The sequence below is a fragment of the Helianthus annuus genome, chromosome 1 (genome assembly GCF_002127325.2).
Source record: "Helianthus annuus cultivar XRQ/B chromosome 1, HanXRQr2.0-SUNRISE, whole genome shotgun sequence".
In the NCBI taxonomy this organism is placed as follows: Eukaryota; Viridiplantae; Streptophyta; class Magnoliopsida; order Asterales; family Asteraceae; genus Helianthus; species Helianthus annuus.
This window is the reverse complement of record NC_035433.2, coordinates 132,031,868-132,103,956: the sequence shown is the minus strand read 5'-3', so window position 1 is coordinate 132,103,956 and position 72,089 is coordinate 132,031,868. Positions and strand designations below refer to the sequence as shown.

The 72,089-nt window shown below is 38.4% G+C and overlaps 2 protein-coding genes and 1 long non-coding RNA gene across 3 annotated transcripts; all 3 read right to left on the bottom strand.

Annotated features, from left to right (window-relative positions):
- Positions 1-18,731: 18,731 nt before the first annotated feature.
- LOC118480182 lies at positions 18,732-20,366 on the bottom strand. The gene is made up of 2 exons (XR_004861810.1): positions 20,152-20,366; positions 18,732-19,411 (listed from the first exon to the last, which is right to left on the bottom strand). It is a non-coding gene; the product is annotated as an uncharacterized LOC118480182 (long non-coding RNA).
- Positions 20,367-43,108: 22,742 nt separating this feature from the next.
- LOC110931576 lies at positions 43,109-61,048 on the bottom strand. Its single transcript, XM_022174962.1, has 5 exons — positions 60,928-61,048; positions 44,863-45,612; positions 44,479-44,772; positions 44,224-44,435; positions 43,109-44,101 (listed from the first exon to the last, which is right to left on the bottom strand). The coding sequence occupies exons 1-5, from the start codon at positions 61,046-61,048 to the stop codon at positions 43,109-43,111; spliced, it is 2,370 nt and encodes a 789-aa protein (XP_022030654.1).
- LOC110931583 lies at positions 60,955-68,852 on the bottom strand. The gene is made up of 19 exons (XM_035989266.1): positions 68,697-68,852; positions 68,335-68,602; positions 68,116-68,215; positions 67,887-68,014; positions 67,696-67,780; positions 67,459-67,591; positions 67,168-67,370; positions 66,898-67,018; positions 66,599-66,805; positions 66,436-66,504; positions 66,227-66,365; positions 65,324-65,404; positions 65,160-65,168; positions 63,885-64,088; positions 63,630-63,770; positions 62,934-63,182; positions 62,416-62,854; positions 61,362-62,304; positions 60,955-61,263 (listed from the first exon to the last, which is right to left on the bottom strand). Exons 1-19 carry the CDS (start codon positions 68,850-68,852, stop codon positions 61,201-61,203), a joined length of 3,738 nt encoding a protein of 1,245 aa, XP_035845159.1. The 3' UTR covers positions 60,955-61,200.
- Between the last annotated feature and the right edge of the window lie 3,237 nt (positions 68,853-72,089).

Below are 72,089 nucleotides of genomic sequence, written 5' to 3'. Positions count from 1 at the left end.
CTTTTGTATTTTAAGTTTATGTTTAGTAAATATAGTAGTTTGTGAAAAAAAAAACATCCATTTATACATGTTTACGTGGCCATTTACAAGTTTTCCGATGTGTTGCGAAGGAAATACTTGTTGGTAATATGTCAGATTACAAGCATCCAATTATCCAAACTTTCGAAAAGAATTTTTTTTTTTTTGGACACTTAAATACTACTAATTTGTACTCATACCAATATACCATTTCATAACCCCTCTCAAGTCTAAATCCAAAATCAACTGGTCTCCACCATCTCAATTACTCTCACTATCGCTCAATCTTTCTCTAGCACTTTATTGCTTTGATTCTTGTGACATTTTATATTATGTATAGAAAAAAATCCGCAGATTTTCTCCTAACAACAAAAAGAAGCGGACATTATAATCATTTATATATTAAAATATCAAAATATTAGATTATACCTTATTATATATTAGTTGGTCATTATTGATGAACCATATTACCATTATTAACTAATAAGAGTCTTCTCTTAGGTGTATTTAAAGAGATCAATTAAAGAAAATAAGGGTACGTTGTTTTGTTGGAGGGATTGGTATAAATTTCAACGAAATACAACATAAGTTCATTAGTATCCATATCAACCCCCTAAGGGGGGACGGGGCACCCATGCGGGTATCTTTCCCGGGTTCGTTGTGGTGCCACAACATCGACGCCACCCACAAGGGTAGGGCTGGCGGGTTGTTAATGCCTTAAGGAGTACTTGTTTGACCGTTGGGATTGGCGGCGGGCTTTAACTGGTTAAGGAGTTTGACATTATTAAAATTTAAAAAAAAAGTTTATGGCAAGATTAAGGCGCCGTCAGTGTTTTGTACTTAAGGGTAGTTTTTAAGATTTTAATATGTATATAAAAAATATATTAAAGGTAAATAATCTGAGCCAAACCGATCCGAGCTAACGAGCGACCCAAACCGAGCGAATTCAGCTCGTTACGAACTGAGCCGAGCTAGGCTCACTTTCTAACCGAGTTGAGCCGGCTTGGCTCAGTTTCAAACAGAGTCATATCTAGCGAGCTTTTTCCAAGGTAAATTCAAGCGAGCTCTGAGCCACAATCTTTTTGAACAACCCTAACAAGTACGTACTTTTACATGTTTTTCATTACATACATACAAAACTGATCAACAAGTCTAAGTCTCATACTTGGTTCATTGTCATTTCTTACTTTAACCGAACCAACTTATTAATAATAATGTTCAAAACAACAATGATTTCAGTGGTGTAGGTGTAGACGAGGAGAGTCAGATTACCATTGAGGGCCAGGTCGTTCCTCAAACAACTAAGTTCAAGTATTGAGGATCATTTGTCTAAAGGGTTGGGGAGATAGATATCAACGTATCCCACCGTATACAGGTAGGATGGTGTAGGTGGAGAGCAGCCACAAGGGTATTGTGCGACAAAAGGTTTCCACCTAGAATTAAAGAGGAAGTTTTATAGGGTGGCAGTTAGACCTGTTATGTTATATGAAACAGATTGTTGGGCTATAAAAAAGACACATGCGCGTAAGCTGGATGTAGTTGAGATGAGGATGTTGAGGTGGGTGTGTGGGTAGGGCTGGCATATCGGGTCAACCCGATCTGTTAAGACACGAACCCGATAAGACACGAACACGAAACCTGTAAACACGAACACGACACGAAATCTTATCGTGTCTGATTTTTCAAACACGAACACAAACCTGTTAATAAACAGGTTACACGAAATGACCTGTTAAGACACGAAAATGTTACCAACATATCATATGACCTGTTTAAGACACGAACACGACCTGTTAAGACACGAACATGACCTGTTAAGACACGAACACGACCTGTTAAGACACGAACATGACATGTTAACCCCACATTTGATATATTTTTTTAATTTAAAATTATAAAAAGGTCACTAACGGGTCTTAACAGGTTAACGGGTCTTAACCTGTTTAGACACGAAATTTAAACAGGTCTTATCGTGTCGACCTGTTTAGACACGAAACCTGTTAAGGTCAAACACGAAACCTGTTAAGGTCAAACACGAAACCTGTTAAGGTCAAACACGAAACCTGTTAACTTCGTGTAGGTTCGTGTCGTGTTATCGTGTTCGTGTCAGAATTGCCAGCCCTATGTGTGGGCACACTAGGTTGGACAAGATAAGAAATGAGTTTTTTCGGGAAAATTAAGGGTGGCTTGTATATCAGATAATGAAGGGATATGGTCCCAGATCTCGCGTCAGCACGACCGCGAGTGACCATTACCCTTATCAAAACCCCCACTAGCTAACAACTTATCTGTGTCTGTGCGGGTACGCGCGAACACAGCGGTCGAATCCAATCTGCCCAATGATGGAAGAGGACTTACCTGGAATATGAGAACGGTATAGCAATGCGGCGCGACGCCGCATCTGGTGTATGAGAACGGAAGTATTCATAGCGATGCGGCCTAGCACCGCATCCAGTGAACACTTCTATCAATACAAGGGGGCTGGATAACAACAATAGTCACCACAAGTGGCGATGCGGCCTGGCACTGCATCCCACAGTCTTCGCCATAAAGAGAAGGCGGGAACGACAACAGTTACCGCAGGCAGCGAGGCCGCGCGGCACCGCATCCTGCCCACGAGGCAAGTGGGACTGATATTGCAGAGCAAGTGGCACCAATGACAGTTGCCTGTCAGACCACACGTAAGCAACAGACTGACACTGCAGTAAGACGTGGCTTCACCTCCACAACAGACAAGTCTGACACACCTGCATAAGGGCTGCACGTCATCATTCTGTCCTTTCAGCTCCTCCTTCCCTCCTCGGCTATAAATACCAACCCCAAACCAGGTTTGAGGTATCTCTTCACAACTCTCTCACTACTACTACTATCACAATTTGCTTCCCAAGCAAATTACTGATTCTCACGTCGGAGAGTGGTAACAAGGAGCACCCCCCACCCCATCCTCCTTGTTACGAGTCACGGCTTGTTTCCTTGTGCAGGAGATCAACCGGCGGACGATCCAGCCAGCGATCCTCGGGAGGAAGGGATTAACCCTTATTGACGAGACAAGTGTGTTAACCCTGCCCGGTTAACCATTGTTTCATCATTGGCGCCCACCGCTACTCTTAGCACTTTTTTCAACCATCCCTCTCCCTCTCAAAAGATCATGTCTGATCGTCTAAACAACAATATCGGGGATAACCTAAACCCCACAAACACAGGGCCCGCGGGGACTATTCCCCCAGCCCCAAATCCTGGCCACATTGGCACGTCAACGTAAGGGGACCATCCCTTACGTTTGGACATGACCTATCGCAGTATGTACCTGCGATTCCTCCAGGCATGAGTCTTCATGCCTGGTATGACCAGCAAACAGCTTTGCTGGCCGCAGCATACAACAGAGCTTGCGCAGAAGCTCAAGTATCGGTCGGGCCCACCCCGGCGCCACATACCCCTGCGGGTCGTACTTTACAATACGACGGCAGGGACCCCACACGCCCAACCTCCAGAAGCAGGCGTGATGACCGCGGCTCCTCTTACTGCGAGGTCCGCATGATTGATGAGGATGACTCCTCATATGGGTACCGCAGCAGGGGCCCAGTGCGTAGCCGCCTAGGCCCTTATGGCGAAAACAGGAGACAATCCACTGCCCACCGCGGCTCCGGCATCCAGAGCCGACTGGGACCACAACCCCACCAGGAGGGATATGGCTGCACCGATCCGGACGACCATACGTATGTCGGGGAGTCATACGCTACTAGCAGCAGACCGGGAGGACGCAACTACGTTCCTCCCACTCAACCCCGCACCACATACCTCCGCGCTGCAAAGCGACACCAGAGCCAACCCTACAGACTAAAGGCTGCAACCGAAAACTCCAAGTTTGTCCCAGAAATTGCACACGCAGATGTCACTACCACAAAATTCCCATTAAACATTGGGAAATACAATGGTTCGTTCGACCCATACGATCACATGAACATCCTCATGGGCGCTGGGTGCAACGGCAAGTGGGATGAGCCGACCTGGTGTCATTTTTTCCCTCAGACCCTTACGGGTCTGGCAAGGGCTTGGTTCGATTCTTTGCCAGTGGGATCACTGGCCTCATTCGAGGACTTACATGCGAAGTTCCTCGCACATTTTAGCCAACAGCGACGCCATGAACGTGATTCCATAGACGTCATGAACATCTGGCGCAGGGACGACAAATCACTTGAAGCGTTCGTCGTCCGATACAACAAAGAATGCCTAGAGATAGGTGACGTTTGCGACCAAATGGCACGTAACCACTTCATCGTAGCTGTCAAAGATGAACATATTGTTAAGACTATCTCCGGCAAGGACGGCTTGCCAAAGAAATGGGAGGATGTGATGACTGCAGTCAAGATATATGCCCAGACTCAGCGGTCCCTTAAACCGCACCTCGCAAAGGCACAGCCCCGAGCGGAAGGCCAGTCCTCCCGCCATGAACCTAAGCGCAACAACAAGCGCAACCGGGACACATGCAATCGCAACAACGATCCCAAACCATATGTCCCGCGTAACAGCCAGCCCGATGCAAGGGCAACAATCAACGCCCAACGTGAAAACCGGCGTCAAAGAAAGAATCTCGGGACCGCAACTGGACCGAGATCACCCAGTCGCTGAGCGATGTCCTTCTTACGGACGCGCAATACCTGCGACCGGCCCAACCTATGAAGTCCAAGAAGAATCAGGACCTCACACTCTATTGTGAGTACCACAAGGACTCGGGCCACACAAAAAATAACTGCATCAGTCTCCGGCTGGAGATTGAGCGGGCCCTAAAGGAGGGAAAACTGCAACATCTGTTGCCGGGCGCACAAAAAGCAACCAAGCGCATTACCCCCCACAACGAGGGCACCTCCACGGGTAAGAGGACCATGTACGTGGCCTCAACCCACATGATTAATGGAGGAAAAGGAAGGCCGCGCAAAGCGGGAAGAAGACCGGGCAATGACTGGAAAGACGAGCAAGTTGTCTTTTCAAAAGTTCGAGGCGGACCGCGCGACAGGCGCGCCGTCGTTATTACAGGCCACCTAGCTCACTACTGCACCGAGCGATTATTCATCGACTCGGGCAGTACTTCTGACATCATATATGAGCAATGCTTCAACCAGTTCAATCAGGAATACAAGGATCGATTGCAACCGGTGGACTACCCTTTGGCCGGGTTCGCAGGGGAAACTGTTTTCCCCTTGGCCAAATTACTTTTCCTGTGCGCCTCACCAGCAAAAGGCACACAAGAACGGAGGAGGTGAACTTCATGGTTTTACCTCACACCTCCAAATATGACGTGCTTCTCGGGAGGGAATCCCAAGGCGACTTCAACCTGATTACATCAGTACCCCACTCTGCGGTCGGTTTCCCAACCGAAACAGGGGTCGCGATAATCTATGCACGCAGAGAAGTCATGTCGTCGGACGAGCTGCGTCCGACCAAGATAGCAAGGCCTACCCCTAGCAACCAACTAGAAAAATGGGTTCTCAACGCGAGATACCCAGAGCAAAAGATCACGTTGGGCCACGCCTTGTCCCCCAACATCAAAGCGCACCTCAAGCAGCTTCTCTTCAGGAAAAACAAGATATTTTTGCGTGGACACCCGCAGACATGACTGGGGTCCCACGCGAAGTTGCGCAACACTTCTTGAATACCTTACTAGGTATCAAGCCCGTGATCCAAGGCCAACGCCACCTTGGATCCGCAAAAAACCAGGCGATGCAGGAGGAAGTCGAAGAGCTGCTCTCCGCAAGCATCCTGCGAGAAGTCAAGTACCAGACTTGGTTGTCCAACCCAGTCATGGTAGAGAAACCATCCGGGGGCTGGCGCACGTGCGTCGATTATAAAGACCTCAACAAAGCCTGTCCCAAGGATTGTTATGCACTTCCAGAGATCGACGAAAAAGTCGATAACCTCTCCCCATTTCGATGGAAGTGCTTCCTCGATTGTTACAAAGGCTACCACCAGGTACAGATGGCAATCGAGGATGAAGAAAAAACGGCATTCCGCACACCTACCGGGAATTACTGCTATACAAAAATGCCTTTCGAACTGCGCAACGCGGGCGTAACCTATCAAAAACTAATGAACGACACTTTTCGTGGGCAAATCAGCAAAAGTGTCGAAATCTATATGGACGACCTGGTCGTCATGAGCATGGAGGAAGATACCATGCTCACCGATATCGAAAGAACATTCCAAACTCTGCGAAGCGTCAATATGAAGCTCAACCCAGGGAAATGCTCGTTTGGAATGGAAGAAGGCAAATTCCTTGGATTCATCGTAACCAAAAATGGATTCAAGGTAAACCCGGAAAAAGTTCAGGCGATCGAGCGCATGCCATCGCCTTCAACGATGAAAGAAATGCAACGACTAGCCGGCAGGCTAGCCGCACTAAACAGATTCTTGGCCACGGCTAAGTCTTATCCCTTCATCAAGACCCTGCGGAACTGCCTAAAGAAAGAACAATTCCAATGGACCGCAGAGGCTGAAAACTCTTTCCGGGAAATGAAAGAGTGTTTGATACAACTCCCAACTCTAACTGCACCACGCAAAGGTGAACCACTTATCTTATACCTATCCGCCGCAGACAACGCGGTAGGTGCAGTACTAATAGTGGAGCGAGAGGGAGTTCAAACCCCTATCTACTACATCAGCAAGATGCTCAACGACCCAGAGACAAGATATTCAATCATGGAAAAGTTGGTACTCGCACTAGTACACACGTCAAGACGGTTGCGACGTTACTTCGCAAACCATGTCATTACGGTACTGACCAACTATAGGATCGGCCCGATCCTATCCAAACCTGACATCTCTGGAAGATTAGCAAAATGGGCAATTGAACTTGGCGCGCATACGCTTAACTATAAGCCGCGCCCCGCAATCAAAGGGCAAGTTCTGGCAGATTTCGTTGCCGAGGTACCGACAAATCGCATCCAAGAATGCGAAGAAGAACAAAACCCTGCACCACCACCATCTTCTTCAGAAACCTGGGCACTTTTTACCGATGGTGCATCCAACGAGGAAGGTGCAGGCGCAAGTCTGCGACTCGTCAACCCCGATGGCCAAGAGCTTACCTATGCAATCCGCCTCGATTTCAAAAGCACAAATAACGAGGCAGAGTATGAGGCCCTATTGGCAGGGCTACATCTGGCAGTCAAGCTCGGCGTACAACATCTGGAAGCGCACGTCGACTCCTTGTTAGTTGCAGGGCAAGTGCGCGGTGACTATGCCGCAAAAGGGAATATCATGATCCTCTACCTCGAGCAAGCCTTGCAACTAAAATCAAAATTTACTTCCTTCAATATCCGTCATATCAACAGAAGTGAAAACAAATCTGCAGATGCACTGTCAAAACTCGCATCCACCAGCTTCCAGCACCTGGCAAAGGAGATACGCATTGAGATTCTGCAGAATCCCTCAGTACCCCTGCGCCAAGTCAATGTCATCCATTACGGTACAACATCATGGATGACACCAATCATTGCATACTTGCAATCAGGTGTTACTCCCGAAAACAAGTCAGAGGTATGTAAGTTGCAATACAAAGCAAGCCATTATCAAATGGGAGACGATATCTTATACCGAAAATCATACCTGGGCCCACTCCTACGCTGCATCGATCCCCAAGATGCTACATACCTTATCAGAGAGATACACGAGGGAATATGTGGCATACACGCAGGTCCACGCATGGTAGTGGCTAAAATTATGAATGCCGGGTATTACTGGCCCGTCATGCACCTGGATGCAGTCAAAGAATTGCACAAGTGTGTTAACTGTCAGCCACATGCTCCTAAGACTTTGCGCCCCAAGAACAACTTGATCCCGGTCACCACCGCATGGCCCTTTCAGAAATGGGCAGTTGATGTGGTCGGACCTTTCCCAGACGCACCAGGTGCGGTCAAATTTATCATAGTAGCTGCCGATTACTTCACAAAATGGGTAGAGGCAAAACCACTCGCCTCAATCACTGCTATGATAACAAGGAAATTCATTTGGGAACACATCATCTGCCGTTTCGGTCTACCAATGTGCATCGTTACCGATAACGGCACCAACTTTACTGCCGACGAATTTCAAAAATGGCTAGAAGAACTACATATTGAACACATATTCTCCTCAGTGGCGCATCCGCAAAGGAATGGCCAAGTTGAGAGTATCAATAAAAGTCTAGTCGAAGGCATCAAAGCAAGGTTGGGAACAGCCAGACGTGGCTGGGTCGATGAACTCCCAAGAATCTTATGGGCTCATAGAACAAGCCCAAAAACGAGCAACGGGGAGACACCCTTTAGCCTGGTCTATGGCTCAGAAGCGGTAATCCCCGGGGAAGTAGGTCTTCCTTCACCGCGGATGTTGGCTATCAACAAAATAGCCAACAATGAAGCACACAGGCTTGACTTAGACCTCCTAGAAGAAAGGCGTGAAAACGCTGCCATCAACGAGGCCAAGTACAAAACCAAGCTTGAAAAATACTACAATTCACGCGTGCGGGTCTGTACCTTTAACCCGGGAGACTACGTCCTTCGCGATAATGAAGCATCTAACGCGGAACGCCCAGGAAAACTTGCCCCCAAGTGGGAAGGACCCTACCTCATCCAAGAGGTCTTTGGTAAAGGCGCGTATAAACTACAAACGTTAGAAGGCGAAACTATCGCACGCACATGGAATGCACAACAGCTTAGACGATGTTACATGTAAGCCATGTGTTTTTACATTTTTCATGTAACAGTTCGGGCCGCAGGCCATTTGCAAGCAAATAAATAAGCAATTCAAATGTAATATTGTTTGTTACTACTATTACAAATGCGTGTTCCACTTTGCGGTATCCACAAAAACAGATTGGCAAAATCTTCATTCGCGATACCTACACAAAGTGGTGACCACACACAAATATTGTAATAGGCCAGCAAAGGCAAAACATCAAATGTCTACCCGACTGGGTACGCACATACGGGTTTAACAAAGCCTACACAATTCCTAAATCCTAACAGGATAAACACAAGAATTGACTAATACTCATACGACAAAGGTATAGAGTATACTCTAGGGATGGCAATGGGTTGGGTTTGGGACGGGTTTAGGTAATCCCAAACCCAAACCCGGTTAGATAAGCTTGTCCCAAACCCGTCCCAAAACCCGTCGGGTTTCTAGCGGGTAAATACCCATCGGGTATCGGGTATACCCGCGGGTTTCGGGTAAACCCGTTAATTTAAAAAGATTACTTGTTGGGTATACTCATCTCAAAACCCATTGGGTATTTATCGGGTAACTACTAACCGGTTACATTTTGTATTCTCATTATAAAAATATATATCAAATAACTACAATGTAAACGGAATAGAATACCTATATGTGTAAACAATGGATGTATCATATATATACATAATTAATAATATAAGAGAAATTATATCGGGTATACAATCGGGTAAACGGGTACACTTTATCGGGTAATTGGGTCGGGTAAACGGGTATACCACTAAATCCCAAACCCGTCCCAAACCCGCGAAAAAAATAAAAACTATTCCCAAACCCGTCCCAAACCCGATTATCCGACCCCAAACCCGTCCCAAATGTGTCGGGTTTCGGGTTTACCCAGCGGGTTCGGGTTTGATTGCCATCCCTAGTATACTCAACTGCGCTTCATAAAGCCAACAGAGTCATCCATCTATGCACTCACACAAAGAGTAATAGTTTTTTACATACTTTGAGCCACGCATACTTGCATATCACCTAGATATGCAAAAGGCAAATTCAGACTTAGTGTTACTCACGATAACATTAACTCATACAAGTTCAAACATGCAGGTAATACAAACACTTGTACAAATTGAACAAAAAACAATTGAACTTTATATTCAAAAAAGGTCTTACACCCATGCGGTGTACAAAGGATTTACATAAAGTTCTAACATTTACATAAGAGGAAAACAAAAAAGGGCACGCAGGCCAACCTAGTCCTACTTTGTACCGCTGGTACCCGCGCCACCTTTGCCGTCACCAGCAGCTTTTTCCCTTTCCGATTCTTCAGCATCAGCATACAACATCCGTAAACGGTCTACATAGTCGTCCGCATCCAAACATTCGTCAAGCTTCTCAATGGCAGAAATAGACATATCATAGAATGATGCAAGAGTCGCGTTAAGAAGCCCTTCGGTATCCATACCATGGAACCCAGACCGTTTATCGGTGTATTCGCCTTGAGCCAGAATGTTCATATGACCGATGCATCGGTTGTAACCAGCTTTAAAGCCAGCATCCCGGGCACGCTGCTTAATCAGGTCTATACCAGTTGCAGTCTCAGGCGCATCCAGGGTAGCCTTAACAATCTGCAACACACAGGCAAAAAGGTTATCACATGAAAATTCAACCAAAAGCAAACGTACCAGATACTTACATGCCCAATACCGTGACATCGCATCCACTCACGGTCGTTTTCAAGCTGATTGAATGAAGAAGTAAGGCTATCCCTAGCCTTAGCAGCCTCCTAGCCCGCCTTTCAGCCTCAGTCGCGTGGGCAGTAACGTCCACAAGCATGGCTTCGCGAGTCTGCACTTCAGCCTTTCGAAAACAAGAAACACAGTATGTACAAAAATTATCAAACATACTCATGAAAGCAAAAGAAAAGTTCAACAGAAAAGGCAACTCGTACCTGGAGGCTCCCAACGGTCTGGTTCAATCGGGTGCGATCAGCATTCGCTTCTTCAAGAGCCTTAAAAGCGCGGCCCTCCCTCTCCTTGGCCTCTTCAAGAGCCTTTACAGCATGAGCCCCTACCTCTTTGGCTTCTTCAAGAGCCTTTGCAGCCCGGGCCTCTGCCTCCCGGGCCTTACCAGCAACCGCTTCAGCCGCAGCTTTCTCCTTGCCCAAAGCAGCATTCGCTGCCTTGACATTAATCAGCTCCTGACGAACACGAAACAACGTTTCATTCTGTTTGGCCCAAGATACTTTCCAGCTCTTGCGCTCATCAGAAAGTTTTTCATTCCAACTCTTGCGTTCATCAGAAAGTAACTTGGCAAAGGTACGAACCTGTTTAAGCTCAGCGGTTGCAGCCCACTCCTCGGTCTGCTTATGCTTCTCAAAGGCAGCCTTATCCTTTTCAAGCTGCTCCGCACCCTCGCGAGCAGCTTTCACCAACTTTTCCGCCTCGGCCCGCAGGCGCGCAGTTTCCTCATCCTTGCGACCCAATGCCTGGTAGTCCTCCATAATGGCATTCACCAATATGGAACTCCCCACAAGCATGGAAGAGAGTTGGTTGACCTGGAGCTCACGCGGCAAGGCGCGAGCTCGGTTAACTTCGAAAGGGGTGCCTACACCACCCAAAATCTCCTTACAGAAAGAAGGATTATTTGAAATATCATCCCCCTGCAAAACACTCCAAGGGGGGCGATGATAGGTCACAGCCCGGTCCTCCGTATAGGTGCGATAATAGTACTCCAATTCAGACTCTCCAGGCTGAATAGGAGGCCCTTCATAACCCGCACCCCCAGAAGCGGAACCAGAAACCTTCTTAGTGGCAGGAGACTTGTGTTTTTCAGCATCAGTTTTCCTCTTATCACTATCCGAAAACCTTAGGTCCAAATCATCAGCATCATTTGGGGTAATCAGATTATTAGAGGAATCGACAGTATCAAAAATCTGAGACGCAGTCTTCTCCACAGTATCCTCTGCCTGCACAGAGGGGTCAGGCACCACCTTGACAAAAGGAACTGAAAGTTCCTTACTAACCCCCGCATCCGCAGCCGTGGCACGCGGGGGAGACGGAGGAGCATCAAAGATAGAAAAATCTTTGTCTTGCGGTTCTGCAAACAGAGCAACAATACCAATCAATTACAAGTCCAATGGCAAACACTTGTAAAAGTTATGAACCACTTACCAGCAACAACCGTAGGTTTCTTTTGCGTCGCACCAGTTGACCTTTTGGTCTGTATCCTCCGACGTTTTTTCTCACCAGAAGCAGCATCCTTCTCTTCTGGTTTCCTCTTTTTCTCATCAGCAGGTTTAGAACCTGCAGAGGTCCCCCTGCAGCCGCACCACCACCTGGAACACCCAAACCCTCAAGGGTGTCAGATACTACCAAGTAATCGGTATATCTGCGGTAACAAGAACGAGAGATACCTGCCACCTGCGACACCAAAGGAGGGGCAACAGAACCCTCAGGTTTTTCCTTACCGCGACCCCGCACGGGTTTCTTCACATGCTTCTTCTCCGCATGTTTCTTGGGGCTCAGTTTTCACTTCAAACTTCCCTAGGGCCCCAAGATTACCTGCATTTAAACAATCAAGCAAGCAAATCACAAGGGTGAACTTTAAACAACAAGGAAGTCTTAGAATATACCTTTGCCTTGCGGCATGGGTGCATTCAACACATCACGTGTGGGAACGCGGAAATTGCCAACAATCTCCAAGTTAAAACCTTCACGTTCCCCACACGAAAGCAACTCAACCTTGCCCTGGAAATCCGGATCAAACATCCTCCATAGGGCAGCATCCTCTGATAATACATTTACAATTCAGTAGCATGCGACAAAAAAAAAGAGAGAAAAATCGCGCAAGATAGAACTTACTGACCGCCACTCTTTTCCCGCACAACGGGCCTTGCCGTCCTGTTAGGCCTAGTCAACATCATCCGCAGCACCCACAGCTGCGAGTTATCCAGCCTCTTGAGCTCAATGGGTTTCATCCTGGAAAACCAATCAACCGACTTGGCGGTAGGAATAGCAATATCCTCCGCAGGAATGCCCTCGTTCACATTCCGCAACGTCATGTTGGCATGTACCGCAACAGCCTTAACGTAGAAGAACTTCTTCTTCCACTTCGTAATACCCTTCGGAGGGGTCATCAGCTTGGGACTCCCATACCGTTGGTTGAAAGAGAAGAATCCGGTGTTCACCGTCAACTGGTAGAACCGCCGGAAATTTGCAACAGAAATCTCCAACCCAAGAGCACGAAAGGTGTACTCAAAATTTCTAATCCGAAACATCCCAAACGGGCTCAGCTGGGACATATGTATCTGATAGAACTCCAGAACTTCGGTAACAAAAACCGTCAATGGCAATCGGAGGTTGCCATCATAGAAGAACTCAGCCCACAATGTCAGATATCCCGCCAGAGCATCGGCACCAGTATCACCCTCCTGTGGGTATATAGCCCCAAACTCTCCGGGCATTTGGATACTGGTCATCAAGATCTCAAAACCACACTTCGACCACTAAAGCACCGGTAAACCATCACCCGATGCTGCACCACCATCATCTTCATCTTCCTCCGCCGCCACCAGCGACGAGTGTTCAGGGTTCTCACCCTCCACATTGTGTGGATTCGATGGTTCAGCCATTGAGATATAGAAGGAAGAAAAGGAAATGAGTACGAAAACTCAAACAATCTCACCGGAATTTCAGAAAACTTATCGGAGAAGACGAAGGAACTTTCTCTCTCTCACCGGGAAATTTTGAAATTTTGAACAAGTGAGGGGAAACCACGATCGGTTTCCCCTTATATACTCATCACAATAAATGCGGAGGAGAAACTGAATCATCACGTCCAAAAAGAACGAATTATGCGGCGCCACGTGTTCAGCGACGGTTCCGCTGACGGTTACCACGCGCGCGTGGCCGCACACGCACCTGACATAGGAGACGTTTACACTCCTGCTATAGTGCATTTATGACCTCGGGCAGTGCAAATGTCCTTTCATTTCAGCACATGCCAGGAAATCTCACCAACTTCCACCAACTCACACGTGCGCTCAGCCACGTATGCAACAAAAAGCGACAACATTATCCAAACACAAGCGGCATGCGGTTTCTCTGGTATACCACACCATAACCCATACCGCATGTCGTTTTTTTACACCCCCTCAAAAAAGGCAAAAAATATATCCCTACATTATATAAAGGGGTATAAATATATCCTCATATACCCACGAGCACACGTGGAATATGCGGAGTTGACACACACGAGCCTGCACAGGTGTGTCAGATGCTCAGAACCAGCGTTGTTCTTTGGACTGAACCGCATCTCAGGAATAGGTAAACCGCATTGCCTTCATTTTCTTCAAGCTTCAAATCCCTCGTGTCTGGTTCACAACCACAGAGGGTGCGCAAACAACTTCTCTGTAGGGAAAAAGGGTGGGAATGTACGCGATCGCACATCAGCAACCTTGACTCCTGATCCTTCAAGAGCGACATCAAAGAGACACCTTCCTTCGAAGCGAGTCTTCTGAAAAAGACCGCAGACACTCATGAGTAGCTGCGGCGAAACGCAACCCCGCAAATGGCTGCTACGGAAGAACCACAACTAAGTCATCACGCAGATGAACAAAGCTAGTTCAAGGAAAACTGTTTTCTATTGAAGCGTGAAGGAAAGTGGCTATAAGACAAGCACGAACGAGATTTCCAATCATATAGAGAGATCTCGTCGAGCAACAACCGCACAACATAGTGGCAACAAGTCTGCTTATGACTTTGTTTGCCCACTTGTGAGACGGATTGAATAAACAATGGTGGGCATAACCATGCCTATAACCATGTTTATTTGACCATTATCCAGATTCAAATTGTTCGACCAAACACGACCAACAGTGACGCAAGTATCTCACATTGTTCAGCCAAACGTGGCCAACAATGCCACGCAACGAGGTAACCGCAAAGGTCGTGCGGTTACTTGAGAGCCAATTGGAAGAACATGAACACCCCCCAAAAAAGGGATCATCATTACATGTCCAATTGCTGAACATAGAGCTTGAGCAAAGGTACTCATACCATTGCATCAGCTGCCGCAGAGGTTACAACTAGAGTTGCGGCTGCGGATAGCTTCCGCCACCATTACAAAAGTTGGTCTGAAGACCACTCTCTTCTTCATTCACCATCTCAGAGGTTGGTTAGAAGTTTGTGGACATCTTCAGCCACACTCTCAGAGGTTGGTTCGAAGTTTGTGGACACTTCCAGCCAAGATCTCAGAGGTTGGTTCGACACACCACCAGGTGGCACCCAACCCTGATGACATCAGAAACAGGTAGCCCATGCTACCAGATCAAAACCCTAGGCTGAGAATTTCGTATCAGACGAAACTTTCTCACCGGTACGGAAGAGGCGTCACACGACTCTACCAGATATCCAGCTTAATTTACGAAGAACAAGAGCCATCTACGTGGCCTAGAATCTTCTCCAGACTCCAAACTACCTTCTAGACACCATAGTTCAGTACTCCTCCCACATGCAACTTGCATATGGCAGCAACACTAGACTAGGGGGACTTGAAGGGGTATGGTCCCAGATCTCGCGTCAGCATGACCGCGAGTGACCATTACCCTTATCAAAACCCCCACTAGCTAACAACTTATCTGTGTCCGTGCGGGTACGCGCGAACACAGCGGTCGAATCCAATCTGCCCAATGATGGAAGAGGACTTACCTGGAATATGAGAACGGTATAGCAATGCGGCGCGGCGCCGCATCTGGTGTATGAGAACGGAAGTATTCATAGCGATGCGGCCTAGCACCGCATCCAGTGAAAACTTCTATCAATACAAGGGAGCTGGATAACAGCAACAGTCACCACAAGTGGCGATGCGGCCTGGCACCACATCCCACAGTCTTCGCCATAATGAGAAGGCGGGAACAACAGCAGTTACCGCAGGCAGCGAGGCGGCGCGGCACCGCATCCTGCCCATGAGGCAAGTGGGACTGACATCGTAGAGCAAGTGGCACCAATGACAGTCGCCTGTCAGACCACACGTAAGCAACAGACTGACACTGCAGTAAGACGTGGCTTCACCTCCACAACCGACAAGTCTGACACACCTGCATAAGGGCTGCACGTCGTCAGTCTGTCCTTTCAGCTCCTCCTTCCATCCTCGGCTATAAATACCAACCCCAAACTAGGTTTGAGGTATCTCTTCACAACTCTCTCACTACTACTACTATCACACTTTGCTTCCCAAGCAAATTACTGATTCTCACGCCGAAGAGTGGTAACAAGGAGCACCCCCCACCCCATCCTCCTTGTTACGAGTCACGCCTTGTTTCCTTGTGCAGGAGATCAACCGGCGGACGATCCAGCCAGCGATCCTCGGGAGGAAGGGATTAACCCTTATTGACGAGACCAGTGTGTTAACCATGCCCGGTTAACCATTGTTTCATCAGATAAGATATGGGAGGGGAGTTTGAGATTATAACAACCCTAAACCGACACCCTCGTAATATTTTTCTCACACCCAAATATATTTTAAAATAACCCATATGTCTTAAAATACACCTCGTATGTGAAAACCGAGCCCAAAATACGTTATAATATTAAAAATAAATAAAAAACAAAGAAAATGGGTTTCAGGCGGGCCGCGTAAACCTTAGTTAACCCTTACGTGGGCCGCGACAACTTAAAGACCAGGCGAGCTCCGGTGATGCCACGTGTCCGAACGCGTGTTGAACCTATGTAATGACCCGGATCACCTAAACCCTACTCAGGCTACTACGCGGGCCGCGTAAGCCCTGGTCTTGTTTTACGCGGGCCGCGACAAGGTCAAGATCAGGCCCTATATAAAGGAGGCCTCGGATCTTCAGTCTACTCGCTCAATTTCTTTTCTTTCTTACGAATTCTCACATAGTAGAAGCTATACACGGGTATAATACCCCCTAAATAACGAGGTTCTGCTCCGTTGTAAGTATTATAACCCATGGATATGTATTAAATACTCTGCCCGATTGATCTAGGGTTCCGTAACGGCTGTCGTGGTTCTGCCCGACGTAGTCGTTGGAATGCCGTCTCGGGGAGAGTATTGCTAATGTTAAAATGGGTTATTATACTAACACGCGTGCATTTGTGTAATTTATAGATTGTCACCAGGAAACCCTAAAGGATAATCTAAGACAGCAATGTGAGTAATCTCCTTTTTGCAAACTGTTTTTACAAAACCTCACTTAATTAATTATATATTAAGCAGTTATTGAGTATTTGTAAGAATACAATTATCATGAGTATGTTGGGGTTTTGTATACAAAATTTGTTACCACCTGGTCAAGGAGTAACATTTCCACAAGTCGGGTCTGACAGTACCATGGATGTTAATTGATATAACTTGGAAACAAATGTAATTGCGAGACCGCCCTCAATACTGTACAATGGTTTTTATTAAAACTTGATTGAACTGGGATTCATTCACCAGTATTTCCCACTGACAAAATGTTTTTAAAACGCGTTTCAGGTAACAAAATGTGAAAGCCAAATAGAAGCCAGCTGGACAGCACTGAAGGCTTGGAAAAGTGGCAATAAAGTTACCTAAAAGAAATAGATGTTTTTCTTAAATAAAAATATGATTTATTCCTATGAAAATGCGTGTACTGAAAACTTGAGTTTTATCCCATGTGTTTAATATGATGAAAGTGTGGTATTTTACTCTGATAAAATATTTCCTAACTACGGTCCTGATGTAAAATCCGCTGCCAAATTAGACAAAAACAAGATACCACCGAAGCTGGCCGCAGCCGTCCGTTCCCGGGTTTGTAACAGGGGGACGGGGGTTGTGACAGAGATGGTTTGGTTATGTTAGGGGGAGGCAGGTGACGACCATAGTTAGAACAATGGAAACTCTCAATGTTTAGACTGGAGGGTGTGGGAGGGACTTTATCAACGTCATGTCAACACCACCTCACACAGGGGCTTTAAGGCCTCTCCCCTTAACTTAAGGGTGTGGGATAAAGCCCCTTCAAGCTATACCCCCCCCTATTTAACCAATCCTTCATCGATAAAGCCCCCTTGTCTCCTTTACCATGTTGGCGAAACCACCTATGGCGCCCCTAGTTGAATTGGTGGGTGTGGGTCGATGGCGCCAGGTGGCGCTATAGGGGCTGAGGTGGCCCTGGTGGCGCCTCCATACCCTCCGGCCTTGGGGGGGGGGGGAGGAGTAGAGCCAGGCGGAAATTGACTTGGAATAAGTGTATTTGTCAGGATTTGCTAGACTTGCACCTTTTTGAGGACATGGTCGAGATAGCACTTCGTGGAGACGTAGAATTAGGGTTAAAGACTTTTTAGAGGATGATACGGTTTTGTATTAGTTTCTTGATTTAGGAGCTTAGTTTCTTTAGTCTATTTTGATGGCCTATGAGTATTTTCACCATTTTTTTTTCTTCTAGCTTGATGGCTTAGTAGGAATATATTTAGTATTTTTTTTATGTGGTTATATGTCTAATACTTGTTTTTATTGTATTCTTTTGCCTAGATATGATTTTGGAGCTGGTTCTATCCCCTAGGATAGAGGTAAGACTTGTCTACATCCCACCCTTCCCGGACCCTATCAATAGCTTGACTTTGAGTGGGACTATACCATGTACGATTGATTGATATGTTCAAGAGTAAAGTACAATTTCAATCCATGGGGTTTACGCCCAATCGCAGGTTCAACCCTCATTTGTAAAAATTCAACAAGTCAGTCTTTGTGGTTGTCAATTGCTAGCAATCAAGTCCCTGTTAACATTTTCTGTTAGTCAAAGGTTAGTTGACTAGGGTAAAGTTGTCTTTTACCTTCTAATTTGAAGGGCAATTTGGTCAATTCAATTTATATACCCCAAATGCAGAAATCATCCTCCATATGTTTAAAATGAGGGTTGAACCTGCGATTGGGTGTAAACCCGGAGACTGAAACTCTACTTTACTCTATGTTCAAAACCCTTAGCATCTCTAAATCAAATGTTCTAATCCGGTTACTGTATTTCAAGATCGTCCACGAATAATCCAGCTTGTAAAAGCTATTTATTTTCAAACAAAACGTGTATTTTAGGAACCAAATTAACATACTCAGTAAATTACAAATTCAGAAATAAAATAATGATGAACAATTTCCGTAACTAACAGTATGATCCTTCTTTACATCTCTTAAAACTATCACAAAATGGAGATCTAGGCGATCGCCTTGTGACGAGCAGTAGACGCTGAAGAAGAAGGCTTGAATGCGAACACCATCAGAACAGCCATAATGAAGATCGGCAGCAGCAGCAGCATCAGCGGCGGTGGAGGAAGAGGCGGTAGTATCAGAGGCAGTATCAACAACGACGCCGCTAGGCCTACCAGCACCAGCATTGATTCCAAGCTGAAGTAGCTGCTCCTGTTCTTTGATTTTGGTTTCGATATCATCATCATTTTTTTATCTCCATAGCTGTAACTATTTGATGATGATGATGATCGGTGCTTTTCGTACTCCTGCTGCACCACCGTTGTAGTAATACCACCACCACTACCGCTGCTGCTGCTGCTGCGTTTATGAGAGCTCATATTCATATTCATTCTTCTTACTTCCATAAATTAGATCTACTCAAATTTATTTTGTCAAAGTTCTTCACTGATTTCTAAACACATGTGGAATTGAATCTCGACTGATTCGAGATCTGTAGATTTTCAACCTGTAATTCGTGCATCATAAGAGTCAGATCGGATCATAAACAACAATTCAACATCATCATCAAATTCTAAACCTAAAATCTACAGATTAAGAAGACTATAAGGATCCGTTTGTAAGAACAAAGGTTACGTACAGTAATGCAATTCATCATCATCATCACCAAATTCTAAACCTAAAATCGGCAGATTCTACAGATTAAAATCATCAATTTTCAACATATCAAACGCAGTTATGAATCTAGAATGAAGAATCGACAGATTCGAACATCAAAAACTCTAGAATCATCATAATAAACGCGTAACGATTCTCATCATCATAATTTAAATCTAAATCCAACACGCTTACAGATGTTCTAAGCAATCTAAACATCTAATTCATTTCTGAATCTAGAATCGCCAGATTTGAAATGCAAACGCTCAAAAATTCAAATCCACCGGTATTATCATTATTAATTTATTATTATTTTAATTTTCAAATACATCAATGCATGACGACTCTCAACATCAACAATCACACTCTGAATCTAAAACAACACGCTCACAAACCTTCTAAACAATCAACGATTTTCAGTTTTTCAAACTAATCACACGAAGACGCACTTCCGAATCTAGAATCAACAGATTTTGAATATCAAAAGCTTTAGAACAAACACGTTACGATTGTCATCAACAATCATCATACTCTGAATCTACAACAAACGCATTACGATTACATGATGAAACGAGATTCGTAAGACGTTACCTGATGAATCAGCAAACGAATGTGTTTCTGACGAAGAGATTTGTGAGATGAGAATGAGGAGGATTGATTGAATTTGATGAAATTGAAATCCATTGGCGTGAAGTATGGGTTCAGTGAATTTAGCAGAACAAGTGGGGCTGCAAGTAGTTTCCTTTTTTGAAACTGTGGGTGTGGTTTTCTAGACCGGCTGGGTTCGTCGTAACTAGACAATATCTTCGGTACCTGTCAACACTTTTTACCCTTTTAGACCCATCATCATACGTTAACCATTTTTCAACCATTAAATTTTTATTTTTGTTTTTATTTTTATTAAATAAAACCTTTCTTGATTTGGTAACCTAACCTATATGTGTGGATATTGGATATAATCTTTATTTTATTTTTTTTTCTTTTGTGGGAGAACATATAGGTATTGATTTTTGTTTGTTTGTGAAGTGAAACAATTGAAAATCACACGTTTTAAAAACGGCTTCCTCTATTCTCACATCTCAGAATCTTATTTTCACATTTCTTTTTCCTTTATCTCTATCTATATATATATCTATGTATGTGTCGAGAGAGGTAGAGAGGAGGGGTGTGTGAATATTAACTTTCTTTAAAAACTAGTTTAAACCAGCTTGTATTGTCGGTTGAACTGGTTATTGGAGACATTGTTGGTACAATAGAGCCTAGTCTAACTAGGTACTGGTTTAGTTTTTGAACCGTTAGAAAATCTGATATTATTGGTGCATATCGATGAACAAGTTTGTAGCCATGTTCTTGAATCCGTAGCTTTTGTAGCCATGTTCTTGAATTGGTAGCTTACATGGTGGATAATCTTTATTTTTGTTTGTTTTTGAAGTGAAATAATTGAAAATTAAAAATGGAACACACGTAAACAATGTTGTAAAAACCTGCTCAAACTGGCTTGTAAGTTATTGGAGACATCACCGATACAATAGAGTCCGATCTGATTAGAATACTGATTTAATTTTTGAACCGATCTAAATAAACCAGTTTGTAGCCATGTTCTTGAATTGGTAGCTTACATGGTGGATAATCTTTCTTTTTTTTTTTTTTCTTATGTTGAAAGGATATTGGTATTTGTTTTTCTTTGTCTGTGAAGGGAAATGATTGAAAATTAAAAATGGAATACATGAAATCTTATAAGAGTGGTTTGAAGGTTGGTCTGTGGGTTTATTAAAATAATACGAGTGTTGTCATTTTTATTTTTTAATTGAGATAATTATTTTTAAAGTTTTGCAACTTTTAAGGTAGAAAGTCGTCTATTTAAGGTTTTTCGGATCGCAAGTGTGATTTTATTATAAAAAAGCCTGCAACTACCAGCAAGGAGCCAGCAGAATTCAGACCACATTTACATCATATAACCTTGTCAATAATATTAAGATGACACCACATGCTACATTCCATTCCAATTAACAGAATTTTGAAACTTGTAGATAGAAAGTAGTTTATTTAAGTGATCGTTTAGATTAGAATATATATGTCCATGTTCATTACCATGAATGTAATTGTTTGCCAATTTGTGTTAGGTCATTTGATAGAGACATATATTTTTTAAAGGAAGGTCTTAGATTCAAACCAGGATAAAATAAGAATTTTGTAATATTTAGTGTGACGTAGAAGAGTAATATTTGCCACTAAAATATTTAAATGTAATTGTTTAAGTAATCTGGAATTTTAATTAAGGCGGGAGGTATTTAGAAATATAATAGGGTAGATTTTTTTGGATTTTCAACGAACTTATAACCTAATAAGGAAATTTATTCTGAGTTGGTGCATGTTTCTACTTAGGGATGAGATCAGCGGTACCGTACCAGCACCAAATTTTTGAAAAAGTGGGTACCGAATCTATCGGTACAGTATCGAGTCAAATACATCGTTGGTCAACCTAAAGGTACTCTCTTAAGATGGCTATTCTAAGACTGAAAGCTAGAATCCACATAAGGTATCGAACCCATGACCTTTTGTGTGTAAACAAGGGGTTTTACCACTGCACTAGGCTCACTTTCATTGTTATGGGGTTCAACTAAATTATTACATGGGGTCCATAGACAATTTTATATACCGTTTCTAATACTTTTTAAAAAAAGATTGGGGTTCGGGGACCCCGTTCCTCGTAACGTAGGTCCGCCCCTGGTTATTGTGACTTGCTATGTGTCACACAAACATAGATTAGATTTAAAATTATTCTAAAACTGGCTTAAGGTTAAAATCATATTCATCACTTCATAGCATAATTGCAAACTTATATTCATTTAGCACTGATAAAAAAATTCCCTATGGTTGCTAAAGATCGAGAACAAGATTCTGTATAAACAATTTTTTATTACATAGACTTTAGCATATTGCAAACATTGTATATAAGTGTATAAGAGTTTGTACGTAACTTGTAACTAAATTCAGTGACGGATCTAGAAAATCTTTATAGGGGCAACATTTCATATAAAAAGGGGTAACATAATTGGAAAAAAAGTCAATTTTTTCCAAAATTTACACTAACGTCGGAGCGTTAAGGGAGGCTAACCCTATTAACAAGCTAGGTCCGCCCCTGACTGAATTCAATACTTAACAAGCTCTAGAGATAAATTCATTGAATATATAGAATTAAGAGTTAAATGTCATTTTAGTCCTTGTGGTTTTGGTCATTTTGTCAATTTAGTTTAAAGGTTTCATTTTTCTCCTGTGGGCCCAAAAAGGTTTCACCGTTGTCATTTTAGTCCACTGGGTTAACTTTATCCATTTTTCTGTTAACGATAAAGGCAATTCGGTCATTTTTCATGTAATTATGTTAACTAGAAGGGCAATTCGGCCATATATAATGACCGAATTGCCCTTCTCGTTAACAGATAAAATGAATGAAGTTAACCAAGTGGACTAAAATGGCAACGATGAAACTTTTTGGACCCATAGAAGAAAAATGAAACATTTGGACCAAACTGACAAAATGGCCCAAACCACAAGGACTAAAATTACATTTAACTCTAGAATTAAACATTGAACAATAGAATATCTTTATTATTTATTTTTTCGTGTGTGCTTAACCAGTTTTTTTTTTTTTAACGGCAAATTTGAATCACTAACAGACCACTGGAGTATCATCGTGCCACCAGCGTGACACGTGAGATTACTATTTAGACCCATAAGCATACGTAAGTATTTAGTGACGTGACACATTAAATTGGTTTCATGTGTAAAGTGTAAACTATAATTTGTGACCTTAGTTTAGTATTTTTATGTATGCATATACCGAGTTAGTGTAAGCTAATGCTAAAAATAGTTATTGTCATTTTAGTTGATTTATTATTTGAGGACAACACAATTTTATGAATGAGACGCTTCGCATATTATTCTAAAATTAGCTTGAGGTCGAAATCATATTTAATTATTTATTATAGCCCAATTGCAAAATTCAAATGCATAATATGGATAACATCATATAAAATCTTTATAGATGAGTGATGGATCTAAGAATTTTCTTCAAGGAAAAAGACATGCTATAAAGGGTTAAGTCAAATACACGAGGCTAAAATGGGTTAACCCAAAGCCAGTCGAGTCAAAAGACTTACATTAAATTCACTCGTATTAAATTCACCCGTCCTATAATAATAATAATAATAATAATAATAATAATAATAATAATAATAATAATAATAATAATGTCACAAATCACTCAGAGAACACATATTATCTATAAATACATCATATCTTGCCATTTTATTTACCATTTTTTGTATAAATTATCTCACTATAAACAATAATTGGATATGAAAACAATAATTGGATAATTTCAACTTTTATATTGGATTTGGTTTGGTTGTCAAGGCCATGGCTTAAGGGTAGTTGTGAGTTAAATCAAGAGGTGGGTAAGGTGGGTAACTATATATAATAGTAACTAAGTTTTAAAAGTGTTTTAATTAGATTATTTAAGTTTTAAAAGTGTTCTAATAATGTCAATCAACATTCATTTTTTATTTAAACTAAGGGCTTTTACATCCATTTCATAGGTAACCGTGGTGATCTGGATTTTTGTTTTTTTCCCTTTTATTTGATACTAACGTTGAGTGATGACGTGGATTTTAACTTGTTTTTTTTTTTTTTACTTTTAATGTAATTAAATTGTTTTTGTTTTTAATAAATATAATTTCATATATTAAAATAATCCGACTCTAGCATCTTATGCAACATTTTTCACTTGACATATGAAAAAAAGGATATGGCTCGATTTGAATGTTAAGTTATCTAATTGGGACAAACACTTTTGAAACTTGGTTACTATTATGTGACATTTTCCCTTTTTAAGAGGGTGTTTAGGATTGAGTTAGAAAATGAATTATTAACTTATTGGTTTTATCGAAAAGCCAATAAGTTAAAAAGTGTTTGGCAATCCTTAAAGTTCTTTTTTATTTTGGCTTTTTGATTAAAAGTAAAAAGTTGTTTAAAAAAAACCATAAAATCTTGGTTTTTTAAATGACTTTTAGCTTTTGATTAGAGTTAAATGCATGGATAGTCTCTGTGGTTTGTCATTTTCTCACCTTTAGTCACTAATTTTTTAAAATTACAGCTATAGTCCCCAACTTTTCAATTTTTGTTCCCGGATAGTCCTTGTGCCTAACATCAGTTGGTTTTCTCAGTTAAGAGTGCGTGAAATGACAAAAATACTATTTCCTTAAAAAGGGCTAACCACAGGGACTATCCGAGCATTTAATAATAAATAAAAAAAATAAAAATCTAATTTTTTTTTTGGACAGCAACAACGAAACTTTATTCCTCAAAAACGAAGACCCAATGCATAGCAAGATGCTATACGTCACATCTTCCAACTCAAGAGTACAACCCGGATTACAACCAAACTCAAACAGCAAAACAAAAACTAAATCTAGGATCGTAAACAAAACAACATAGGCATGATATTATCGTTTTATGGTGGGTCGTTCCAAAATGTAAAGTTTCTCCATTCGAGCCATGTTATACCGGTATGCCGAGACCTTAACTTGATCCAATCAAACGCTTCTTCCTTTATTTCTTCCGCCAGTTTTCCCGGGTTTGTGAGTGCGTCGTTGAAAGCTTTATTATTTCTGTTCTTCCAGAGGTGCCACCCGGCTAAGAGGTGGATTGCAAATATTATTTTTACCTTGTTTCTAGGCCATTCAGACTTCTCTTGAATTCTTGTTTTTATATCTTCATCGTGACTTCTGATCGGTATCTTCATCCAAGACCATAGATGTAGCCATACTTCTTTAGCAATCGGGCATTGTATGATAATGTGGTTTGCGGTTTCGGGAGCTAAACCACAAACCTTGCATACCGTCGACCCCATCTGAACTCCCCTTTGGCTCAAAGCCACTAGTGTTGGTATCTTTTCTTCCATTGCTCTCCATACAAAGAGGTTTACCTTTGCCGTGGCGATCTTGCTCCATTCCAAACTGCTTGGTACTGCGTTCACATCGATAATACCGGCCAATTCCTTTCTGACCTCCTTCACCGAGTAGCCTTTTGTTGTGTTGTTTTTCCATCTCCATATGTCCTCATTCTGGCCTACTGTTTGCTGCACTAATAGTTGTTTCAGTCCCTCCCATTCGTTCTTTTCTTCGATGCAGTTGGGGAGTCTACACCACTGCCAATCCCACCACAAACCGCCTTGGCTCGTTTTATAATTTTGTTGTACCTTACTCCTTTTGTCTTTAGCCAAGCCGAAAGTAAGCGGGAATTCATCTTTCAAAGGTCTGTTGGATGCCCACGTGTCCAACCAGAAAAGCGTTTTGTCCCCTATCCCCACCTTGCTCCTTAGACTATTCTCAATTGAAATACCAACCTTCTCGAACTCCTGTTCCATTCCAATAATCGCTTTCCAGACTCCGGTTAGTGTTTTCTTTACCGGGACATTTTTAATCAACCTCCTATTTCGGTGGATTGCTTCTATTGCCTTTACCCATAGTTGCTCCGGTTCCGCTTTGAGCCTCCACCTCCATTTCGTCAATAATGCCATATTCATTTCTCGGATTCCCCCCACGCCGAGACCACCCATGTTTTTTGACCCTATTATTCTTTCCCATTTCATCCATCGGATCTTATTTGCAGCCCCACCTCCACCCCAAAGGAAACGTCTTCTAATTCCTTCTAGTGTTTTAATTACCTTCTTCGGGGCTCTATACAAGGATAGAAAGTAATTTGGTAAAGATCCCAACACCGACTTGATTAGTGTAAGTCTACCTGCAAACGATAACAACTTTGCCTTCCAAATTGACAATCTTTTGTTAAATTTGTCTATCACATCTTTCCAATTCCCAACCCTGTTCATGCTTGATCCCACCTTTAAACCCAGGTAGGTAAAAGGCAAACGACCTGCCTTGCATTTCATTGCTTGGGCCATAGACTCGATTTCTCCTTCGTCTGGGCCGATCCCATATAGGAAGCTTTTTTTGTGGTTCACTTTTAGTCCCGACATAAGATAGAATAGCCTCAATATTCTTCGTAGCGTCTTTAAATTACTCTCGTCCCATGTTCCCGTAAAAATGGAATCGTCCGCAAAAAACAAATGTGATAAACAGGGCCCATTATTAGGTAGAACTAAACCATTGTACATACCTGATCCTTTCGCCTTTTTCATCAGAACGTGCAAGCCCTCCATAGCAATCGTGAATAAGAACGGGGACAGCGGGTCCCCCTGTCTTAAGCCTCTCTTATATTGAAACTCCCCCGTCGGAGATCCATTGACTAGAACCGACGCTTTCCCGGAATACAAAATGCCCATCATCCAAGTTTTCCATTTAGAAGGGAATCCCATATGCGTGAGGACCGTAATTAAGAACTTCCAGTTTAACGTGTCATATGCTTTCTCTATGTCTGCTTTGAACAGGAAAATCCTCTTCTTTTGTTTCTTCGCCCAGGATACCACTTCATTTAAAATCAAAGGGTCGTCCACAATGTTACGGTTTGCAATAAAGGCGGATTGCTCATTTGATACAACACTATCGAGCACACCTTTCAAACGGTTTGCCAAAACTTTCGAGATGATCTTGTTAATGACTCCTATCAATGATATGGGTCTGAAATCGGATAAAGTAACAGGATCGCTTACTTTCGGAATAAGTGATATGAAGGAGGCACTGCAAGATTTTTGAATGGACCCGTGCACATAAAACTGGTCCAGCAGATCCAGTATGTTGTTCTCCAACTTGTTCCAGAACTCCTTTATAAACAAGAAAGTGAACCCATCTGGGCCTGGTGCCTTGTCTGACCCACACTCCCACACAGCGGCTTTGACTTCTTCCTTTGAGAACTTCTCAATTAATAGTTTTGCTTGATTCTCGGATATTTTCGAGAAGCCATCAGACGGCATTCTCGGTCTATTTTCCATTGGTTCAGTGAACTTCTTCCTCATATTCTCTTGAATGTGCTTCATTACCGTGGGTGGGTCTACAACCCATGTTCCATCAATCCAAATGCGCGAGAGTTTATTTCTCGCCATATTGCAGTTCATCACCGTGTGAAAATATCTTGAGTTCTCATCCCCTTCCGATATCCACCTTGTTCTCGCTTTCTGTTTATAATCTTTTGCCTTCCTTCGAAACCATTCCCTTATCTTGTTCTTACTTTCTCTCCACTTTTCGATCTCGGCTTCCTCGAGTTCTCTTTCCTCCGCATCTGCGTCCAGCTTTATTACCGATTCAGTAGCTTCCCTGTACTCTTTTTCTTCAGTCTCCTTACTTTCCTTTCGCCATTTCTTTAACTCTTCTTTAATGTTCTTTAACTTAGAACCCAGCATTATGTCTTTGAAGTTATCTTCAACCAGAAGATCAAAACCCTTTTCTATTGCCTCCACCGCACCCGGGGACTCCATCCAACTGTTAAAAAATCTAAACAGGCACGACCCATAGTCCGCCCAACCAGTTGCTAGAATCAAAGGGCTGTGGTCGGATAGTGTTCTTTCCATGGCTCTAAGCGAAGCGTTCGGCCACTTTGCCATAAAATCGTCGCTAACCAAGGCACGATCTATTTTACTCAATTTTTTCCCATCCCCAGACATAAACGTGAACTTCCTACCAGACATTGGATACTCGAGCAAGCCCGCAGTGCAGATAAAGTTATTGAAATGTTGGGCGTTGTTACCGTCAAAAATGGAGTTCCATCTATCTTCTGGCACCCGAACTTCGTTAAAATCACCGATGATCAGCCACATGCCTTGAATTGAGCTTCTTAGGGCCAACAGCTTTTCCCATACTTGTCTTCTCTCCGAGCCGGTACTTGGAGCATATACATTTGTCACCACCAAGTCTGTGTTTTCTCCACTCAACTTCCCTTTCACCAGTATGAAATTTTGGTCCACTACTTCCATGTTTTTTTTTGAATAAACTTGGATTCCAAATTGACACCAAACCCCCTGACCTCCCCATTGCGTCTACCTTAACATATTCCAAAGCCGAGTTATTCCAAAGACTCCGAATTTTTGCCTCCGGCATGTTGCTCATCTGCGTTTCCTGAAGAGCAATAAAGCCCACGTTATTTTCCTTTATCAAGTTCCTGACCATCGTTACCTTGCCCGGACCTCCTGCTCCTTTCATATTCAAAGATGCCCAATTCATTTTGCCATTGCATCCACCTGTTCATCATAGATGACCTTTGTTATTTGCTCCTTCATTTTTTTCCAAATCGATACCAAGGATGTTCCCAACTTCCTCTGTGGCACTTAATTCCTCATTCCTTTCTTCCGTGTTATCTGAACTCGCGATATGCTCTGGGTTTGTGTCTGGTGCTAATGTGGAATCCGATTCTGTTTCATCTTGCCAATCTGACTCGTACTCATCGTCGAGTGTGTGTCCCCTATCTTCCCATTGATCCTCCATTTCTCGTGACAATTTTCCCCTTGTTTTGTTTCTTCTCATTTTAAACTTCATCTTTGTTGATCTCTTCCTAGGGTTTAACCTGGATTCATCCGACAATTCTATATTTATATCCGGGCCTTTGTATTTCCTAACTTGGCTACTTGGCTTTAGGGCATTGACCCTTACATCATTGATCAGGCTCCTCTTTCTTTTCTTATGGACCACTTCATTACATACAGTGTGCTCTTCTTGGGCCGGTCCAGTAGGCTCATTTGATTTATTAACCAAAACCTCCACGTGTGCTTCAGTTTGACTATTTCCCTGTGTACCTTCATTATTCAAAAAGTCCCCGGAATTAATACTTTTATGTGACGGGACATCGGGTATTGTGTCAGAGTTACCGAGGCCACCATTCTTTGTTTCTTCCGAGATATCCGCCATCCTAGGTGACCCATTGGGTGACTCCCCTCCCCCGGACCTTTCATTTCCCCCAGGTGACGTTTGAGATGACTTCCCTTCCGTTCCTTGTGTATCCTCCGGCATTGCCTGGTTTACTGGTTCCTTTTGATTTTCCGGCGACTGTACCTCATTCAAGCCGGATGTCCCTGCTGATTGCTTTTCATTGGCTTTGTATATGAACCTAGGTGCCCAAGACTCATTAATCTCTGAAATCCATACCTCAAAGTTCTGCCCTTTCCATGTGATCCTGGTCTTATCCTCAATTTTTTACCTTGATGCAATAGGATGCCAACCACGTCCATGGCTAGGTTTAGGTCCCATATGTCTGCTGTTGAACCTCCAATCACCCTGCCGTATCTTCCCGCTATCTCGTTCATAGTTTTATTGCACCATAGTTGTAGGGGCACACCTTTAATTGATAGCCAAGCCACACGTTGATATGGTATCATTTGCCCCTCCCAGACTTGTAGGTTTTCCAACTCCTTCTCCCATACCCTTCTCGTTCCTTCAAGGAAATCCGTCATAACCTTCTCTTCGTTAAAGGTGGCAATGAAGCTTAAACCACCAGTGAATCTTAGGGCACCCCCATGATTCTCAACATGGGTCCTTAGTGTATGTGCTTTCCTTAGCCCCTCAAGGTCTTTGAAACATCCCACAAACGACCTTCTTATCCACTGTTTGCATGTTTCAGCCTCGCTACTAAAGTGAATCACCTCGTTGTTTTCCGGTTGTAGATTATTGCCTTTCTTGATGCCCAGCAGAACATCCCTCCAATGACTTTGACCTCCCCCATAGCCCGTTCCATATTGTGCCTTTTCTTGCTCCCCATCTTGTCTCTGGTTTGGCTGCCCCTGTTTGTTACCTACTGGATCTTTACCCTTATTTTGCCATTGGAAACCTTTACTATTCTTCATCTTCTTGTTGACGTAGTTGAACTTTGCGATATTAGCCTTTAATCTTGCACTTTTTACGTCCAGCATGTTGATTGCTTTCACGAGCTTATCCGCATCCCGTACAAACGCAAACCTTAAGAACCCAAATCTTCTTCCCATGGTATCCTTTTTCTTTGCAATATAGGCATCGACCAGCCACCCTAGGTTTCTGCATTCGGTCCACAGATCTGCATCCGTCATCCATGTTGGGATGTTAGTGACATAAAAGGTTGTAGCATCTTCTTTTCTAGGTTTTCCATCTAATCGCTCATCCCTTCTAGGGTTCTGCTCTTTAGGTAGCTCTCCTTCCTCTAACTCCCCTTCCATCCGGCTATACTATTGAATCTTTTGCACCACGTTTTAATAAAAATCTAATTAATAAGTCAAATTTCAAATGGGCCACACAACCTACCCAACCCTCACCCTAACCCCTCGCATCTTCTTCTTCTACTCGACATCCATCACCCACTTGCAATTTCGAGAGCGGTAATTTCCTCAAATCACCACAACCGCCGTTAAACCGCAGTTTCATCAGATTAGGCTTCAATGCCGGCTTCTTCTGCTCCTCGTACATCAGGTCCATGGGGGTTTTCTTTTTAATTCCCTCAAATTTCTTTTTTTTTTTTTGTAGGTAACCGGAGCAGTCACGATGCGTGACGCCGTTGGCTATACCAGAATTTTTTTTTTTACCAAAACAGAGCCTTGTCTGCCCCATTGATTTTGAACCCAGTTCACTACAATTAGCAATAATGATGAACAGTTCATATCGTTCTGATGATTAACTCGTATTGAACCAATACCGAATTTTTTTTTCTTACCAAAATGGAGCCTTATCTGCCATTTGATTTTAAATACAATTCATTACAATTAACAATAAATAATGAATACAAGCTTTAAATATACATATGTATTCCACTGGACCATTATGGCTTCCGAATAGAATACCAATTTTAGCAATCATGTTGCTCTAGGGTGACAAATTTCATATTATATGGAATTGATGTGAACATAAAATGGAAATAACGATTAGAAAGAAGTGTTGCAGGTGTGGGTTTGGGTGGAGACAGAAGTGGGTGGTTGCAGGTGTCGGTTTGGGTGGAGATAGAAGTCAGTGGTTGCAGGTGCGGTGGAGGTGGAGGTGGAAGTGGGTGATGGTGTGGAGAAGGAGGGGTCTTGAAATTTGACTTATTAATTAGATTTTTATTTTTTTATTTATTAAATGCCCGGATAGTTTCTATGGTTTGCCCTTTTTAAGGAAAGGGTATTTTTGTCATTTCACACCCTCTTAACTGAGAAAACTAACTGATATTAGACACAGGGACTATCCGGGAACAAAAATTGAAAAGTTGGGGACTATAGCTATAATTTTAGAAAGTTAGGGACTAAAGGTGAAAAATGGCAAACCACATAGACTATCCGGGCATTTAACTCTTTTGATTATTAAAGTACCAATCTATCCCTTCTAATACACAAAAGGGTAGCCAAAAACCACTTTGTGAATTACTAAATTATTGCAGATGAATCTGCTCCTAAAAGACAAAAAGGGAGCCAAAAATCACTCAATTTGAGTGACACAACACACAAAGTGTTAAGTTGGGAGTGATGGGTGTCAAAGTGATAGTTGAGAATGGCAGTGGACAATATCCAATAATAGAAAGTGATAAAATCCAATAACCCTTTTAAAAAAAAATCATAAGTCAATAAGCACTTTTTAAAAAAAAAACATTTTAGGAGTTAAATAAGCAATCTCACACACCCACTAATATGGATTTAAAAAATCATGTCTTTGCCTCCCTTGGGCTTGGGCTCACTTTCATCCGCCCATGCTATAGATTTGTAGTAGAGGTGAACGTATTACAATTATCCAATATATAAATTACCAACTGCGAATCAACTTGTGGTCCCGTGGTGGAAAGTGCTTGAGTTCTCAAATGAGGCTCAGGTTTGATCCCCATTAACTGCAAGTGAGGTGGTAAGGTTTACCCACCTTGGTGGGATTTCTGACCGGGGTCACGGGTTCGAGCCTGGCAGTCGGGATTAGGTTTCCACGAGGTGTGAGGAAGGGCTCTGCACTGCACTCCCCCTCATTCGAACCCGGGTGGCTGTGCTTCCGATAAAAAGGGTTGAAGCGCAGTCGGTAGTGAGTTTCCAATCGATCTACACCTTTCAAAAAAAAATATAAATTACCAACTTATTAGCACTTGTACCCTAAGTTTGGGGAGATTTAAAAAAAAATTGATATTTCACTTTCAACCTAAAGTTTTATCAATTTACATTTTAACCCATTTGAAATTTTTACTTTTAACTCAAAATTTTTCATCTTTTGTAATTTAACAACACTTTATTGTTTACAACTTTAGTCCCTCATACTTCTTATCTTTCGCAAGTTTTTCGTTTTACATTTCGTTCTAAATTTTGCGAGTTAACATGTCGTAGCGTGCATTTGAGGTTCAACGTTTTCGGATCTACTTTTTCATATTTGACAGACCCGTCACAACGCGTCCATTTTTTCCCATTTGAAAAGTTCGCCGCAACGGGCGGGTCCTAGATCAACTAAGTTATTATTTTCTACGTTTTACGTTTCTGGTTAATTTCTTGGCATTAACACACTGTAACGGGTTTGCGTGGTTCAACGATTTTGGTCTGCTTTTCGTTTAGTGTAATTTTTACCATTTTATCTATTTTATTTTTACGATGTTGAGAGTCGATGTGGTTGTGGCACTGGCGCTACTTGGCACGGTTTTACGAACGTTTTTAACCTATTAAATTTTTTGTTAATATTTTGTTTCGGTTTACCCCTATACTTCCTTTACTTAAAAACTATTTTTTATGTGCATATTTTATGTAAGGGTATGTATAAATATGATTTGCTCTACATCTCGACGTAAACTTTTTTTATACACGAGTCAGATCAAATATAATACGTTTTCGTTTAAAGAAACCATTTTTACGTGCATATTTTTATGTACGTTTTCGTATAAATTCAAGGTGTTCTACGTTTCGACGTAAACTTTTTTGGGAAATGATTCATATCAAATATAATATGTTTTCATGTTTATTTTATGCATTGTTTCGTAAAGTTTGTTTCGAACCGAGTGAAGTCAAATTATGGTTTTTTTTTTCACCCTTTTTTTCGAAAGCTCTAATTAATCCCTTTCGATTACATGTGCATATTTTTCTTGATACCCGTTACGTTTTCTATGTATGAGTTGGGTCACATATAATACGTTATGATTGTTCGATATGAATTTGATTTACTTTACCTTTGATCCAGTCACAATGCTTATACGGGTTACATTGAGTTCAACTGGGTACGTCGAAATATGTGTTTTCATATGGTTAATGCATCATATAACATTTAGACTAACTCATTCAATGTTTACGATGTACACGCACCGCAACGCGGGTGGGTCTTAATCCTAGTTACAATTATTACTATATATTAATAAAGGAATTGAAATGAATAGTTATTTTAATATTATAATAATATATAGTTTTTTAATACTTTTATTATTTTAATATTACTATAATAGTTATTTTTTTTTACTTTTTAACTTTAGTCCTTTTTTTAACATCAGGGGTTGGGATAAACTTGGTGTCAACTGGTATCGAAAATAACGGGACAGTCCTGTTCGGTATCCGTACATGAAGGTAAAAACCGTCACTAATGCAGAAAACACCAAAAGTTGGTGCCGAATTGATATTGGAAATCTTTTGGTTCGGGAAATTCAGTGCTGCTACCCGGTACCATTTGCTCATCCCTGATCACGTTTACCGTACGAACAACGATATCGTACAACTTTTTTTTGTTAATTTTTTTCAACTTTTAATTTTTTTCTTTTTTTTTAGTTTCAGGGGTGTGGATGAGCTCGGTGCTAACCGATATAGAATCGGTACCGATACCGAAAATGCCGGTTACGGTACCGGTATATGAAGGTAAAAAACGGTAGTGAACCGGTACCAGGAACGCCCGGTACCGAATTGGTAATTAATATCTTTCGGTTCGGCAAATTTGGTACCTGTACCCAAAACAATTTGCTCATCTCTGACCCCGGGTTTCATACGAACAACATCGTTACCATACAACTTTTTTGGTTGATTTTCTTTCGGTTATCTTTTAGTGTTTTTTTCTACATTTTTTTATTCTTGTCAGCAGTTCCATTCGCAACACGCTCGTAGTGATTTCAAAACACGTATAAACACAGACTAAATAACAAAAGAAATTCGCCGCAACGCGGAAAAATTCTTTAAACCTAGCTATTGTATATTTGTATTGTTTGTGTACAGTGCAAAAGAGTCTGTAACTGAATTTAACGCCTACAAGTTCTGTTTTTCCTTTATTCCATGATCAATATATCTTTACTAGGTTATAACCCGTGAATACTCACGGGTTGTTAATCTATCTTTAAAAACAAATAAAGTATATATATATATATATGTTGACTAACTAAAATTTGTGTGATGAATAAGGTGTATAAATAAATGAGATGTGTATACTTCTGATATAAATGATTTATGTTAGTTAAGAAAAACGGACTGTAGGAATCAAATTATAATGGCAATCTGAATTTACAATACTAAAAAAACAAACGCATTGTACCACAAACATAAATAAAGGGGGATCGAAAAGTAAATGTAAGATATATGTTTTTTCGGGTTTTAAATAAAGAATGAAAGTCTATTACTGTAGCACTTATGATTGCTGGAGTTTCGTAACCAATAACTTGGAATTCGTTTTAGACCAGTTGAAAAAACAATCGTCACCTAAGGAAATATGTTCAGCTTCAAGTATATCAGGCCATCCAACAACACCGTACCTATGGTTGATAAAATATGAAAAAAATTGTTAGTAATACATATAAAAATAGGGTAAAAGATACATTATAAATTAGATAATAAATTGATTGACAAACCTTCTTTGACCATCAATATTGAGTGTACGAAGATTCTTAACCCAAGTATTTCCTTTAATAACTTTGATCTTCACTTCAGACAACTCATTTAAACCACTTAAGTCAGTAATCAATTTCGGAAGAATCTACATTTTGTAAAAACATTAAAAATATGAAAATGTTATTAAATGAAAAACACTAAAAATTAAGAAAAAACAAACTGAAAAAAGCATAGTATAATACCAATTCATTAGTTACTGTCATGGCAAAAAAAGGATAGTTATGATCGTCACTAACTTGTCGATAACCTTCCACATTGCTAATATGTTCATATTTTGGCTCAATCAAAGGAGTGTTGTTTAACAAAACTTGACGACCGTGTTTATTGAATATGGTAATATTAAAATGTTTCACATCGTTTATTTTAAAACACAAAATATCACCAGGATTTAACCTAAGATCTTCAATAAATTTAAACCAGCCATCAGCAAAACAGTAATTTGGACCTATTTTTCTAATACGGACTTCCCATTTATGATTCTCGGATACGTTAAGTATAACCTTGTTATCCAGTAAAGGATAATCATAATGTTTAGAAAGAAAAGTATCTGGTAGAACCTGTAAAAATGAATTATTACAAACTAAAATGAGTATTATGTTTTCTATAACTCGAGAAAAAAAATAATAAAAATATATAATAAATTTACGTACCATTGGACTTTTTTAAGGATTTTGAATAATTTTACAAAACGGTTTCCCCCACTCTTGATTTGGATCATGACAGAAGAGCTTGAACTTGAAAGTACAATCACCAAGATAGTTAAAAATAATAAAGAAATATCCATGGCCAAAGTAGTTTAAAACCTCAGACCATCCATCGGTAAAGTAGAATACATCTTCTATTAATTTGATAACAACACTCCATGAATGCGTTTCATCAAATTTAAGACTAACTGTTGAGGATTGTAAGTTATTCATCCATATAAATCTACTCATACATATAGGTATTGCCTGAAAACCAAAGAAGTAACGGAAATTTTATTTCAAACAAAAGATAAAACAATACGAATGATTAGTTTAAAAACAAAAATAATGAAAGTTATGCACATGTTGAATTGAAAGCGGATCAAGTATAGTTATGATAAAATACGGACCATGCCGATACATTTTAACGCAAACACGAAAATTCAGAAAGATCACTAACAATCAAATAGCACAACAGCACATAGAATGAAAGAAAAAATAATGAGTATCTATTTATAAGAGAAAATTGCAAAATTATAATTAAAAATACAATAGAATCAGAAGTTGTTGAAACTATTTATGTAAATTATTATTCAACTTAATATTGCCGAAAAAATACACGAAATTAATGTAAATGGGTAATAAAAATCTAAGTTATTTTTATAATGTTGGTAGTAATAAAAAATTTAACAGATTTATAAAATCTGGGTACTAAAGAGTAAATATCTATTTATGTATAATATTTAAATAAATAATGGCAAAAAAAACCTTAAAGTAATATAATATAACAAACCGATATATACAAAATAAAAATATCAATATTTAAATATTAAATTTAAAATACCTAATACAATTATCATATATCAACTGACATCTGCTTCTATAGGCTTAACATCTTCAATCAAAAGTCACAAGGATCAAGAAAGTTGCAAACGGCGGTGGAAGAAGAAATTGGTAAAGTTACTTTACCGACTTATTTTCCGATCATTTTACCGGTAATCTTCGCTTTGATTTACAAACTAATTATCGAATCAGTTGAACACCAAATTTCGCTTTCAGTTATTTGACCGACTTGTTTCCGGCGATTATTGTAAAATTACACGTGAAATCAGGTTTTAGTTTTTCTATGAACATAAATGTTGTGTATCTTATGTGTATAAAAAAGATATTAGATTGCATTGCATGTCTTTCAAAGTTTAGAATTTCGGTTAATTAGATTATTTGGTTGATATATTATGTAGATCTTGTTGTGAAATTTAAAATTCCTTCATTAACATTGTTATTTTGATGATTGAATAGGTTATAACATAAAATTTAAGGTTGAAATCTTTTTTCTTGAATGAAAATGTCTTTGTATGCGGCTACTAAAAATTTAGAACTGAAATCTGATATAGGTTTTTATAAAATAGAATGTTGTGTATGTTATGTGTATCTAAGAAACATTAGATTGTATTGTATGTATTTCAAATTATACAATTTGGGTTAATAAAGTTATTTGGTTAATATATTTTGTGTATCTTTTTATGAAGAAAAATATGTTTGTTTTAGTTAACATTGTTATTTGGATGATTGAATAGTTTATCATGATCACTAAAAAAAGAGGTATCTTGTTGTCAATTGATCAACAAAATAGATTTTTTTTTAGTTGTAATCCAATACATTGATACGATAAGAGTTAATTTGTTATTTTTATATGTATATTGTATATTGTATTATTAAAGTTCAATACTAAATGTTTCTAACAGTTCTTGTTATGTTACAGGTATATAAAAATGAGTTTATCATGCGTAGCTGTGTTAGATGAGGATTCCTCGTTAAAAGTGGTATGCAACAAATGTTATAAAAAAGTATATATAAATTGTGTTACATATGATTTTTGACATAAATTTATACACAGGTCCTGCCAACTGATTTTATTAAGACTGTATATGGTGATTATTGGCAAAGAAGAAAATTAGTGATACATCATGAAAGTCAAAAAAGTTGGCCAGTTTCTTTAAGAAGTGTAAGCGGGGAATCTGTTATCACTGACGGATGGCGTGACATGGTAAGGGATCTTCAGTTGACAAAGCAGACGTTATTGCGCTTTAGGATAATCGAAGATAAAAATATGCAAATGGATTGTTTCGTCGATAACATGTGTGGTGAATCCTTTATAACAGTAAACCGTTACGGCGTTTTAAAGATAATAGTAAGTATACTAATATGTATGAATCACTTTTTTTATAGTTGAAAAAGTAATGGTATACATATATATTTAACAATAAAATGCTATATAACTTTTCAGGTGATTCCAGAAGCGTATGTCACAAAAAATTACTCTTACACGCCAGTCAACGATTCTTACAACATAACTGCAGCAGGTCAGATTTGGAAAGTTAAGACGCACAAAATAAATGATATCTATGTTTTTACAAAAGGTTGTCCAAAGTTATTTGATGATCTTGTTATACAAGATGATGATATACTGTTGTTGATGAAGACGGACATGAACACATTTGAGTTAAGAATTTATCGTCGAGGAGTTGAGGTTGTTTTGACCAACAAAGAAGAAAGTGAAGATGATTCTGTGCTGGAAATACCTAAAGACACATACTACAAAAACGTTCAGTTTGTAAGTATTTTGAACTAAACTATAACGGTTTACTAATAAATACGACTTATTTATGTATCTTATTATATAACAGACATTTTGTGATAATGATGACTGCATAGATGATATGCTTTCTGAGGTACTAAGTTTACATTTATGTAGAATAAAATATATTACAATCAGATTTTGTAATATTATTAATTATGATTATGATACACAGAATGATGAAGGTAGTAACAAAGAGGATGTGAATAAAAACATTGCTGGAAAAGAAAAGTGGAAGGAAGAAAGAAATATTTCAATGAGAGAAGAGACAAACCAACCAACAAAAGATGATGTAATTATTTCAAACATAATAATAGATGATCTGTTTCATTAATATATGTAGACATATTTACTTAATAATCATTCCTTATTGTTATTTAAAGTTAGTGTTTCTCTTAACAGGTTAAGAAGAAAGGAAAACAGGTTGAGGAATATGGTCATGCGGACGACAGTAAAGAGCTGATATGTGGGACAGAAGTTGAAATGCCAAAAGTCTCAACAGTTGGACAGAGAACTCGAAACCGGTTGGTAAGTATATGATAAGATAACAACATTGATTTATCAGTATTTATTATAAATTATGATATTAGTCAAAATATAATGTATATGTTATAAAATAAGGTAAACGAAAAGAGAAAGAGAAATGATAAGACTTTGAAGAAACCGGATGTTGAACGAAAAGTTGTTGAAAGGCAAAATATTGTTGAGGGAAGTGGTAAATATGATTTCACAACAAAAGGAGGAAACCGCATGGTATGTTATCTTTAACTTAGTCAATAACAAACAGAAATAATATAAAATGCATAAACCTAATTTACTTGTTACTTATGGTATTCATGCAGAGAATGCCTGTAAATGTTGTAAGATTTGCCGGATTCAGAAATAAGGTGCATGAGTTAAAAGTGATAAACTTGAATGGAAAAACCATCAATATGAATCTTAGGCGACAGAAGCATGGAGATGATGTAAGGTATGCAATTGAAGGTTGGCCGAAGTTCATGAAGGATAATGGACTTCGTTTGGGTGACAAATTGCATTTCACATTTGAAAGTGCAGGAAATCTGATGATCTTAACACATGTGGATGGGGTTAATGCAGATTAACAACTACTCTAATGATGAAGGTGTTAATGTAGAACAAATCATGACTCTTTTATGCAACTTATTTTATGTTAATTTTGTTTTGGACACGTAAACAGTGGTTATAATGTTTTATTTTGTTACTTGGTAGTTTAAGTTTAAATACAACTACTGTTATACATGGTTGTAAAAGTCCCGTCTAGGCTCCGAGTACTCCCCGAGTACTCGTTACAAGGTAGGCTGCCGAGGCACGAGTACTGGTCTCTCAATCCAATTACTCCCCGAGTAATCCCCGCCTAAGCCGAGTACTTCCCGATTACTCCCGAATCCGACTAGGGAGCGCCTAGCGACTTTTGCAACCATGTTGTTATATCATCAGCCTTTCTAACTTATTTTAGTATGTAAGTAACGTTGGTATTTTCTATAAACGTTTGTTGATTATGATTGTTTAAGTAGATACATTTACATAATAAGTTGTTGATGTTTATATGTGATACCCTATTTGGAAATGTACGTAAAGATAGTCTCTTTGTCAAATGGTTGTGAATCTATATATATATATATATATATGTTGAAATATATATATTTACATATTAAGTTGTAATTCCTTATACCTTACGCCTGTCATTGCACTCGTTTGTCCAACTGCTGGAGATAAAGTTGTATTACAATGGAAAACCAAAGATATGAAATATTAGTAGTGGGTGTCTAAAAAAATAGTAAAATTTGTAAAATTTAAATAATTATAAATTAAATACTTTGAATATATTTTTCGTATTGTTAAGTACATAAACAGATATTATAGACTTTTAATATATATAGAAACTTTCTATGATTTTCAAGTTATATATTAGTAAAATAGTATATCACCAAATATATGTCATTTATTAAGTCAACTTTATTTATATTTCATAATTATAAATCAAAATTTGTGAATACATGGTAAGATCCAATGCAAAATAATGGTAAATTCATTTTAAAATAAGTAAACCAAATATTTCTGAATTAAGTATTTATGTAAGTTATTAGACTTAATATTGGAAATATAAAACAAAATAAACAAAGATAAATGTTGATTATGAAATACCATAATTAATAAGAAAATGATATCATCTATAATCTATTGCAACTTCACCAAATACTTATAAATTAAGTATTTAGAGTCATTATTATATTAAATATTGAAAATAGAAAAGAAAGTTACATGTAAATTGTAAAATAAACGAATTTAAAATTACAAAAACTTATCTCATTTATAATATCTATGACAATCATCATTACACTTTATTAAACTAAAAAAGTACTGCAACAACACTTCATTATACTTCACATTGCTCAAGAAGAACCCAAAAGGAGTTTGAAGAAATTAGTAAAGGTAATTTTCCGATTTCATCTCCGATAACTTATAATCCGACTGTTATTTTGTTAATCTCAACACGAAGTTGCCTTATTTTTTCCAAATAACCCATATGATGTGTCTTTTTAAGCGATTAATGAGTAAGTAGATATGAAATCGGAGTGTCAGTATTTGTTAAGAAAAATCAAATATTAATATGCGATGTAGATTTAAAAGGGATTATATGTATTGGATGTGATTGGAACTTTAGTTTTTTGGTTAAATAATGTGATATGGTTTAAATATTCTGTTGCAAATCTTATTAAAAATTGGATTTTATTGGTTTATAGTTTGATTTGGATGATTAAATGTATTTGGTTGTTGCATAAAAGAATTTTGATTTACATTATTCTCTCTTCATTGTTAACTGACATAAGATTTTATTAAAGTTATGTATTTATATTTTTGATCATGAATTACAATATGTGTATACCATAATATTCAACAATGAATCATTGTTTATTTGTAATGAAATGGATTGTTGTGATAGCAGTTCTTTAATAATATTGTTAATATGTAGATTATAAATAAGGAAATTATTAATGACATTATATCATTTTAAATTTTATATATATGACTATCATAAAGACATAGTTATAAAAAATACAGTTTTCTAAATTTACTTACCACGTAATTTTGTAATTGGTATGAAAAAACATTCATGAATGTTGGATGTTGGAAGAAACGATTGTATGAAAATTGTTGTAGTTAACGAAAGTATCATTATCTTAAGAAAAACAATAATGAGGTGTCTTATACGTTAGGGTATAAAGTTAAGTTGTTCTCGTCAATTAACTTATTAATTGGGTAATAAAAGATGTAACAACAAAGACGTTTAACGTAATTTTGTTTTTCTATGTATTTATTTTTAAATTTGTGTAATTTAGATTGATTAAAAATGATTACTAATACAGGATAGAATATAAATGAAACAACTGATACTAAAGTAAGTGAAATACAATAGACATGAAGCATCAAAACAAATTAACGTATTTAACGTATGCATGTCATTGATTTAAAGTACAAAATCCAAATTGCATTATTTGTTATACTCTGATATTCTATTTTAAACGGATTAAAGTTTTATATGTGTCGTAGAATGGCTGGAGTTGAAAACGATGTTATCGTCCTATCGGATTCTGAAGACTCTTCGGATGACTCAGAGGAGTTTGATGATGATGATATTGGTCCGCTGACATTTATTGTACCATACACGAAACGCTTTGTAAGTACCGACAACACAAATATGTTAATAAGCATCAAATATGTTTACATAATTTGGTTAAGTTTTGTATTTTTTTAAATACCATCATAATGGAAATTATTATTATGTTTTGTAACTTATAGCGCATACCAGTTGAAGTAGCAAGGATAACAGGAATTGACGAAACCTTGAAAGTTAGAATCGCGAACAGGCAGAATGTGGAGACAAAACATGATGTTAGGGTAGAAACAAATAAAAACAGTATAAAGTATGTGGTGAAAGGCTGGGCAAAATGGCTAAAAGATAACAACATACAAGAAGGTGATCATTGCAAGTTCCAGTACTTTGAAGATATTTGTGTTTTCTTCCTTGCCGGCGTTATCCGCTAATGGTGATGTTTGAAACTATGAAACAGGTTAGAAACATAATATATAGTAATTTTGGCTAATGTTTAGAAAGCTATGTAAGTTATGTAGTGTTATAAGTGGTTTTCTAGTAGGTTAAGATGTTTAATAGTTAAGATAATCATGTACTTTGGACTTCTTTTATGTAACAATGTCTATAAATATCTACATGTTCTAGTTTTTGTTTATATGTTATATTTAATACATAGTAATATCATCTTCTATTGATATAACAATGAAAAACCATACAAAAAATAAAAAAAATTACATAGTCCTTAAAATAAGAAACATAAGGACATGGAATTGAAAAAACCCAACATACAATAAAAGCATACAAAAAAACACACCATATTGCCCGATTACAACTCATAACAAAATTTTAAACTACAATTTCCCAAATATTTCTTTGTAAACAACGTTTGCAGTTTTATTTGTTGGCCTCCCATCTTTGTCGAATATTAAAACCTTAACGCCATCCTTAGTCTTTACCCTCGACAAAGCAACATAAAGCTGACCATGTGAGAACACGGGGTCTCTAAGGTATAGACCAACTCTGGATAGAGATTGTCCTTGACTTTTGTTAATAGTCATCGCAAAACATACGGTTATTGGAAACTGCCTTCGTTGAAACTTGAAGGGTATTTTTTTGTCAGATGGTATCATGCTAATTCTTGGGATGTAAGTTCTTGAACCAACATTACTTCCCGATAATATCTCAGCCTCGATAACACGTTTACCAAGACGTGTGATTTGAAGACGCGTACCATTACACAAACCATTTTGCTGGTCAATCTTCCTTAAAAGCATTACCGGAACACCCAATTTCAATACCAATCTATGATTTGGTAATCCAGATACTTTCACACTGTTTAACACATCTGGATTATATAAATCTTGATGTAACGGATCATTAATCTCCTCAGTAGGACGTAAACTATCAGAGCTAAGATACTCTACCTTTTCACCCGGAAACAAAGCAAGCAAACGATCATTTATATCATGAACAACTTCATTCTTAGGAGCGAGTATAGCTCTTTCAGAAAAGTAGTCACGGTCTTTAAAACGATCCAAAACTGAAGGATATACAAAGTCAATCAAAGCTTGAATCGGATCATTTTCATCAGTTATCAAAAGATGATCAGGTATTTCAATATTAGAATCACCATCGTTAGAATCACCAACATTGCCTCCGCCAATCTCTAGAAGCCATTTACCAAATAGATTTATTTCCTCGATGTTTGAGCTACTGGATCCTACCGACAACGCATGTTGGTTGTCAATTTTAACACCTTGCAATGGGACCAGATGTGGGATGAACATAAAGATGCGTTTACAATATCTTGCCTGCTTCCATTTTGTACAACCGGTAGGATTTGTCTAAAGTCACCACCAAAGATAATAGCTTTTCCACCAAATGGAAGTTCTGAATTTCGTGAATCAAATACACTCAAAACATCCTTCATTGTACGATCAAGAGCCTCGAAAGCATGTTTGTGTACCATCGGTGCCTCATCCCAAATAATCAACTTGGCTTCGTTTAGAAGATTAGCGACTTCAGTATTAGGCTTGATACGGCAGACCGAATCTTCATTGAGATTAATAGGAATATGAAATCGTGAGTGAGCAGTACGACCTCGTGATAGCAACAAAGATGCAATACCACTTGAAGCAACATTAATAACGATATGTCCAGTGGATCTAATGGATGCACCTAAAGTTTTCCACAAAAAAAGTCTTGCCCGTACCACCATAACCATACACAAAAAACACACCACCCTTTCCACTTCGAACAACATCCATAATTTCATTGAACACTGCTCTTTGATCTTCATTTAGAGAGCTGTGAAGATTATTGAACTCACCCCTAAGTTCATCAGTGTCAAAAGAAAGCTCCTCATTTATCAAATGGTTGCTCTCGGTCATTAAATAGTCGTCATCAGGATAAGGCATCGTTGAGAACCTGTGCAAGCTGGATCCATTACGAAGAAGAAATTTTTCGATTTTGGTCAATGTTATATTCTTTAAACGTTCATCTGATACAACGAATCCTACAATGAAAACGAAAATTATTTAATATAACGAAACAGTTTGTTAATATAACATAAACAAAATATAACAAAAAGGATAAAAAAACATACCGCTCATGCCAGTATCTTTACGCATATTGTATAAAATGTCCTCGGACATTAGCTCCCACGTTTTCTCCCAAACAACTTCAGGTCTTGAAAGCGTATTAGACAAAAGTAGTGTTCCAAACAAAGAACGAAGATAATGGCCGTTCCCAGTGAAACTGGATTCTTTAATACACTCGATATATTCATTGTCATCATCTAACAGGCCACGTGCATAACACGCATCCCTAAAAGTAGGATAAACAACACCTTCATATGTTCTGATTTCTTCAAATGATCTTGGTCCTTTAACCTTGGTAAGAAGAATTCTTAGATAATAAGCCTCACCAAGAGAAGGAGACGCAGAATATATTCTCCCAATAACAACATAATTTTGACGTGGCTGCCAGCAACGATCTTTTAACTTCCACACATATTTTGAAGGAAACTGAACATAAGTAAGTTCTCTTGCTTCAGGCTTAGAATTGTTCATCTTCATCCATTCTAAGAAAATAGATGAATTTACTTGAGGTTTGTGTAACACATCCTCAATATCGTCGTCACAACTAAATACAACATTTTGTTGTCCTGGAAGATGAAAAGGTAATCTCATGACAGAAGGATACCTATAATGAACATCATTGGCAAATATTCTCCAGCTTGCTTCACATGCGGAAACATATCTAGCTTCGTAATATTCTTTAATTTCATCTTTTGGGATCTCCTCATCTGGACCTCTGTCTGAATCAAAAACAGCAACCGTGGCTCGATCAGGTCCTTTATTAATATATTTAAACAAATACTTAATTGAACTCGCCTGATTGCACCAGTCGACGTTGATGTGCGCCTGATACCTTTTAAGAAGCTTTTTATTGTATGGAACTACACTCCTATTGTCCAAAGTAACTGTCACACCCCGATTTCCACGTGTATCACCGGTGGGCCCGGTGGGGGATTACCGTGACGTAGTTGGCAACAATATAGTCAAACCACACAATTATATAAATGCACAGCGGAAGCTTTAAAGATAAATATATACTTCAACCTCTGGTGATAATATCAAATGTATTACAGAAGTCGAATGTATCCACAGCGGATCAAAATAATAATAAAATATTGTTCATTCAGATACGGCATCGAGTTTGCTCCCATGTTCCCATGGGCTCCGTCAGGGTAGCGTGCATTATATCTAGCCGACACCACATATGGGTCGCGCTCATAATTGTAGTTGTATTGTGCTTGTGATGGTTCGGACGGGTTGTAAGCCGTTGGACCCGTGTAAGCAGGTATGGGTTGGTCATACCCGAATGGTGGCGAATTTGGTGCAGCTGGTGCGGAGTTCGCCTCCTGTATAGGACTTGAAGGTCCTTCTTCTTGTAGTGGCGGATAATGGCTACTACTAGAGTGTCGAGGGGTGCTGAAGTGGATACCCCCTCCTCCTCGTGTGGACATACGAGCATTTGTCCTCCTACGCCTTGGCGGATCAGGCATTACTGGTTGCGCCGGTGGCGGAGGTGGTGGCGTAACTGCCTCAAAGCGTGAATCCTCAGAGGGATCCTGTGGATGTCGCAGTTGTTGTGATGTCTGTTGAGGCGGTGTGTAGTACCACTCATGTCGGTCAAACAACGCTTGGAAACTGTCTGGCCCCTGATAGGGTGTGCCATGGAAGGACGACCCATCAGAGACTTCTATCGGATGTGTGGGCGTACCACGAGCAGGTTCAGTTGGATCAGTATCTTCATCCATATGGTCTTCGGAGAAGTGATCTTGTGGCCCTAGTGGAACAAAGCCTGAAGGTTCCTGTATGTAGTCAGCTGGATTAAACTGACCTATGAAGTATGGAGTAGGGTCGTCGTAATTTCGGTGCGATACCGAACGTTGTAGAGGTATGAAGGAAGGTTGCGGGTTGTTGGGATCATTTTCTGAGTTTGGCCCAAAGGAGTGCCGGTAGGATGGCGTCGAGCTGTGCGAGGTGGAATGCCTCGCAGGTTTGTAAAGATCTCTTCGTCGTTGTGGTTCTTCACTCCTTGTCATTGAAGGAGGTCTTGTACCTGACGGTCCAGCTTCGTGATCGTGATGCGTCACGATATCTCCTCTGCCTCTTCTTCCCCTTCCTCTTCCTCGAAATATAACAGGTGGCATTTTCCTGCTCCAAAACTTATTAAAAATCGAAATGAAAATAAAGACAAAAAGGAGTATAAATCCGAATTTGTCCTAAGTTATTGTCTAGACTCAAGTATGTGCAATTGTGTCATTGAGATTAAACACAATATGATAATGTTTAATTCGCTCAATGTTGGCTCTGATACCAACCTGTCACACCCCGATTTCCACGTGTATCACCGGTGGGCCCGGTGGGGGATTACCGTGACGTAGTTGGCAACAATATAGTCAAACCACACAATTATATAAATGCACAGCGGAAGCTTTAAAGATAAATATATACTTCAACCTCTGGTGATAATATCAAATGTATTACAGAAGTCGAATGTATCCACAGCGGATCAAAATAATAATAAAATATTGTTCATTCAGATACGGCATCGAGTTTGCGAGACTATTCGTGATGCCTAGGAAGCTATTACCAGCCCATTTCGTATAGTACATGCACTTAATCTTTTGGGGAAAATACGTCAGTTTACACTGGTAAATACATTCAACTGACACATTTGAAAATGTTTATTAAAAATTGATTTGAATGCACAAGGCACAAACTCTTTTATAACTTGAGAAAATTATTAAAATCTTGTGAACGTATTACATGTTCTTTTATGCGTTCAGTAGCCCGGGTCGTGCCGGGTTAAAGATTTATAGACACACCACATTGCGTAAACCGTAGTATAAAAACCAACGGCTACGTCTTTTAATTTAATGTCGACAATGTATACCGGGTGTACGCCTACACCGGGATGTCGATGGTCGTGGCCATTTCGTAAAATGATGCCAAGGATATCCGGGACAACGGTCATTAAACCCCCCAAAGGCTTTTAAGAAACAAAACTGTTTAAATGAGCCGATCATATTATTTAATTAACCACCTAAGCGGTGGAAAAATATAATGCTCAATCAAGCGGTATTAACATACCGTAACCCAAGCCCGTATAGGGGAAATAAGTTAAAGTATTTACCTTTGCAAGTATATCTCCTTAATTTGATTAAATCACCGATAGCTTTTACTGGGCTCCTAATCTGGAACGAAGGTTTTTAATTAACCTCTTAGAATCCTAACGAGTCTTTATAATGGTCGTAGCCTAGACCGGTTGGTTCCGATATGTGAATACGGTTTAATCGCGCGAAAAGGCGAAATCCGAGAATGGTGTGTGATTCTGACCCAACAAGTTCAGAGACTTGTTTTATATAGGTCTAAGGTTCACACCCTGGATTTTGGGGTCCAAATAATATAATTTGACCCGCATCGGCTAATTTATGAAAACTTGTTTCATAAGCCGAACCGTGCGCGCAATAGGCGAAACGGTTAACCATGAGAGTCCTACGCTTATTTCCTAGGTCAATATGCCTTAAAGAGGTTGTGGTATCAGTAGGATACCTTCCGTGATGCCCGTAACGAGTTTAAGTTGATATTACGCCCCGTAGGGGCTTTTCGGTCATTTTAAGGACTTTAAAAGGGCTTTTCGAGTTCTACAGGAAATCTGAGCTTCCCGAACAGTTTATAAAGTCTAAAATACTTTATTTGTTATTTAAAATCAGTAGCAACTGGAATCGGGTCAAAAGACCTTGTAGAACTCAAGTTTTGGCCGAAAAGGGCATATTCGGTATTTACCGAACCGTAGCCATAACCGCAGGTTATGAGCGAGGTAAAAATTATTAAAAATCTTTAAAATTCCCAAAATATTATTTTAATACAGTGGGTAAAAGTTTTGGTGATGAAATCTTGGTTTAGATAGGCGTTATGCTAATTGCGCCGTTTATTACAAAAGTTTACTTTAATTGCGCTATTTAGCATAACTCTCATTCTAGACCTCGGATTGACGTGAAACTTTAAGGACATGCTTACAATTTAGTAAGCAAGGTTATGGTCTGTTCACGTGTCCGAATACTCGTTTTATTTTTAAAAGGCCGTTACGGTCAACTTTTAGGCGATTAACGGAAATGCGCGAAAGACTCGGATAACTCATGAACCGATCACAGAGGTTTATACCATCATGTAACCTGGTCCTAAGAGAGTCCTAAGGCATATCTATACCTCACTAAAACGGGTCAGAACTGAAGTCAAAGCAAAAGTCAAACTTTGCGACATTCGGCCCCGAACCGGGTCAATATAGCAAACGGTCGATTCAAACGAGCGTAAACAAGTTTATATACTTAATATCATGTTTTATGATTATCAAAACAGGTTTCATAGCCTATACATTACAGATTATGTACAAAATGGCCAAAACGACTTTCTGTTGACTTTTTAAGTGCGCGTTTGACTCGATATTTGACATAGTTAGAGTGGTGATCAGAGGGAACCCTTTTAGGGGTTTATTACCCACATAAATACCAACTCAAAACTACTTTTGATCCGACAATTCACTGGACCATTTGTGAGTTATCGTTATGACAACCGTTAGTTACGACGGTTGAGTTTATAAGCTAAATCTATGGAAATATAAGACCAAAATGGATTTGAACGACTTACAGAAGTTGTATCTTGGCTAGAGAGCAGAGAGGAATGCTTGAGAGCTTTAGAATAATCAGTAGTTGAGTTGTTTGAGTTGTGATGAAGTTATGAGCAATGTGGCTATTTATAGTGCAACAAAGTCCTCAAGATCATCACACAACACCCTACACTGATCATGGATGATGGGCAGGTGTCCCATAGAGCTATGGGTCGAGTAGGGGGTGCCCATGCCTCTCTTATTGCATGTTTGATCGTTCATGAGCTCAAAAGGCAAGAAAATACAAACTTTCTGCATCTGGGCGTCTTACGCGACCCGCATGGAGAATCCATGCTGCTTTTACGCGGGTCGCCTGCTGTGTAAAGATCAGACGCGATTAAGAGGTGGCTCGCAACCCGCCTCAACTTAACCCAATCCCTTACGCGGGTCGCGAGAGGTTAAAATTTCAGGATTTTTAAATCTTTTGTAATGATTATCAGAATCTGGTAATTAATAACGAAATCTTTCGTAATGATTTACCTGACCTTTCGGGTTTGAAGGGGTAACTTTGCGGTTTGGCCCTCGGTTAATTACAACTAAGGACCTCGTGTTATTTACCCGCGTTATTAAATCCCCGGTTTGTTTATTAATTATTCAGAAAGCCTTAACTTTCATTATTGACGCTTTTAACCCTTCTCCTACGAATTTGATCGTAACTTTCTTGTTTCATAACGAAACTTCGCGAAATTTATATATTACATTCTAGTGAGTGTATAATACCGTTACAAAGCCTTGGGAACGTTAAAGGGCCACTCAGAGGTATAATTAAACATGTTGACACAGTTAACCCCTGTAGCTTGTAATCTCTCACTTTCTTCCGCGTTTCGCTTCCGTACGATCCATGATTTATTCGTTTGAAGGTATAAGCACCATTTAGGGTTACTGTACAGTATATTTACCCTTTGTTGACATTTATAACCCTCGAATTTACATACTTTCAAGGTTTGCCAAAATTAGTCCTTTATTTAATATCAATGTCACGTGTAATCAAATGACACGTGTTAACACATTATTGGACTCAAAAATTCGAGGTGTTACATCCTCACCCCCTTAAAATAAATCTCGACCCGAGATTTACTCAAATAAATAGGGGTACTTTTCTTTCATTGTGTCTTCGACTTCCCACGTATATTCGGGACCTCTACGAGCATCCCATTTGACCTTTACAATCGGTACGTGCTTTCTTCGAAGCTTCTTCACCTGTCGATCTTCAATCGACAAAGGTTTTTCTATAAACTTTAAGCTCTCATCTATATGCACATCTGTGTGTGGAATCACCAATGATTCATCGGCGAAGCACTTTTTGAGATTGCAGATGTGGAACACATTGTGAATTCCATTGAGCTCTTCAGGCAAGTTCAATTTATAGGCAACTGATCCGACACGTTCAATGACCTCAAAAGGTCCTATGTATCTCGGACTCAGTTTGCCCTTCTTGCCGAAACGCATCACCCCCTTCCAGGGCGATACTTTAAGCAACACCTTCTCACCTACTTCGAAGTGAAGATCCTTACGTTTTGGATCGGCGTAGCTTTTCTGCCTATCGCGGGCAGCCTTGAGACGTTCCCGTATCTGGACAATCTTGTCCGTTGTTTGGAAAACTATCTCTGGTCCCGATAATTGGACCTCTCCTACTTCCGCCCAACAAACAGGCGATCTACATTTCCTACCGTATAATGCCTCGAAAGGCGCAGCCTTTATGCTGGTGTGGTAGCTATTATTGTAGGAGAATTCGATTAGGGGTAGGTTCTTATCCCAATTACCACCTAAATCGATTGCACACGCGCGTAGCATGTCTTCTAGCGTTTGTATAGTACGCTCACTCTGACCGTCCGTCTGTGGATGGTAAGCCGTACTGAAGTTCAAACGCGTGCCCAAAGATTGCTGGAAACTTTTCCAGAAGTGAGACGTGTACCTGGTATCCCTATCGGAGATAATAGTCACAGGTATGCCGTGTAAAGCTACAATCTTATCAACATACAGTTGGGCTAACATATCGGAGCTATACGTCTCCTTGATGGGTAGAAAATGAGCTGATTTAGTCAGCCTATCGACTATGACCCATATTGTATCGTTTCCTTTCCTGGTTTTGGGTAACTTGGTTATGAAGTCCATAGTTACGCATTCCCACTTCCACTCGGGAAGTTCAGGCTGTTGTAGCAAGCCAGGCGGTTTTTGGTGCTCGGCTTTGACTTGAGCACAAGTCAAGCACTTTGCTACGTGGGCGGCCACAGACTTTTTCAAGCCTATCCACCAATAATTTGCCTTTAAGTCTTGATACATCTTGTCTGCACCAGGATGGACCGAATATTTGGAACTATGGGCTTCCTGGAGGATAATATCTCGTAGTCCTCCATAAATCGGAACCCATATACGTCCGTTCAATCTAAGGATTCCATCCTTGCTAAGAGTCAACTGCTCCTCAGTCACTCCTAACTTTTCATTAGGATAATTAGCTTCCAACACAGCCTCTCGCTGTGCAGCTAAAATCCTTTCAATTAAATTGTTCTTGACCTCAATGCTCTTCGCATTGATTCGAATAGGTTTTACCCTTTCTTTCCTGCTCAAGGCATCAGCGACTACATTCGCCTTGCCGGGATGGTACCTGATCTCGCAATCATAGTCATTCAAGGTTTCCATCCAACGGCGCTGCCTCATGTTCAACTCCTTCTGGTTGAACAGGTGCTGGAGGCTTTTGTGATCAGAATAAATCACAAATTTAATACCATAAAGGTAATGCCTCCATAATTTCAGTGCAAATACAACGGCACCTAACTCCAAGTCATGGGTGGTGTAATTCTTTTCATGCACCTTTAGTTGTCTTGAAGCATAGGCAATCACCTTGCCCTTCTGCATAAGCACACACCCCATGCCTGTGTGTGATGCATCGCAGTAAACTACGAATTCATCTGTACCTTTCGGTAATGTCAGCACAGGTGCGTTGCTTAGCTTTTGCTTCAGTATTTCGAAGGATTCTTGCTGCTTTGGGCCCCAAATAAACTTTTCTTTCTTCTTGGTCAGGGAGGTCAAGGGCGCAGCAATCCTCGAAAAATTCTCAATAAACCTCCTGTAGTACCCTGCTAACCCCAGGAAACTACGGATTTCGGTAGGCGTCTTTGGCTCTTGCCAGTTCATGACCGCCTCTACTTTAGCGGGATCCACTTGGATACCACGCTCACTCACAACGTGACCTAAAAACTGAACCTCTCGTAGCCAGAATTCACATTTCGAGAATTTGGCGTAGAGTTTCTCACGCTGTAGTAATTCGAGAATGCAACGGAGGTACTTCTCGTGGTCAGCTTGGTTCTTGGAATATATAAGGATATCGTCGATGAAGACTATGACAAATTTGTCCAAATACGGCTTGCAGACGCGATTCATGAGATCCATGAACGCAGCCGGTGCATTTGTGAGCCCAAAAGGCATCACTAGGAACTCGTAATGACCATAGCGAGTCCTAAATGCTGTCTTATGTACATCCTCATCTCTGACCCTTAGCTGATGATAGCCCGACCTCAAGTCGATCTTCGAGAAATAGCTTGCTCCTTGCAGTTGATCGAATAGATCATCGATCCTCGGCAAAGGATATCTATTCTTTATGGTAACTTTATTTAGCTCTCGATAGTCGATGCACAACCGCATCGATCCGTCCTTCTTCTTTACAAATAGGACCGGTGCTCCCCAGGGAGATGAACTAGGTCTGATAAAACCTTTCGCCAACAGTTCATCCAACTGGGTCCTCAGTTCTTTCATTTCCGTTGGAGCTAGCCTGTAAGGTGCTCTTGCTATCGGAGCTGCTCCAGGAATGATGTCTATTCTGAACTCCACTTGTCTATCTGGTGGCAAACCAGGTAGTTCTTCAGGAAAAACCTCGGGGTATTCAGAGATGACAGGAAGATCCTCGATCTTCGGCTTAGGTTCTTCTATTATCACCTGAGCCATGTAAATTACGCAGCCTCTGTTCAAACACCTTGAAGCTTTGAGCATAGATACGTCCTTGGGCAATCCGTACTGCGTATCTCCTCGAATGGTAAGCGATTCACCACTCGGAGTCTTTAAAACTATATGCCTTTTGCCGCAAATGATTTGGGCCTCGTTACGGGATAACCAGTCCATGCCTAGGACTATGTCGAAACCCGCTAGTTTGAAGGGAAGTAGAGATAGAGGAAAAGAATGGTTCTTAATGGACATTTCACATCCTTCTAGAACAGTGGAGACGGTTTCTATCGTGCCGTCTGCTAACTCTACCTCGTATTTCATATCTAGGGTTTTGATCGGCATGTTCAATAGTTTACAAAACTTTTGGTCTACAAAGGACTTATCAGCGCCAGAATCGAAAAGTACTCCTGCAAATATATTATTTACGAGAAAAGTACCTGTAAGCACATTGTCGTTCTGAACCGCTTCCTTTGCATCCATGCGAAAAACTCTCGCATTTGACTTCTTTGTCTCCTCCGCCTTCCTGGTATTCTTAGGGCAGTTACTCTTGATATGCCCCTTTTCATTGCAACCGTAGCAGGTTGCATCCTTGATCTTCTTGCATTCCACAGTCTTATGATCCTTGGACTTGCACAGTCCACAGGAAGGAGTCTTTGGTTGTGACTGTGAATTCGATGCAAACCTGCACTTCCCAGAGTGAGGTTTCTTGCAGATTTTGCAGTTGGGCCTTTCACCAGCTTGCCCATCTTTCTTCGCCTCCGACCCTCTTTTGCCTTCACCGTTTCCACGGTGCTTCTTCCCTGACCTTCGTGAGGTATCATCCTCACGTTTCCTTTTCTCAGCCTCCTTGCTCCTTAGCATCCTCAGACGGACAGCGTCTAAAGTAAGAGACAAGGAGAGGTCAGTAACAGACCTGAAGGTCGTCGGCCGAGAGGCCTTTACACTTGCCTTTATCGCAGGCTCCAAGCCCCCAATGAAACGGGCGATTCTTCTAGACTCTGGTGTCACAAGGTACGGAACCAGGCGAGACATCGTATTGAAGCTCGTCAAATAAGCCTGGCAGTCCAGGTTCGTCATCACCAGTGACACAAAGTCAGCCTCGATCTTCTCAACCTCATGCTGAGGGCAGTAGTTTTCCTTAATGAGAGCAATAAATTCCTCCCATGTCATTTTGTACAGAGCAGACTTACCTGATGCCTGCACCAACGCCCTCCACCATGCCAGGGCCTCGCCCTTAAATGACTGGGACACAAACTTCACCACATCCTTCTCTGCGCACCCACTGATGTCCACAATAGTGTCCATCTCATCTAGCCAGGTGATACAATCAACAGCACCTTTCTCCCCCGTAAATTCCCGGGGCTTACAAGATACAAAATACTTGTAGGTGCAACCCTTGGCACCAGATGCATCAGTGTACTCTCGTTCACGACGAATACTATTCTCAGCTGACGAGTGGTTGTCGTCATCTTTCTTGGGTTGAGAGGGTGGTTTGGAGTGTGTCTTTGGTTTGGAGGGTGGTTTTGATACGGTTCTGCCTTGGGACTCAGTATATTGACGATCAAGAGCTACCTGAACAACATTGTCAATCAGAGCCTTTAGCTGTGCGCCTGTCAGATGCACTGGCGCATTGTCGTAGTCATCATCATTAGTATGGCTATTCTCTCCATTGGGATCCGCCATTGTAACTTGAATCTGTTACAGAAGATAACAAAATTTTATTTAGAAGTTTTATTATGGAATTGTCTTTTATGACAATTCGTTAACCGTGGTAACAGAGACCATATTTGGTTAACTTATTACTCACTTAGTTTTAGGATTTGAATACATCCTATTTCAGCTATAACAATAATATTGGCGGCATAAAGCCTAATCACGAGGATATTTTATAATATTAGCCGAGATTTCAGAGAATCAAAGGCATAGAGGTTTGAACCGTAGTTCTCTTACCCCTTTCTGGCAGGGAGTCATAGACCACCACTGTCTTTTGTCTTTATAAGACAATTATTACGGCCCATAGGCACTACACCACTAATGGATGTTTTAAATAAGGTTGGCCCGTAGGCACTACATCACAAATGGATGTTTAACATGATTGGCCCGTAGGCACTACATCACTAATGGATGTTTAAATAAGGTTGGCCCATAGGCACTACATCACTAATGGATGTTTTAATAAGTGATCATCTCTACTGATGATTTAACCCATGATTTATAAATCATTTAGTTGGGTTTTGGAATCCTTAAAGGATTATTGTATAAGAATGACGTGCGTGACTTTAACGAATCACATCTGCCATGATTGTTAACATGCTTGCAGCGGTTAACAGGGAATCTGAATCTTTTAATTAAGTCCTACCATCTTGGCCGGATCTTAAGAGACACCAGGCTAGGTTTCACTCGTAAGATTCTTTATTTTGGCAGATCAATATAAAAGGAATGGTTTTGATTTATTTCATACATATTAAAACAAAACTCACAACATACATTCCATAATCTCAAATACAATTACATATTGCCCTAAACGGGTCTTTCAAATAGTACATACCTCCATAGAGGTATAAAATAAGTGACAAGTCCACGCAGGGACTAACATAAGGTAAGTGTCCATGCAAGGACTAAAAGATAAGTCCACGTAGGGACTGAAATACGATAAATGTCCACGTAGGGACTTCTTTTAAAGTAGAAATTACATTAGTACAACTATTAAGGGCTAGTGGTCACGTTTCTTCTTTTTGCCCTTTAGTAGGTTCGCCAAGCCTTTGAGAAATCCTCGGTGGCTCTTTTTCTCTTCCTCGAACTCTCTCTCCACACGATCTAGTCGATGGAGTATCTCTTCCTGTTCAGGAGGAGAGAAACGTGGTTGTGGCGCTTGTTGCGGAACTGGAGGTCTGGGAGGTATTGGATACCCATGAGCTGAGTAGTCCGGAGCTCCCATGTTCCCATGGGCTCCGTCAGGGTAGCGTGCATTATATCTAGCCGACACCACATATGGGTCGCGCTCATAATTGTAGTTGTATTGTGCTTGTGACGGTTCGAACGGGTTGTAAGCCGCTGGACCCGTGTAAGCAGGTATGGGTTGGTCATACCCGAATGGTGGCGAATTTGGTGCAGCTGGTGCGGAGTTCGCCTCCTGTATAGGACTTGAAGGTCCTTCTTCTTGTAGTGGCGGATAGTGGCTACTACTAGAGTGTCGAGGGGTGCTGAAGTGGATACCCCCTCCTCCTCGTGTGGACATACGAGCATTTGTCCTCCTACGCCTTGGCGGATCAGGCATTACTGGTTGCGCCGGTGGCAGAGGTGGTGGCGTAACTGCCTCAAAGCGTGAATCCTCAGAGGGATCCTGTGGATGTCGCAGTTGTTGTGATGTCTGTTGAGGCGGTGTGTAGTACCACTCATGTCGGTCAAACAACGCTTGGAAACTGTCTGGCCCCTGATAGGGTGTGCCATGGAAGGACGACCCATCAGAGACTTCTATCGGATGTGTGGGCGTACCACGAGCAGGTTCAGTTGGATCAGTATCTTCATCCATATGGTCTTCGGAGAAGTGATCTTGTGGCCCTAGTGGAACAAAGCCTGAAGGTTCCTGTATGTAGTCAGCTGGATTAAACTGACCTATGAAGTATGGAGTAGGGTCGTCGTAATTTCGGTGCGATACCGAACGTTGTAGAGGTATGAAGGAAGGTTGCGGGTTGTTGGGATCATTTTCTGAGTTTGGCCCAAAGGAGTGCCGGTAGGATGGCGTCGAGCTGTGCGAGGTGGAATGCCTCGCAGGTTCGTAAAGATCTCTTCGTCGTTGTGGTTCTTCACTCCTTGTCATTGAAGGAGGTCTTGTACCTGACGGTCCAGCTTCGTGATCGTGATGCGTCACGATATCTCCTCTGCCTCTTCTTCCCCTTCCTCTTCCTCGAAATATAACAGGTGGCATTTTCCTGCTCCAAAACTTATTAAAAATCGAAATGAAAATAAAGACAAAAAGGAGTATAAATCCGAATTTGTCCTAAGTTATTGTCTAGACTCAAGTATGTGCAATTGTGTCATTGAGATTAAACACAATATGATAGTGTTTAATTCGCTCAATGTTGGCTCTGATACCAACCTGTCACACCCCGATTTCCACGTGTATCACCGGTGGGCCCGGTGGGGGATTACCGTGACGTAGTTGGCAACAATATAGTCAAACCACACAATTATATAAATGCACAGCGGAAGCTTTAAAGATAAATATATACTTCAACCTCTGGTGATAATATCAAATGTATTACAGAAGTCGAATGTATCCACAGCGGATCAAAATAATAATAAAATATTGTTCATTCAGATACGGCATCGAGTTTGCGAGACTATTCGTGATGCCTAGGAAGCTATTACCAGCCCATTTCGTATAGTACATGCACTTAATCTTTTGGGGAAAATACGTCAGTTTACACTGGTAAATACCTTCAACTGACACATTTGAAAATGTTTATTAAAAATTGATTTGAATGCACAAGGCACAAACTCTTTTATAACTTGGGAAAATTATTAAAATCTTGTGAACGTATTACATGTTCTTTTATGCGTTCAGTAGCCCGGGTCGTGCCGGGTTAAAGATTTATAGACACACCACATTGCGTAAACCGTAGTATAAAAACCAACGGCTACGTCTTTTAATTTAATGTCGACAATGTATACCGGGTGTACGCCTACACCGGGATGTCGATGGTCGTGGCCATTTCGTAAAATGATGCCAAGGATATCCGGGACAACGGTCATTAAACCCCCCAAAGGCTTTTAAGAAACAAAACTGTTTAAATGAGCCGATCATATTATTTAATTAACCACCTAAGCGGTGGAAAAATATAATGCTCAATCAAGCGGTATTAACATACCGTAACCCAAGCCCGTATAGGGGAAATAAGTTAAAGTATTTACCTTTGCAAGTATATCTCCTTAATTTGATTAAATCACCGATAGCTTTTACTGGGCTCCTAATCTGGAACGAAGGTTTTTAATTAACCTCTTAGAATCCTAACGAGTCTTTATAATGGTCGTAGCCTAGACCGGTTGGTTCCGATATGTGAATACGGTTTAATCGCGCGAAAAGGCGAAAACCGAGAATGGAGTGTGATTCTGACCCAACAAGTTCAGAGACTTGTTTTATATAGGTCTAAGGTTCACACTCTGGATTTTGGGGTCCAAATAATATAATTTGACCCGTATCGGCTAATTTATGAAAACTAGTTTCATAAGCCGAACCGTGCGCGCAATAGGCGAAACGGTTAACCATGAGAGTCCTACGCTTATTTCCTAGGTCAATATGCCTTAAAGAGGTTGTGGTATCAGTAGGATACCTTCCGTGATGCCCGTAACGAGTTTAAGTTGATATTACGCCCCGTAGGGGCTTTTCGGTCATTTTAAGGACTTTAAAAGGGCTTTTCGAGTTCTACAGGAAATCTGAGTTTCCCGAACAGTTTATAAAGTCTAAAATACTTTATTTATTATTTAAATTCAGTAGCAACTGGAATCGGGTCAAAAGACCTTGTAGAACTCAAGTTTTGGCCGAAAAGGGCATATTCGGTATTTACCGAACCGTAGCCATAACCGCAGGTTATGAGCGAGGTAAAAATTATTAAAAATCTTTAAAATTCCCAAAATATTATTTTAATACAGTGGGTAAAAGTTTTGGTGACGAAATTTTGGTTTAGATAGGCGTTATGCTAATTGCGTCGTTTATTACAAAAGTTTACTTTAATTGCGCTATTTAGCATAACTCTCATTCTAGACCTCGGATTGACGTGAAACTTTAAGAACATGCTTACAATTTAGTAAGCAAGGTTATGGTCCGTTCACGTGTCCGAATACTCGTTTTATTTTTAAAAGGCCGTTACGGTCAACTTTTAGGCGATTAACGGAAATGCGCGAAAGACTCGGATAACTCATGAACCGATCACAGAGGTTTATACCATCATGTAACCTGGTCCTAAGAGAGTCCTAAGGCATATCTATACCTCACTAAAACGGGTCAGAACTGAAGTCAAAGCAAAAGTCAAACTTTGCGACATTCGGCCCCGAACCGGGTCAATATAGCAAACGGTCGATTCAAACGAGCGTAAATAAGTTTATATACTTAATATCATGTTTTATGATTATCAAAACAGGTTTCATAGCCTATACATTACAGATTATGTACAAAATGGCCAAAACGACTTTCTGTTGACTTTTTAAGTGCGCGTTTGACTCGATATTTGACATAGTTAGAGTGGTGATCAGAGGGAACCCTTTTAGGGGTTTATTACCCACATAAATACCAACTCAAAACTACTTTTGATCCGACAATTCACTGGACCATTTGTGAGTTATCGTTATGACAACCGTTAGTTACGACGGTTGAGTTTATAAGCTAAATCTATGGAAATATAAGACCAAAATGGATTTGAACGACTTACAGAAGTTGTATCTTGGCTAGAGAGCAGAGAGGAATGCTTGAGAGCTTTAGAATGATCAGTAGTTGAGTTGTTTGAGTTGTGATGAAGTTATGAGCATAATGTGGCTATTTATAGTGCAACAAAGTCCTCAAGATCATCACACAACACCCTACACTGATCATGGATGATGGGCAGGTGTCCCATAGAGCTATGGGTCGAGTAGGGGGTGCCCATGCTTCTCTTATTGCATGTTTGATCGTTCATGAGCTCAAAAGGCAAGAAAATACAAACTTTCTGCATCTGGGCGTCTTACGCGACCCGCATGGAGAATCCATGCTGCTTTTACGCGGGTCGCCTGCTGTGTAAAGATCAGACGCGATTAAGAGGTGGCTCGCGGCCCGCCTCAACTTAACCCAATCCCTTACGCGGGTCGCGAGAGGTTAAAATTTCAGGATTTTTAAATCTTTTGTAATGATTATCAGAATCTGGTAATTAATAACGAAATCTTTCGTAATGATTTACCTGACCTTTCGGGTTTGAAGGGGTAACTTTGCGGTTTGGCCCTCGGTTAATTACAACTAAGGACCTCGTGTTATTTACCCGCGTTATTAAATCCCCGGTTTGTTTATTAATTATTCAGAAAGCCTTAACTTTCATTATTGACGCTTTTAACCCTTCTCCTACGAATTTGATCGTAACTTTCTTGTTTCATAACGAAACTTCGCGAAATTTATATATTACATTCTAGTGAGTGTATAATACCGTTACAAAGCCTTGGGAACGTTAAAGGGCCACTCAGAGGTATAATTAAACATGTTGACACAGTTAACCCCTGTAGCTTGTAATCTCTCACTTTCTTCCGCGTTTCGCTTCCGTACGATCCATGATTTATTCGTTTGAAGGTATAAGCACCATTTAGGGTTACTGTACAGTATATTTACCCTTTGACATTTATAACCCTCGAATTTACATACTTTTAAGGTTTGCCAAAATTAGTCCTTTATTTAATATCAATGCCACGTGTAATCAAATGACACGTGTTAACACATTATTGGACTCAAAAATTCGAGGTGTTACAGTAACACCCTTCTTCACAACCGTGTGACCAGAATCTCTTCTTCTATAAACGGGAAATCCATCAGAATCAATGGAAGTGGATTCCAAAAACTTCTTTGGAAAATTCTTAGAACAACGGTTCCCAACCATGCATGGACATTTCTTGTTGGCATGTCCGCAAGGACCATGAATCATAAAGTCACTCACAAGAGAATACAATTCAGGATCCTCGTTTTTATCAGGAATTTCAGCTGAGATAAATGGATCAATGTGTTCAACCGTAGGAAGCTTATGATCAGCTTTCATAAATAAGCAAATATGCGCATGTGGCAAACCACGCTTTTGAAACTCAACTGTGTAAACAACTATAAAAAAAAAAACAATGAGTTAAATATAGTAGATAAAAGGAATGGGAAAGACAAAAACAATTAATAAATTAAAAGTGGATATCGATTTTACATACCTGCATTAATATCACCAAATATTTTTTTTTTTGCTTCAAATCATTTATCAATTCATCGAGTTTCATCTTAAACAATCGACAAAGTATGTCAGGTCTGTCTTCTGGCTTAATTGATGAGTCACCAATAAATCTAACAATTTCAGGCCATTTCGGATTACATGTGATTGTGATAAAGAAATCAGGATACCCATAATTCCGACATAACGCCATAGCATCCAAATAGTTTTGCATCATGTATCGAGAACCACCAGTAAATGATGACGGTAATATAACAGGTTGTCCTGTATGACTCAAATCACTCTGACCAACCTCTTGAACATTTTTAAGACTTTTAAGCGAGTCAGATCTCAGTTTGATTTGCTGAAAACGTATGAAGTTGAGCCTCTCACTTTCAATCATTGTGTAGGCATCGACTAAAAACTGCTGAAACAACCTTCTTGCATTAAGAATTAGAGAAAACTTGTTATGTCTATCCTGAATTCTATAAGAAAAAAACTCCCTCATAGTGCAAGTTGGTCTTGTCTTCTTTGTGTTAGGACCAAATTCCCTATGAGGAATATTAATCCTATAGCCATCGTCTCCGTACGGAAAAAGAATCGGATACTGGAGAGCAAGGTAAGAAGGATGTAACTCGCTAATACGCTTAAGGACTCCTGAACGCTTTTCGACAATAATATCACGACTTTCTATCTTGAGATCAGGTTCATCAACTATTAAAGCAGCAACTTCAGAACACGTAGGTGAATTGTATGTCCTTCCGTCACGATCTCTCTGTGAGATTATCCGTAGCCTAAGGGAAACGTTAGGATTCTCATGGAGGTGGTCGCGTACCATTCTGTAAGTTTTTACCAGCATATTCGTAGAATCTAACATGTTGGTAAGAAACTTTATAAATTTAGCATCAAGTTCCTTTGCCCTTAAAGATGCTTTGCTTGTAGAAGCACTGTAAATAAATGATAGATTGTTAATTACCGTGTTAAACATTGAAATGAACAAAAATAGTATTATATGTTATAACGTAACATTAAGAAACATAACCAAAAAAGATACTTACCCAAATAACAACTCTCTATTAGCAAGCTCATTCTCAGTATCATAGATATAAAGTTGTGAGAATTTTGGCTGGGCTCCGTCCTTAGGAAGAAGACTACCCATACTATGTGCATTCTGACCACTGATTCTATAAACATATGGAGCATTTCCTTTGTTTATTTTAGTATCTACTTTTCCTCCCATTGAAGTAAAGGAAAACATAGAATTGTAACGTCTTATATTCTTTAAGAAAAACTTGCTTTCTTGATCTAAAGAGCTAAAAAGCATCTGATAAGATGGATGAGAATCTTTATATTCAGGCAAGTCAACTTTACCATATCCACAACATAAGCTATATGTTTGTTTTTGAAGTGTAATGCGACCCTTTCCACCTTTGGTAGCCCATAACTTTGCAAAGCATAAACCACACGTAAGAGATTGGTCACCATGGTCAACGTAATCTGAACATTAAACACAAATTGAATAATTGTGTAGGACATATAAAATATGAAATAAAAATGACTAACATTACTAACTTACCTTTGGATACGCCTTTGGTGGCGTCTACAACAACCTCGTGAATATGATTTTCATCATCAGAATCAAGAGGAGCCATTGGTATGGCTTCTATTTCAATTGGTTTATGAATAAGTCTACGCTTTCCAGAAGACATCTTTTTAAGCGAGGTAATTTCGGAGATCGAACAACTTGTGTTACGTTTATTGGTTATTGGGGGATTAAAAGAGTAGCAGTCATTCAATGGTAAAGTTGATGAGCTTGCAATATTATCTACATAACAAAGAAAAGATACTTTATCGTTAAGTATATGAATTATACAAATAATAATGTATGTAAGAATATAATTGTAAAATTTACCATGTGATATATGATTCAAATAAGACATAGCATTAGAACAATATGGTACACTCGGAACTTGCGTACGTATGTTTGTAATACACGACAGTGGTGTCATGTTTTCCTTGTTTGCCCGCATCATACGTGGTACTGATGTAGAAGAATGTTGCAAAACATTTGTGTTCATATTTTTTTCTTGAAAATGCCCCCGATGTATAAGCTACGTTTCTCGAAGATTTAGAATTATTTCCTATTCAGAAAAAAAATATGATAATACAAAATAATTATTTAGAAAATTATTTGTTCACATCTTTTTGGTATAAAAAAAACAAAATATGAAAAATCACAAAGTAGTAAGTGCTTGTTATTGGCTATGATTACCTGGTGTTATGTTTTCTATATTTGCAAACGGTGTACGATTTGGTGTTGTATACTTATCTTGTAGTACATTTCCTTTCTTCTTCATTGTAGAAGGTGTAATAATGGAAGATGTTACGTTAACCGAGGAATTTAAATGATTACCTAATAGGATATAAAAAACATAATATAAAAAGTAATATCACAGAATTGCAGTTGACAAAGTAAATCCATAATGTGAATTCTATAACATTATCTAAATATTAAAAGTAAACTTACGGGTCGGTATAAGAGTTGATGATTGGGTAGTAAATGTTGGTATTGAAAAATTGGGAGTTAAATTCTCTTTGTTATTCAAAATAAATCGTGTTGATGATGAAGACGTTGAGCATCCACTTTTAGAAATCATATTACTACTAATCCTTGATCTCTTACTATCAAGGTATAGTTTTCTTAACTTCCGCCTGTGTTTAGCCTGAACAGCTGAAATATTAAAATAGAAAAAAAGAATAAATGTTGACATATGGTTGTTTAGTATTTAATTAAAATAATTATTTGTTACACATCTCGTTAAATAACAAATCAATTATTAAAAATAAAATCTCATTTCGTTTAATAATGTAACAAATTAGGTTGCCTTAAATAAGTATGTTTGCTCAATATTTGACTTATAATGATAAACATATTTAGATTCAACGTTTCCATTTATAACCGAATTACAATAATTTAATAAATATTTGTTTTTTTATTCAATTGGACCGAACTAAAACTATTATATAAAGGGTATACATACCATCTTCAACTATAGGTTTGAAGTTTTACATAATGGTTTATATTCCTTTCGATATTATACTGTTTGAAATCTTAATTCGACTCCATGGTAGATCCATTGATCAGTACAAATGTGTATGTCGACAATGGAATGAAGGGCTATCGTCATGGCAGTTTATGTCGTTACATGTTAACTATGTTGAAGAATATCTGGTAAGATATTATACTTGTCATTTACTTACATTCATATTTAAATTACTTGTATCAACATTGTTGATTGTTACTTTAAAATTATTCGAAACTTATGGACGCATGAGAGATTCTGGGAGGATTGCGCGTCACTAAATAAAGAACTTTATAAGGAATATATTCCTCCAGGTTCGAATCAGAAGAAAATAGAAGAATATGAAGCAATGGAAGAAGATAACACGATTGGTGAAATTGAATAATTAGTCTTCTTGGATAATTTGTGTTATGTCTTGTTTGTTTCGAATAATAAATATTTACTATGTTTGAATAAGATATTCAATTTTAATGTTTTCTTTGATTAAAAATAAAATGAGGTATGCAAGTCAATGGTTTTGGTTATTACAATCTGTTATATGTAATATGGATTTTATAAATATGTGATTTATAACAGTAAACATTATAAATAAATGTATTAAAAACATATATGAATATATAAATGAAAGAAAATTACCTCTAACAAAAAAGCCGGAAGTGCTGTTGATTTTGACTTCTTATAATCAAGATATATTTTTCTTAACCAACGTCTATACTTACCTTCGTCAGCTACAAAGAAAAAAAAAGTAAAAAAGTACAAATAAATGTACAATTGATATTGCAGGACAATGTAGTTGTTAAAGCATAAAAAGATTTCGAAAACAAAGTTGAATAATATTTTCTATATTAGAAGTAAAAAGTATGAAAACACGTACACTTATTACCGATGACAAGGTGTGGACGTTCAGAAGAATATGAAGTAAGTTGTTGAAACGTATTCTGCATTTTGTTACCACCACAGAGTACTACAACAAAAAACATATAAGTTTAAAATGAAAAACAAATGCATGAATGAATAAAATTATAACAAAATACCTAAAAAATTACTGGAAATATAAAAAGTGATTAATAAAATGTTTCAACCGTATAAGGAACTCGAGAATGCAAATTCACATAACCATGAGAAGCTTTTTGAAAGTCTATGAAGTATTCGAATTTATAGAACTATGGTATTAGTTATTTATGGAATTAATAATATAAATTGGTAAAATGAATTGGAAGAAAGTTAATCACATTAAATATGAAAACAATCTTACATTTATTGGTGTTTGATTAAAATTGCTAAAAATACGATTTTCTATAAATAAGTATAGAAATGTAACTGAATAGAAAATTTTGACATAATTACAATATTACTTAAAATTAGTTTACAGGTGTAATTGAATATTAAATCATATATAAGTATAAATGGTTAATGTTCATTTGATGAGAAACAATTAATAAATGTTAAAGGTAAAATTTAAGTTTGATTTAGTTATGTTTATGTTTTCGGATGATTAAATTAAAAAAATAAAGTAATCAACGTACTCTCGTAAAATAACGAATATAACAAAACATCATTAACAATAAAAAAATATTACATCAAACATCAATATGTCATAATAAATACCGCAAAACAGAAAATGTCTTTAAACATAAAATTAGTCATAGCATACCGATAAAAATCCAATACTCAAATAACAAATAATTTGTTTCTTATTAAAACCACCATTTGACATATGTCCTTTATCAATTGTTGCTTAGATCTTCGTCAACAGCATTCTTCTCAACACACATGCGAGGCTTACTCGCTGACGACCCCAATCTCTCTTCATTCAAATAAACATCATCCAGGTTACGCTTCATATCAGAAGATGGTTGCTTCAAGTCACACACGTCATCCTTTGACACAGGTGTGGTGTTATCCCCAGTGTAAGAATCCGCATCCTTAAAGAAATAAAAAAAATATAATAAGACAACATTAAAATTACATATAAGTTAATTTTTAAATTAATACCTTAAAACTTTCACCACCAGTAGCTTGGAGCTTAGACTGAGTCATACCAAAAGAATCAGATACATCAAGCTGTAACAATATGGGAAAACAAAAGAAAATTAGTTGAAGATATTTTAAATAGTTATGAAAGTAAATCTATATATATATATATATATATATATACAAAACAATAGCTTTCTTGGTCAATTTTGAATTTTTTGTTCAGCTTATCCAAGATGTCTTCATCAGTGGTAACAACTGAGATTCCATAATTCTCGACAGCATTGACAATATTAAAGTCAGTTACTTTAATCACGAAAGCACACTTTAGGTTAACCAATGATTCAAATTCAACTGGATATTGTCCGGGATTCTCATTCGACTTCAGTAACTATATATTACAAAATATACGGTGTCGTTATGAAAAATATATAAAATTTTAATTACAACTAATATTTAATATAAAGTATAAATAAAAATAACCTCGTCCTGAATCTCTATAAGTTCCTTTGCAGTTTTACCAACAAACTTCATCGCCTCATGATCAAACAATGTAAGTGTCACCGTACCGGTTGAATCTTGAACACGAACCGGTATTTTAAACCTTTCAAATAGTGTTTAAATATTAAAAATATTATATATATAAATATATATATATATACATATATATATATATGAATATATAAAAAAACGACCTACGTTGTTGTTGTAGATCCGAACAATAGGTTGAAGTAGGAATAAAAAACATTTTACCTGGACAACGGGAAAACTTCTTTACCATTACAATCCTTGTTAGAACATTGATACAACTTCTCATCTTTAACATCACTTGTTCCATCATCCTTATCATATGTTTCAAACTTTTGCTCAACTTTGGACTTGCAATAGTTACACCCATCATAATACCACATCTTATCTGAAACAATTGCAACGATAGTTCCAACAACAACAACTTTCTTTGGTTGTTTACATAATAGAAGTCAACAATTAGATTAAAATTTTGAAAAAAATTTAAAATATAATAGATGAAGTGGTAATGAAAACCTCTATGATTGATCCAAGATAAGAAATTGGTGAAAACACATCGTTCTTTAAAAATTCATCTTCGACAGAACACATGATATATGACCCAGCATGGCTACTTGACTCAGTCGAAGCAGCAAGTTTTGCAAGAAACCTATTGAACAGTTTGAATAAAAACAAATGTTCAATAAACAAAAAATAAATAAAAAACAAAAAGATGAAATCAATAAATAAATATGTTTACATAATATGACTTACTTTTGCCTAAATAATAGCATGTCATCAAAGTTGTCATTAATGAAAAGGCGTGAACCATCAAAGTTATTAGAAAAACCCCATTTACCTATTGTAATGTAAAAAAAAAGTAAACATTAAATAAAATATATATAAAGTAACAACATCTACATAAAGTGTACTATGAGGTAAGTAATGTGGTATGAAATAAATACCTTTGTATGTCTTAACAGCACCAAAATGGACAACAACGACAACATGTGCTTCACGCTTTTCACTAACCATGTAAGAATACATGTCCTTAGCGTAATCATCCCAAAGAGTTAAATCGATCTGAACATCTCTATAAAATAATATAACAAAAAATTATAAGTTTAACAACATTTTGTAAACTTGAAAGCCTAATATAGAATAACAAACATAGAATTTATGAAAAAATTTTACTCAAGATCTTGAAGCTTAAGATTAAGGCGTTTCCCTTTACTACCATCCTTTTTGTTCGTTTCCTCGATGTTATAACAAACACAAACATAACCAATGAAATCTAGCAAAAAATATAAAATACATGTCAGCATATATAAGAACATAAAAAAAAACATAAAAATTCCTAAAACAAACATTATGGTATATAAAGTATGAAAAAATAATTAAAAAGTTACATACCTACTGTCGTACCCTCCTTTATTTTCTGTGACAGAACATCATTAAAATCAACAAAATTGAAAACATACTGCGGACCCTCCCATTTTTTGCACTTTTCCACAAACGTATGGTAGTGAAAAGATAACTTCTGATTGCTAGGTACAATCTTGAAAAATGTAGTGTTCGCAGCAAGGGAAGGCCGTTTTATGATAAGACATTCATCAACAATAAGATGCCTCTCAAACTTTGAAAATAGCTTATGCAAGCAAGATGCTTGAATCTTGGTACCCTGTCGGTAAATACATAAAAACATGAAAAGGATATCTTAAAATGAAATGAAACTCAGTATAATTTAAACAAAAAAGAATAAATCATCAATTTACCATTTCATCCATCAGTATCATATCTATACGATAAGTCTCTCTTTTATTAGCTCTCATCTTCTTCCTCCACAAACTAACAATTTTAACCTTGATAGTGTAGTTTGTGCTAAGAGCATCGATATCGTTCAGCAAGGTGATCTGACCATCGTTTTCCATTGTATCTAAGATGCAATCAAAACTATTAGTTTGCCTTAAACAGAAAACAATTGATCTATTTATATAAAACTAAAAAAACGTATTATTTTTAGTAATATAATATTAATATTTGTAATCAAAATAAACCTCGTTTTTAAAATACAATAAATAAGGAAACAGAATAACTTATAATTAGATAAATATAATTAACAGTTATGAAAATTTAAATAAATGGAAACTATACATGTTAATTATATACCCTAGGGATTCAGTATACGATTTATGAAAATATAATTAACATTTATGAAAATTTAAATAAATGGAAACTGTACATGTTAATTATAATGTAGCATTTCACAACTATAATTAAAGTTAAAAATTGACAATCATATTGTTATCTATGGACAGAGACATTCTTAATAAAAAATAAAAAATGGGATACATATTACTTTAAATCATCTTAAATGATTAGTGGATTAAGATAAAAGTGTGTTTAATATACATTTTTAAATACTATTTGTAACATTTTTCTAAAATTGAAAACCATTATTAAAATAAATAAAATTGATTTTTCTAACTGTTTTTGAATAACCAGTTTCCATAATTATAGGTTTGAATGTGCAAATGACAAAATTATATGATTAATAACTTGAAAAGTAAAAACGAAATATTGAATTTGCAACATACAAATTGAAAGTTGAATTTCTATAATAAAAATGAATATAAAATTGGTTATTTATGTTAAATATACTTGACAAAAACTTATACTGTATCAGTTCTCAAGCATAATGCAAGTTTAAAAAATGACAATCATAATGTTATCTATCTAGATATACATTATTCATAAAAAATGGGATACATATTACTTTAACTAATCTTAACTGCTTAATTGGTTAAGAAAAAAGTGTGTTTAATCTACTTTTTTAATAAATTATTAACTTCAGTAGAATATTTTTTAAATTTGACCAATAACTGTTAAACAAATACAATAAATTTAGAAAGAAATGAAAAAAATAATTGGTTAAAAGGACAGTTAAGATATGAAAAAAATATAATAACTTAAAATTCAAAACCAAAACGAATGTCAATAACAAAGAAAACCATATAAAATCTTAAAAAGTAACTCATGAAAGGCAAAAAACATGCCGTAAATGTCATATATCTAATGACTTCGCCTAACGTAAGGTACAACCAGATCAACACTCAACACCTGGTCATTTTCATTAAAAGAATAATGAACCCTGTCACGGACCTTAATTCTAGCAGCTTTCATGAACTTCTTCCAACGGGTTAAAGCATATCGCCATCCTCCATCGCTTTTTCTTTCACGTCTGGTACCGTTAGTAAATTGTTTTGGCGGATCCAGATGCATAAGTCTAACGGTGATATCTCTTAAACCTTCATCAAGTCTAGCCATTCGTGAAACAGGATCTGGAATCCTCTGTATTGTTGTAGAAATAAAATTAATAAAAAATATGAAACTAAAACAACAATGTTTAGAAAGAAACAAATAAAGATTCTAAAACTTACAAAATAACGTTCACCAGCCATACGAACAAAATGACGAACACCATCATGTATTACTTCATCAACTTCATTTTCAACATCGATAGGTGCAACGTCAGTCTGCAAATTAAATATATAACAGAATTTAAATTAACATGTATAAAATATATACATATGTACCAATATGTAACTTACCTCATCGACCTCTACATCCGAAAAATTCATTTGAAGACCGTTTTTCCCAAATACTTTTAAATGGAGAAAATTACCAAAACCTTTGGTAAAAAACAGAAAACAACCATCCTTCAATTGTAACTGACTAACAATTACGTCAATACCAACGGAAAAACCTACTTTACCGTCAGATGTTTCAATGAGAACGTTAAACGTGTTGTTGTCTATAATTACAGAAGCGATTACATCATTTGACGAATAATCATAGTGTTTTGGCAGGATACATTCAGGAATGACCTGTGGGAATGATAAAAAAAATCAGCAAAAATTAAATTTAATATAAGTAAAGTAATACATCAATACGATATGAAAAATATAAATATAACTTATCTTACATAAAAATGAGATGATGGAGGGAGCAGATACGTCCAAAAAGTGCTACGACTAACCCCATCAACGAAATATGTTAACTTAAACGTAGTAGAATCTATAGGATTAAATACTACCAAACACCCTATGGTTAGTCGCAAATGTTCTACAACTTTGGACCAACCATGAAAAAGGAATATCTTTCCTTTAGAAGCGCTTAATCCAACATTAAATATTCGGCCATCTTCTGTGTGTACCGAAACATTTGTAGGACCTTTATATACACCCCAAAGTTTGCACGCAGCGTCATCTGGAATACACTAATAAAAAAAACAAAATGATTTATATTTATATGAAAACATATAAACAATACAATAATAACAAACTGTACTTAATAATAAGATAAAGAAAATAAAAAAAAGTTATTTAATAATTAGTCATTTACCATAATAAATTCGTCTGCTTTATTCATGTGCCTACAGAAGCAGGGTCCTCTGAAACTGATTTAAAGATTACGATGTTAATAAAGTGTAAAATGTTAAGGTTAGCATGAGAAATAAAAATTGAAAACAAAACACAGATTCCACAAATGAAATACCTTGATGAACTTTCAGCCATATGAAACACCTACAAAAAGAGGTTACATAAACAAAGCACGTTAGATGAATTATTTAAAAAACATAACCTTTATGATACATTATTATAAAAAACTGGGCAACCAAATGATTTACAATGACAATTAAAATAAATAAAAAATCCTCATTATAATAAAACCTAGTATACTATCATCAAATACAAATAAAGTTACCAAAAAAATATGATATATTACATAAAAATGACAATGATAAAAAATATATAATACTGAAAAAATAATAAGAATTTCTATGACAATAAGAATCAGGGCTTATATAACATAAACCTAAACAGCCCATCAGACTGAAGAAATCATATAAACATAATCATACGAAATAGTCTGCATCAAAAATCGCCTTTAGGTCAACATAAATAACAATGCTAATGGGATTAAGGATTTGGAATGACATTCACAAACTTATTAAGAAACAGAATCAACTATAAGTTATTATACATGAATTCATATAAAAGTAAAGACAGATATTGATAAAAATCGAATATAGGGTTTAGTGTAAATAATGTTAAATAAAAAAATGAACATAATTTTCAATAATGTTAAATACCAAAGGGACTTAG

What these genes read in the sequence shown, in the direction of transcription:
- LOC110931576 (XM_022174962.1), bottom strand. Translation starts at nt 61,048, where the DNA reads ATGGTTGGGAACCGTTGTTCTAAGAATTTTCCAAAGAAGTTTTTGGAA. An exon ending in TGGTGTGTTTTTTGTGTATG is followed by an intron (nt 44,436 to 44,478) that starts GTTATGGTGGTA and finishes GGAAAACTTTAG; the next exon opens with GTGCATCCATTAGATCCACT. An exon ending in TTTGGGATGAGGCACCGATG is followed by an intron (nt 44,102 to 44,223) that starts GTACACAAACAT and finishes TGGTGACTTTAG; the next exon opens with ACAAATCCTACCGGTTGTAC.
- LOC110931583 (XM_035989266.1), bottom strand. Translation starts at nt 68,852, where the DNA reads ATGGAAAACGATGGTCAGATCACCTTGCTGAACGATATCGATGCTCTT. An exon ending in TGCTGTTAAGACATACAAAG is followed by an intron (nt 67,781 to 67,886) that starts GTATTTATTTCA and finishes ACATTACAATAG; the next exon opens with GTAAATGGGGTTTTTCTAAT. An exon ending in GAGATTGGGGTCGTCAGCGA is followed by an intron (nt 65,405 to 66,226) that starts GTAAGCCTCGCA and finishes TTTTTGTTGTAG; the next exon opens with TACTCTGTGGTGGTAACAAA.